This window comes from Euleptes europaea, unplaced genomic scaffold (genome assembly GCF_029931775.1).
Source record: "Euleptes europaea isolate rEulEur1 unplaced genomic scaffold, rEulEur1.hap1 H_4, whole genome shotgun sequence".
NCBI classification, from domain to species: domain Eukaryota; kingdom Metazoa; phylum Chordata; class Lepidosauria; order Squamata; family Sphaerodactylidae; genus Euleptes; species Euleptes europaea.
Window position 1 is genome coordinate 146,020 of NW_026612052.1, and position 71,624 is coordinate 217,643.

The window sequence follows — 71,624 nt, forward strand, 5'->3', positions numbered from 1 at the left end:
AGGAGTGGTAGACACCCATGCAATACAAATGCCCACTTGAATGAGGAAGCTGGAAAGAACAATGAAGTTAGCCACACTTTTCCCTAGGAATTTTCTCAACCTATTGCCTGGCTTTGCGGCCTTGAAAGCCAAGACCACAATAACTGTTTTTGCCAACACGCAAGAAACAGATACAGAGAAAATGACGCCGAAAGCCATTTGTTGTATGATGCAGGTGTCCTTGACTGGTTTGCCAATAAAGAACAGGGAAGAAAGGTAGCAAAGCAGAATGGAGGTGAGAAGAATGCAGGTCAAGGGCCGGTTGTTCGCTTTGACAATGGGTGTATTCCAGTTCTTCCAGAAGATTTGCATCACCAAACAAGTGATCACAGAAAAGGAAAGAGCAAGAGAAAGTAAAACTATCCCCAAAGGCTCTTTGTAGGATAGGAAAGTAATGATCTTTTGTCTACATTGGTCTTGGTTTTTGTTTGGATACTGATCCTCAGGGCACTTGACACAATGAACTGCATCTGGAAAAGACAAAGACAAATTAATCTGTTCATTCCTATAACTGCTCTTTGTTTTGTTAAACAAATGTAACAAACGGTGGCTGAACTGATCCTCTGGACATTGGTAGCTGACACTGGCAATTTGCATTTTTGATGACTTTGCATGTGTAGACATCACTATGAAGAAAAAGAAAAAGACTTGTTTTTTATATGCCAGTTTTCTCTACCTGTTAAGGAGAATCAAACAGGCTTACAATCTCCTTCCCTTCCTCTCCCCACAACAGACACCTTGTGAGGTAGGTGAGTCTGAGAGAGTTCAAAGTGAACTGTGACTAGCCCAAGGTCACCCAGCTGGCTTCATGTGGAAGAGCAGGGAATCAAACCCGGTTCTCCAGATTAGAGTCCACTCTAATGTCTATTTACTTCTTTGGTACTTTTTTATCCTGTAAGGATACACTGCTTTCTTCTTCTCCATTTTATATTCACAAGAACCATATGAGGTAGAATGAACTCATACAGAGTGATTGACATAGGATCACCCAGTAAACTTTGTGGCACACACTGGGGATTTGAAACTGGGTCTCCTATCTTGTATGGGCAAATTTTAGCCACTAAACTTCACTGGCTCTACAAACGATTATTATAAAATATCCCAATGACCACATGTAAAAGTATCCCCTCCCCAAAATCTATGTATTATTACTTACCTATGTTATTTGAAATCATGTTCTCTGGGCATGGAGCACAATCATAGCAACAAGGTGGTTTCCCCTCCTGAATTATCTGGCTGTACCCAAGATGGCAGCTCTCAACACACTTGGAGTGGGGCGGCATCTATTCAGAAAAGTTGGAACAATTTACGGGCAGAAAAGTACCAGCTGGATATTAGGATTGTTTTTAAAAAATATTTTTTACAGTAAGAGTTGTTCAATAGTGGAATCAGCTGCCTAGGGAGGTGGCAAGCTCCCCCTCTCTGGCAGTCTTCAAGCAGCAGCCTGATAAACACTTGTCAGGGATACTCAAGGCTGATCGTGCATTAATCAGGGGGGTTGGAGGAGATGGCCTGTATTGCCCATTCCAATGCTATGATTCTAGGAATTATTGGGCCTGTATTTTTTTGTCACGGTTGCCTTGTGTATCTTTCTTCACACACCCTCGAGCATCATATAATCATGATTTTTTTGTGTTTATTTTGTTTCAGGAGTTTGCCAAGGATACTGAACTAGCATTTTATTTTTGTTGAGACTTGACAGGCTTGAGAGACAAATACTCTGCTTAGCCTCTGCAGATATTCTGGCTGCACCTGCCTCATTCGAGAGTTGATACCTTAATTTTTCATAACTAAGCAAAATTATTACCTATGCCCAGATGAAATAAAATGTTTCGATCTTCTTTTTTAAGAACAGACCTTTCAGCTGAAGACATGCAATAATGTAGTGCCACTCTGACACTGAGAAAGGAGTTGGGCTGTATGGCCTCCAAAGTACCTTCCCGTTCTAACTTTCCATGACTCACCCAGAATTAACTCGGTCCTTTTAGCTGTATCCCCCCCCACACTTCATTATCTCATAACACTATACTAGATATTGTTCCATTCACTATTTTGGAGCCACAGTATTGCGGCAATAGTGGGATTCTAAAAAGAAATTCCCTGGTGTCGGCATACTTAGCAGACACCAAGGAGGAAAAAACATTAAGGGGAGAAGCCCTTTATAGTACTTTCCCTACTGCTTATTGGAAAATCCATATATTGAGTTTAGATCGAAGAGCAGTCTGTATGTGCAGGGGGGAGGCAATCTAAATTCAATCATAAAATTAATTAAAATAGGATTTTTTGATCCTCTCTAGGCTGTAGCCGTCTTTCATAGTGTGATCAAACACTTATAAAAATACAAACATGGAATAATCACAAAACTGTCACAAAACTTCCACGTGTGCAGTAAAGTAGTAAATTGGTGTACATGTCATGTCTCTTTAAAAGTACACAATGCACTGGATCCAGCCAGCTCTGCTGCTGATGACAAAGAGTGAAGGGCGCCCCTTTGGATTACCTAAAAGACTACACTAGGGATCATAGGATCAGCATGAAGAAAAACCATGTGGGGCAGGGGACTGTAATAAATGGGGGAACCGGTCAAGTTCAAGTAAGAGATCTAATTGCATCCAACCCAATATGTTTATCAGCACTATATTCAATCCTCCCCCCCAAAAAAAAAAACATGTTTTAAATATGTTGTTTTTGCCAGGAGGAAAGAGACCTATTGCTTTGTAAAACAATTAACAGTATATAACACAAGGGATACTCTGAAATATGGACCATAGTTATTCACCTACTTGTGCTTTATTCCCACCTGTTGCAATCGGTTATTCCACACAATGTTGCCCTCCCGGATGAAGAACTCATGGCTTGGTGAAATTTTTCCAACCTGGACTTCAAGGAATGATTGGTTGGGAAAGGTTACCCAGTTGACAACATCATACCCAATGGATAATTCCCCGTTCTCAAACAAGACTTCATGCAGAGCTCCATTGTTAAAGTGGATATTTTTCAGGGAAGACTGAAGCTAGATTAGGAGAGAATACCTCTGAATACCTTTCACGGAATCTACGCATACAATGTTCCATTCATTTTGACATCAGACATGAAATTCAAAGGAATAGAAGATAGGAGATTTCCTCCTCATCCAATGTGAATGAGAGCATGTAAGTTCCAATGTGTTGCATTGGTAAAAGCATGGGATTAGGACCTGGGACACCAGGTTTGATTCCCCACTCAGAGCCAGTAACAGTCTCTCAGCCTAACATATTTCAAAGGCTTTTGTGAGGACAAAATGGAAGAATTGTAAACCCCTTTTGTTTCCATTGAGGAGAAAAAAGGGGTAGCAATATATAAATACAAATGTGAAGACAACTTTTAGATAATGTGAGTTTACTATCGTGTAGCAAGACTTCATGTATATGGATTAATGATTTGGAATGTGGAATGAGTTTAAGAGAGAACTCAGCCAAGATTGTAAAAATTGGGTCCTTTTTCTCATTGTACCAAGCAGCTTTCTGCAAACATTTTTTTTCATATAGACCTGAGGAATACATAATATGACCATATAAAGCTGCCATATACTGCGTCAGACCATTGGCTCATCCAGCTCAGCATAGTGTACTGCTGCCTCAACAGCTCTCCAGTGCTTCAGGCATGGAAATGTCTTTCCAAACATTACCTATTTGAGATCCCTCAGCTTCCAGCTGCACAACATTTCTGCATCACTGTTCGTTATTCAATCCAGCTTTCCACTCGAAAAGGGTTTCCTAGTGAACTGTCCTTAGAAGCTAGGAAAGCTTCGTACTTTGGGAAGGGGCTGTGGCTCAATGGTCGAGCATCTGCTTGGCATGCAGAAGGTTCCAGGTTCAATCCCTGGCATCTCCAGTTAAAGGGACTAGGCAAGTAGAAGATGTGAAAGACTTCCACCTGAGATCCTGGAGAGCCGCTACCGGTCTGGGTAGACAATACTGACTTTGATGGATCAAGGGTCTGATTCAGTATAAGGCAGCTTCATATGTTCATGTGTTCATGTGTCACATTGATGAATAATGCTAGGAAAAGTTGAAGGCAGAAGGAAAAGAAGAAGACCCAACATGAAATGGATTGACTCAAGCAAGGAAGCCACGACCCTCAATTTGCAAGACCTGAGCAAGGCTGTTGACAATAGGATGTTTTGGAGGACATTCATAAGGTTGCCATGAGTTGGAAGTGACTTGACTGCACTCAACACACACTGTGATCATTTTAATTTTGTAGTTTCACTTGATTTAACATACTCATGATTATTTTACCTGCCATGGCTGAACATTCAAAGGCTTGAACTTGCCTCTCTTCGGCACGGTTCCTCGTCTGGATAAGCATATGGCATGTAAAGCATGGGCCACAGCATAGACAGCATTGTAGATTGTATAGCTTTGGCCAGTCATGTCCATCTCAAACCTAATTATAGGAAGACTCTCCAGCTTTTCATTCCCTATACATTTTTCAAATTGTTTATTGTTTTCACTGGACAGATGACAGTTGAAGGCATATTGCCAGAACACGCAGAAGAACTGCTTCATCGATTCATCTGGTTTGAAGGTGTGAAGAAAGTCCCAGAATCCTGGCACAGTTTTAGTGCTGATGCTGAAGGACAAAGCACCCTGAAAAAACTGTGCACCAATAATTATCCCAGACTGTGGGGCACTGAAATACCATTGAGGTGGCATAATCCAAACCTTCCCTATATAGATCTTGGTGACGAATTCAAAAACATCTAGCTGGTCTGATAAGAAAATGATTAACTGAGAGTCTCCCTTGAGAATAATCACATTGACTTCAGGTAATAAGACTGCAAGTATTAATTTCGGGAAATTGTCAAGAAACTGATTCTCAGTATGATAATTCTTTACTGTATCCTTATGCAGAAAAGCAACACAAATGCTGTGCTGGGCAAGGACAGGAATGAAGTTCTGCAAAAAGCTTTCGCCTCCATCATCATCTGAAACAATGAGGCCAATCCATCTCCACTGGAAATGCAAAAGCAGCTGGACAATGCCCATGTGATGAGTAGATTCTTTTGGGGAGATCCAATGCAAAGAAGGAGATCCAGTTTTCCCACAGAGTGAAGTCTTATGTGTACCATATGTGAACTAATAGGGAAACCAAAACTTATTAGAGTTGAAGAAATATCCAGAATGTTCGAACTGATCTATCTGGTAACCATTTCTCTGCCCATCCTCCAAGGGGCAGAAGATGCTTTATACTGAGTCAGACCAGTGTGCAAAATGCATAGGGATCTTTGTGTGGGATACAATAGAATATTTTCCCCACTGCACCACCATTTTTCTTCTCTGCTTATGCAGTTGTAAGCCTCCTTAATTTGACTTAATTTAAATTACCTACACAGCACAACTTGCCCTTCCTTTTCTCTTGCTCCAATAAATTCAGCTTTTAATTTCCTAAATTTTAAGATGCACAGCAAATTTTCACCAAGTCACTGAAAGGCACCCTGGACTAACATATTTGGCTTTTCTAAATAATTGCAACCTCTACATGTTTAGGCATGGTCTTTACTGGGGAGAAATGGTCAGAAACAAACTAAAAAATGCTTGTTTCTCTACACTGCTGTAATAGCTATTGTTCATCTGAATTTTCAAAGATTTCGACACAATCCCATAGAAATTCTCCAAACCAGTCTTCATATAGATACCTTTTTGAGAAATGGAACATTCATTATGACTAATGGTATAATATTAAATGAATGGATGTTCTAACTAAAGAGATCAGTAAAGAAGGGACAATGTCTCGGAAAAACAACAACTGAATAGCCTAAGTATTCCATCCATAACCAAATATGCATCTACTTACCTGAGGAATCTTGTAGGTATTGAAAATGCTGGTTATCTCAATCATACTTTCAGTAGGGAACTCCCCAATAACGGAAAGTACATTGTTTCTCCTGTCACACAAGTAGTTGGGTGCATGTTTTTGCTCTGTAAAAAGTAGATCCAGGATGATTTCGTGTGTGGTTCTTGAATGAAAGAAATTGTCATAGATGTGGAATCCAAGGGTGACATTGGGCAAGAGTTTGGGATTCTTATTGATCTCATCGATGGCAAAAATCAGGGCGAGGACATGCTGATACTTTCTCATTTTTGTACTGCAATGAGATGGACAATGAGACTTAGAAACGGTTGTCAAAAACAAAATCTAACACAGTAGCAGCACATGTGTAAAGTTTGCTGAACCTCTGCTAGAATGAGAAGGGACAGTGAAGATGAGAAGATAAGATAGGAGGATATTTTGGTTGCACCTATTTTGGTAGTATTGTTGATGCAGCTAGGACAAATGGAAAAGCAGAGTTCATTTAAAAATGGGAGGAACTATCCTGAAAAAAAGGAAACACTGGACATCCTATCTGTGTTGCAGGGATGAGCATAATGCCCTTGTTTCCTTGTTTTAATTTTCATATATTTTTGCAAAAGATCAGAATTAAAAACTAGTATTGTCAAAGGCTTTCACAGTCAGAGTTCATTGGTTGCATAGGTTATCCGGGCTGTGTAACCATGGTCTTGGTATTTACTTTCCTGACGTTCCGCCAGCAGCTGTGGCAGGCATCTTCAGAGGAGTAACACTGAAGGACAGTGGACAGAGACGCCTCGTGGCGCCTCGTAACTTGACAGTGTATGGATGTGTGTGTATGTGTTTGCTTTTCTCTTTATTAAAAAAGTTTCATTTAAGAAGTTATACTTATTATTTTTGCCAGAAGGAGATGTATTCACCCTGGACTTACTCTTGCTTTATTAACCCAGGGTAATGTATCAAAGTCTTTAACAGTACATCAAAGGTATTGCTAAATACCAATTTGTGACAGCAATAGAAAAACTGTCACATGTCCTTCATTTTATCCATCTTGAAACTTGTGCCCTTTGAGGAAGATGTTTTTAATCTTCCTCAGTATAACTCTCATAAGATTGCCAATGCTCTACATTACAGAAGTTTTTTGGTTTTGTTTTTCTGTTTTTGTCTTTTCATGAAGATCTGACAAGTTGAAATTTAGCTTACCCTGTTGTAATCTCATCTCTTATGCATCTTTTATGAAACATAATGATTGAACACATGAACACATGAAGCTGCCACAATTACTCTATGCCATTCCAATATGGATCAATGCCTTTGCTATCTGTGTTGAAAGGGTACAATCCAAGTTTGTCCGGAAAATCATGGGTTTCCCATGTTGTGTCCCTTATGCAGCCCTATGCTTAGAAACTGGCCTTACCATGGTAGAAACAAGAGCCTGGCTTATGTCAATCAAGTATTGGCTGCAGATACACTTCCAAGCTGATCCCAGGAGTTTTTTACACCATATGCTGTCTGACTTCAACATCTTTAACTGGTACATTAGTATAATGGGTAAAATAAATCTAATGGGTCTCTCCATTGATTCTCTGTTTACACTTCCCTTCCTAAGTGCATATCAAATGGTTAAACGTAGAATTTTGGACATTGAATTACAAACCCTTGATAGCCTTGCCAAAAAAATTTGCTCCCCTTTGAGTTTTGAAATCCCCCTAACTACAGGTCGACTGGCTCCTTATTTGTCTGCCCTACATGCCCCGCAAATGCGTAGAGCATTTGCACTTGCTAGGTACAATGCTCTACCTTCAGCTGTTATGTTTGGACGATATAACCAAACCAGTCATTCGGCAAGGCTATGTCCCTGCAATTCAATTGAGTCGGTTTCCCATATCCTTCTTTATTGTCCTCAGTTTGATGTTATTTGTCACAATCTACTCGATCCTATTTTAACTAATATGTCAGGACACTCGGAGGCCCTGAAAGTTTATTGTCTTCTCAATGACTTGTCAACCGACATAACTGAAAAAGTAGCTGTTGTTTTTTTAAGTTCAGTAATCAAAAACAGACTGGATAAGGTTAATGATTGGTGTCCAATATCCCTCGTTTTCCTATAGCTATTCATCATTTGTATGGATCACTTATTGTATTGTATGCCAATAAAGGTCTTGAATTTGAATTTGAATTTGAAGCTGCCTTATACTGAACCAGACCCTTGGTCCATCAAAGTCAGTATTGTCTACTCAGACCGGCAGCAGCTCTCCAGGATCTCAGGCAGAGGTCTTTCACATCACCTACTTGTCTAGTCCCTTTAACTGGAGATGCCAGGGATTGAACCCGGGATCTTCTGCATGGCAAGCAGATGCTCTACCACTGAGCCAGAGCCCCCCTTATCATCTTTATCTCTAATGCAACTTTTAGAAATCCTAACCATCATCTGACAAACAGTATTAGTAATAAAGAAGAACTTACAGAGAAGAATAAAGGCTTCTATCTGGAGGCTCTGTAAAATTGAGCAAAACCACCAAGCTCTCTGTTAGATAGAGGACCCCACCAATTATGGCTTCTCCTGGCCTGTACAGGTTGTCTTGGATAGTTCTATAAAGGCTACATTTGGCTTCCATATCCTCTGCACACACAAAACATGGGAAAAGCAGCCATAACAACCAACTGACTGAAAATGCATGTCTACCCATGCCACAGCTACACATGTACATTCTTAATCTTGAACAGGTCTACTCAGAATACTACTCAATGGGCCTTACTGCCAGGAAAGTGTCCTTAGGATAGCACTGAAAATCACGTTCCCAACTATGACAGTCAGCATAACAGGAAAGTGCATACAGCAATTTAGTCCCACCCCTCTATGGAGCAGCTGCCCAAATTTAATAGATGCATTTGAATTTTGTCATAGAAGTAGATTCAGAATATAAGTAGCAGCAGTGTAATTTAGATTGTTCCTTGACTGGTAACTCAACAGGAAATAAAATCAGTAATCGTGATTTTGAACACTAGTTAGATAATAATAGCGATTTTTATAATTACAGAGTAGAAAACTAATTCCCATGTGTCACCCATTTTCTGTACAACTGGAAAAAAATATTTTTCTAAGTTACCAAGAAGTTACTGCAGGTATGTCAGAGAGTGAGTTCATGAAAATTTGGTTCTGGATAAAATATATCCAAATTCATATTAAAATAAAGCTCCTTGGTAAATGGCAGAGGTACCGCCATGGCGCCTCGTAAACAGTTCCCGGCCCGCCAAAAGCTTGAAAAAAGCCTTTTTGTGTGGTTTTTAATTTTAAAATGGGGCTTTTCACCCCATTGAGAACAGCGATGCTGCGCCTGCTAAAAAGCAGGTGCAGCAACACCATTCTCGCCGCCGGCGTGCCGGGCTGAAAGGGCACAAAGAGCTGCCTACAGGCAGCTCCACCCCCAGGCATGCCCCGGCAACACCCCCTGGCACACTCCCAGGAATGTCGTCCCCGTACGCCGAAAGCTCAGGAATGAGCCGTAAGTCCACCGAAGTCAATGCAATAACTTCAGAAGATAACAAGACACTTGAGGATATACAAAAAGAGGATAAAAATATCATACCCACCTACTGCCAGCACTGAATGTTTGGGTGGCACTGTGATGGCTGGGAAGGTGCCATGCTCACCGATACCAGGCATTCACCAGCATCCTCTGACTTTCTGACAATATCTGTCTGGATGGCTTCCACCTGGACAGGGCAGACATCCAAGCCCTCTGATGCGAGCTCGGGCCAGCTCTCCAGGGAGGAAACAATAGAGAACGGATGGGGCACCTTCTGTGGGGACCCATAAAATTTGACCCCCTGACCCAATCTTTACAAACTTGGGGGTTCCTCTAAAAAGAGTCACCAGAAGCTATGCTGCAAATTTGGTGCCTCTACTTTAAAAAACAGCCCTCCATGGCCCCAGAAAGTTTCCCCAAAGGCTATAATGGAGTTGAACATTTTCAGATTCCAGAAAAAAAAAATGGGAGGGAAACCCATACCCATATGGGAATTCAGGGATTTTTAAGAATACCAAAAACTTTCAGGTCCAATATACCCGAATCCGAATTGCATACCCCTACCTGTTAGGTGCAGAACTGTGAGATGTCAGCAACAGAGTATGGACTTTGCTTTCCCTATTGGGTGTTGGATCAAAGTGCTGACCCAGTAGTGCTAAGTGCCTTTTCTGTGATTTTCTTGCCGTCAAGGTTCCTCAGCTCTCACTCTAAGCTGTCACGGCAGGGAGTTGTCAGACAGAGTCCCATGACCCGCACCCTTTCTCATGAGTTGTTGAGCATCCTGGCTGTGTTTTTTGTATGGCTGAGGGGCATGATTGGTACTGGGGAGGGGGCTTGGCCACCACAAGGGAGTGAAGTGTTTGGTTGCACCCTTAGTTGGCATCCATAGCTGCTTGGGGCCTCACGGGCATGGCTTTGGCAGTGTGGGGGGCACTTTTTTTTCATTCCATGGGCTCCTATGGGTTGCACCGCCATTTTTCTTGGTGCGACTTTGCGCCTCTCCCAGGGGGCATTCCCGGTTTGAACTCCAGCCACACCCCACAATCCACCCACTTTGACAACCATGCACCTGAGTTGTGCCAGCGTGTAGCAACTATGGAGAAGAAGAGTTGATTTTTTATATGCTGACTTTCTGTACCACTTAAGGAAGAATCAAACTGGTTTACAATCACCTTCCCATCCCTTCCCCACAAGGTACACCCTGTGAGGTAGGTGGGGCTGAGAGAGCTCTAAGAGTCCCAAGTCTCCCAGCTGTCTTCATGTGTAGGAGTGGGGAAACCAACCTGGTTCACCAGTTTAGTTTATGCCACTCATGTGGAAGAGTGGAGAATGAAACCCAGTACTCCAGATTAAAGTCCACCACTCCAAACCCCCGCTCTTAACCAGTACCCCACATTGGATGCACTGGTGCCCAAGAGCTGTGCAGCAGTGCTGGGGCCCTGTGCTGGTGTACCTGGTTCTGACACTGGCGTATCTCAGGGATATGCTGGTTTATGGGTCAGTTGGTTCCCTGATCCTGTTCACACATATCCATGATGCTGGAAGAGTTACACTATTTTAAGTCCACTGAAGTCAGTGCCATAACTTCAGAAGATAACAAGACACTTGAGGATGTACCAAAAGAGGATTAAAATATAGAGATTATTAAAAAAAACTGACTCCATTCTTATTTTGATAAAGACTTACACTGAAGATAAAATATTTATATCTCCATTAAGTTAGTCTGTTGTCACAGAGAATTCTATGGGGGCCAATTATCTGCATTATTTATTTATTTATGAACCTCCAGTGCTAACTTTTCTAACATGGCAACCGAGTTCTGCACAATTAAGCTAGTGAACACCCTTTCTCTACGTTGCTCTAGAGGTTCTGCTATAATATTTATTTGAGGGTTTAAATATATATATATATATATATATATATATATATATATATATATATATATATATATATATATATATGGATAGATTAATCAGCTGTTCTTACTTTACAATTGTAATGAACTTTATATAATGTTTTTCTATGCTTGAAATTGAGATATTATCAATAGTACGGGAAAATCTGTAATATATCAGGATTACTTCCATCGGCAGAATGATTATTTTCTGATTTTAAAAGAGTTTTAAAAGGCAAGTAATGCATGTACTAATTATTTTTTCTCAATTTAATGATAAGCTGTCAAGGAGTATCATCTGATTGTATACATTTTCAGTTATTTCTTATCATGAACCATATACTAAATTTTAATGTTTCTGTCTTAGCTCAAGCAAAAATATAGCCCCCCTATTATAAAAAAAGTTATAGATTTTGAATGTTTTTAAAAAGATCAGCTTAGATTTCATATAAAAATTAAGGCTCTATTGTAGTCTGTCTGCTTGGCTATCAGGGCATTGTTTTAAAGTGTGTGTACAATAATAGTCTGACTTTCCACCCTATTTACATTAGCATAAACTAGTTGCATAAAAGCTTCTCTGTCAGATTGGTGCAAAAAAAGAGGGGGTGATTGTTTTATCTCATAATACATGCAGCATCCCCAAAGGCTTTGATATACTTTTTTGAATATTATGTACTTGCAAAATGTATTGCTTCAATATAGATAAATATATTTCATGGCAAAATTCAGTTTAAAAAAATAATCTGATTCAACAGAATATGGAAAGTTAATGTTTATAACAAATAGGATTATAGGGAGAGAGAAAAAACAAATGGACAAGAGCCCTCCCTTTCTTTAGTCTCCCTCCCAATACCATATTTCTAACATCTGATCCAAGTAAGTAGATACATGCTCAGGAAAATATTCCTTAGGTATCTGTATCATTTACTAGATCAGGAATCAGTTACATAACTGAATTTCAATGTGCTGGAACATTCAGTCTCAATTCCTTCCTTACCACAGCCACAGACCACATTATTTGTGTCCATATAGGTCTCATGATCCTCCACATAGCCTTTTTGGTCGATAAAGGGGACCTGTCTTCCCTTCTTCACCAGAAGAAGAACTGATTGGATCGAACCCAATATATTTACACATGGATTAATATTCTAACGGGTATTCTCAGGCATATGAACAAACATGAAAGACAGGAACTTTGAAAATCAAGGGCGTGATCCTTGACAATTCTGGACCACATTAAGCTTTGTGCTATTGTATAATAGGGTTTATACCAGAGTTTATCTTATGTGTCATCTGTGAAGACACTTGGTATTCAAAGTATATTATCTTCCTGTACCCCTAACAAGTCTTTAAGACTGGCCAGTATTTTTGTTCCGACATTGAAGATGGGGGCCTGAAGCAGAGAGAGTGTTTTGCTTGCCTCAGGCTAGTAAATTTGTACAGTTCAGATTTAGACTGAGAACCTAGTAGATCTCAACTAGAGTTCCTTTTTTCTATCACTAGCAGGTCAATATTCACACGGATTGGAGCCTGCCTGCTTGAGAAGAAGGGAGGAGGACGTTTTCTGAAACCACCAAAAGGTTTGAGCTAGACATCTTGGGGCCTGCATGAACAAAAGCCATGTGCAGGGCTGGATTTAGGTTTGATGAGGCCCTAAGCTATTGAAGGTAATGGGGCCCTTTATATGTCCAGCTGTCCCTTGTCAACAACAATTTGTCACTGTTTTTTTGTTGTTGTTGTTGTTGAATATATGCTATATGGTAATGTATGGACCTAATAGGTATCTAAAACCATTTGCACATAACAAAACATTGTTGCTGAATGTAGGTTTTATTTTATTTGTTTTTTATCTTATATTTTGTAAATGTACAAATGTACATGTTTTTTTTCCTTTAATTTTTTAATCCTGCCTGTGTTTCACCACACCCAAAATAATAGGCATGCTCCTTTGATACTAGAGAGAATAGGTATGCAGCATGACTAGTATCCATTCTAACTAATAGCCATGAATACCCCTCTCCTCCATGAATATGTCCACTCCCCTCTTAAAGCCCTCCAAGCTGGCAGCCAGCACCACATCCTGGGGCAGGGAGTTCCACAATTTAACTATGCATTGTGTGAAAAAATACTTCCTTTTATCTGTTTTGAATCTCTCACCCTCCAGCTTTAGCAGATGACCCCGTGTTCTAGTATTATGGGAGATGGAGAAAAATTTATCCCTGTCCACTCTCTCCAAACCATGCAAAATTTTATAGACCTCTATCATGTCTCCCCTCAGTCGCCTTCTTTCCAAGCTAAACAGCCCTAAGCGTCTTAACCGCTCTCCATAGGACAGTTGCTCTACTCCCCTAATCATTTTGGTTGCTCTTTTCTGCACCTTCTCAAGCTCTGTAATATCCTTTTTTAGGTGTGGTGACCAGAACTGTACACAGTATTTGTCTGTTGTGGGGAGGGGAAGGGAATGTGATTGTAAGCCAGTTTGAGTCTCCCTTAAGTGGTAGAGAAAGTCAGCATATAAAAACCAACTCTTCTTCCTCTTCTTCTATGAAATAACTGTACTCTGAGATATTACTTAAAGCAGGGCTTGACAAAACTCGGGAACTAATGCATAATGGTAGCTAGAAATTTAATTGTGGTGCCTAGTATTTTCAGCAATAATTTTGCTGTAAGGTGTCTCAGTGATCTAAATTACTTCAGAATTTATTTAGTTGTATCACATACAAATGCATGGGCATGATGTTCTTATTGTTGGTATATATGATATACACCATTCAATTGCGGTAGATATATTCGTTTCTTAACCAGTTGCTTTGGATACTGGTTCTACTATTCAATGACAAGGAGCATTTTAAAGAAATAATAAAATGATGAGAAATTGGGGAGAAGTTAGGTTTCGATTAGAAATTGTTTGCTGTCACAAAGACAATAAGAATTATCCCATATTTATGTATAAACTGTAATACTTTTGTCAGAACCCTAATAAAATTACAAGAAACTCAGAAGATTTTAGGATTTGGTTTTGTGGTAGCATTAATTAGAAAATATGGTCATTAAAATACAAACCCTAAGAAGATGAGAAATAAGTCTGGCTGTTGTGTTCTTGGGCTGGCTCCTAAAGCCAAAGAAAATTTGTCAAGGGCAACATTTGCAAATATAAATGCCTTATATTTCTTTCTGTTTATGTCCCCCTTTTCAGATCAGCCTCTATGCAGGAAGTAGGAGCAAATGAGACAGAAGTGACTGAATTTATCCTCATTGGCTGGTCCGGACGACCCAAGCAAAGGATGGCCCTAATGGTCTTCTTGATCATTGCTTATGCAGTAACAGTTGTTGGAAATGGACTCATTGTGTTAGTGTTTGTATCCGATCCACGGCTCCACAACCCCATGTATTTCTTCCTGTGTAATTTGTCCATCCTTGATCTTTGCCTCATAACAAATGCGGTCCCACAATCTATAGCCAACTGTTTAGTGGACCGCCCTATTGTGTCTCTCCCTTTGTGCTTCACCCAACTCTATGTTGGTTTATGCTTTGGGTCAACTGAATGTTTCCTTCTGGCTGTCATGGCTTATGACCGTTACGTTGCTATCTCCAATCCACTGCGCTATACTCTCATCATGAATATGAGAGTTTGTATCATCTTAGCCACTGTGACATGGACTACTGCCTTTATGCTTACTGTTGTGCCCTGTCTTGCTAAGCCAGCTAGATTCTGTGGAAACAATGAAGTTGACAGTATTTCATGTGAATTTAAATCTGTATTTAAGCTCATTTGTACAGATACTTCTCTGAGCCAAGTAAGCATTTACTTCACCAGCAGCTTTACATTAGTTTTCCCCTTAAGCTTTATCCTTTTTTCCTATTTGCGCATTCTTGTGGCCATCTTTCGGATACATTCAGAAGGTGGCAGGATGAAGGCTTTTTCCACATGTGGGTCCCATCTTGCTGTGGTGTCCATGTTCTATGGCACTTGTATCTTTGCCTATCTTCTTCCTCAGACAAAGAGCACAAATGACACTGAAAAAATAGTATCTGTATTTTATGGAGTGGTGACACCCATGATGAACCCTCTAATTTACACCCTCAGAAATCAAGAAGTCATGGGAGCACTGAAGAGACTGCTAAATAAAAAAAATGTCACATAAGATGTGATCTCTGGCTACAGGGAAACGTTTTTCTTAATTATGGGTAGCAGCATTCAGTTGTTGGTTCTTTCGGTTACATAATCTTCTTTCCCCCCTTTTGTCAAGCTGTTATTTATCACACATTCTATTTTATCTCCTGTTCAGGAACAAAAAAAATGGTCTTGTTACCACAACCTGGGCTGGATCCACCCATCCTTTATCATTGGTCTTGCCCAATTCTCTTCTTTCATGTAGCCCCATCCTGCATGGCTTTTGTCTGTGTAGGTCCCATGATCTAAACTAACTATAGCCTTTGGTAAAAGTGGCCCCTTCTCTCTCTTTTACCAGTGGAAATATTGTTAGAATCCAATCCCTTAACTTTACAATATCTTGGATCCAGACTAGATGTTTCCACAGGTGCAAAACATTCTACCTACAAAGCATGATTTCACCTACTCCTCTCACATAATCCCAAAATGTCCACCACTGAGAGAGAAAGAACTCCCAGGAACATTTGGGGCTGCCATAGGAGGAGGGAGGCAGGATAATCAAGTTTTGTGGGTGACCAGCTGAACCAGTCTTCTGAATCCAACCCCTCTCTCTGCCTTGAAAGAGGACCAGAGGCTGATCCTCAGCTCAGTGGAATATTTGCATTTTGCAGAGCTGTTGTATATAATTCCTAAATACAGGAACCATTAAATTACTTCAGTAAGAACTTGATCACTGGAAAGGAGTCAATATGGTAACTAGCTTAGCACAGTAGTGGGATTTTAAAGTAAAAAATATGCTTAAAAGTCCCCCCACCAATTATGACTTCTCCTGGCCCAGCTGCCCCAGCTGGATTTTTTTCTCTTCCCCACCATCTCATAAATCCAAACAGAGTTTTGGGAATGGGTTGGGTCATTTCAGGTATTGCCAACCCAAAATGAAACTAGGAATGTGAAACTAGGAATTAAGTTCAGGGATATCTGAATGCACACAGCCAGTACAGCAGCATTCACCTGATTTTCCCTTTGTATAGTTTTCTTTTTTTGGATTTATCACCCTCATTTCTGATTTGTAAGAATGTCATTGACTGAATTCACAGTCCATCAGAGCTGTGTATTGTACGTAGTTCTTGTACTGTTCTAAAACATAGTCACTGTTGCATATTCCCAACATCTTGATGCTCCTAAAGTTAGAATATAATATTGTCGAAGGCTTAGAATATGATTTTAACGAGATGATTCTCCTAAAGTGAGAATATAGTTATTCTAACAATGGCTCTTGTATGGATTCTAACGGTGTCATATTAAGCCCAGAATTCTGTGCATTGACAGCAATCTAGTAGATGTTCTAGGGAGTCCTGCAAATAGGAAATGATGGACAAAACCATTCTCTCCTTCAGAACTATACTTATTTTGAAAGTGGAGCTTTCAGTTTATAAAGAGAGTAATTGGCTGCTTGCTAATTTAGGACATCACCTTCAGGTATGTGTCTTCTAATTGTACCAGGGATCATTAAAAGATTTAAAAAAAAAACCCTTTCCATGAGTCAGAGTTTGTTTTATTTACTTACTTTTTAAATTGAAAGATCATATATAATTCCCAAAAAATTGTCCATCATTTTATCAACCTGTGTCACATTCTACCCCATGTTTTATTTTTTATTTTTTTAAAAAAATCTGGTGAAATGTCATAACTGAAAAAAAAATCCTTATATTACATGAAACAATGAGAAGCCATTTATTTTAATTGTGGATTCATCATGGGTAATTTAATTGATGTCAGTGGTTTTGTGATATTATGCTAAATGTAGTACTTAAAAATGCACAAGAACAGAAGGCTGGAAAATCTAGGCTGTCCCATCCCATGCATATTACTTAGAAATTAATTTCACCGTGTTCAATGGACTCACTGTGTTCAGTCTTTTATATTATAACCAGAAACATCTTGAATTCCAATTGGAGAGCTGAACTTAAATTTCTCATTGAAACTTACAGTGTTACAAAATGCTTGATTCTCGGCTATGCTGGGTGATCCAACAAATTATGTTCATAGTTTCCAATCAGAATTTTGCCTTGTGTGCAGAAACATATTTCAATGTGCATGCAGCTCCTCCAGATTAGGGTAACCAAGAGCAATGCAATATAGGTTAAAACAATTAATCATATAGGATGTATGTAGGAAGCAGAAATGACAAATCTCCGCAACAGAAGTGTTCAAGGCTATCTATCAGAAATGAAGTTGTAACTATTGAAATAGTTTGAGATGCGGCTGTTCAGACCATTAAGGCCAGCTCAATTTGTCACATATCAAGATCTCTTAAAATGGGATGGTAATTAATGCTCGTTAAAAGACTATGATGACGTCAAGGATATTTTGACCTGGTTTCCATATCATCAGATAAATTCCGTTTTTATTCAGGATCAGAAAACAGGATTATCTAAAAATAAATCAACTTTTCAAAAACTTTTGTTGGATACAAATGACTACTTCATATTCAAGGTGTATAAATTATTGTTAGAACTTTATTGCGAGCAAGAACAAATAAAACCCACTATGATTACCTGGGCACAAATGCTGGGCCATGATATTCTATTATATAAATGGGAAAGACTTTGGTCACGAGATATGAAACTCATACTTTCTCAATCACTAAGGGAAAATGTCTATAAAATGATGTATAGGTGGTACTTAACACCCAAAAAACTAGCAATGGCTTACAAATCTATGTCCCCGAAGTGCTGGAGATGTAACAACAAAATAGGCTCATTTCATCATATGTGGTGGACTTGTGATAAAGCAAAAAATTTCTGGGACATGATTTATAATGAAATAAGGTTGATTATACAGAACAATGTACCTAAGTCACCTAAGATTATGTTACTAAGTATGATTCCAGACTCTATTTTAACTCAGAGATATGCCACCACTACTGCAAGATTGATATATGTAGCTAAATGGAAGACAACGGAAATCCCAGACTGGATACAAAAGATGTTAGAACTGGTGGAGATGGCAAAACTTACTGCATTGATAAATCAAAAAGACAATGTACAATTCATGGGTGAATGAGAGGCATGGAGGGTTTACTGTGAAAATGAACTTCAAATGGGGAAACTCAAAGGTTACTCATTGATCTAATCCATTTTTATTACTATAAATAATGTTTAACAACAAAATTATAATCTTTATATTATGGTTGATTTAAAATAATAAACAGGCGTTTATGGTTTGAAATAATACGTAACTATAAATTAATTGATATTAAATAAAGAAAGTATACTTAAATGTTTAAAATAATATTAGGATTAGAATTTATATACAAAAGAGTAAATAAATTTATAACAAGATGGAGGGAGATGAAGGGGAAGTCATTATTTTTTCTTAAGATAAAAATGTATTTTCAACAACAACATATGTTTTTTTGTTGTTGATAATTTTTATCAATTGTTGAAATGCTTGTTTATAATATTATGGAAACATAATAAAAATGTTTTTTTTTTAAAAAAAAGAGATGCAGCTGTTTAGACACACCACTGCAAGCAACTGGCAGGTTGCTGAAACATCATTTGGGTATATCATCTCTTTGAAATGAATGGGACCTGCACCATTTAAAGACAATATATTGTTTTCATAGCAATCTCTGGCAATCTCGACCAGCTGTGTCTCACAAGTCTTTTGTGGTCTCCTTTGATATGTGTGCTGCAAAGAATAAACTTTAAGAAGCATGTTCATCTGACACTGAGTTATTAATTTCACAACTGAATCATGGATTTAAATAGGGTTGCTAACCTCCAAGTACTAGCTGGAGATCTGCTGCCGATAGAGATCAGTTCCCCTGGAGAAAATGGCCACTTTGGCTATTGGACTTTATGGCATTGACATCCCTCCCCTCCCCAAATCTCACCCTCCTCAGGCTCCACCCCAAAAACCTCCCACAGGTGCAAACCCTAGATTTTAAAAATATTTTGTCAATTCCATTCTCTAATCGTGATGGGAGGAGGGATTACAAACAAAGTTCTGAGGAAGTTTTAAGGGTAGCCAAATGTTACTCAATAAGAGCTGCAACATTTTCAGCTGCATCCCATAAATCTTGTTTTGTGTCTCTCTGTGTTGTTGTTTTGCCAAGTAAAATAAAATAATTATTCCAAAACACCGAATGGACCAGTGGTAATTTTTTTTTTTTTTGGTAAAACATAAGAAGTTGTGAGGGGGGTAACTTTCATGTTCATAGACGCTATAGATCTTGCTTAAGGGCATTCAACAAATTACTCCATGGGGATCTTACCAGGTGGGAATGTAGTGTAAGAAAAAATAAATAACCTAATGCATTCTTGGCTTGTCCGTATGATACTGATTCTGTGAAAATGACTCATGAGTCACCCTCCTGTTAGAGATGCAAACTGATGTTTCCTTTATAAGACCAGCCATTGAAGAACAAGGAGACTTAAGATAAACAAGGGGAACTCAGACAGCAACTGTACTCTTTTTAACTTTTACACACACCTTCTATGTTTTTTTTCCACTTTAGTGAAGTGAAGACTGAGACTAGCAGAATCTGAGAATTTTTTTTAACTCTTATTGGTGCTGATAGACTTCCTGCTTTGAATTTATGACTCGAGATATTTGAACCACCATTATATTTAAATCAACAACTCTATTATCGTCGAAGGCTTTCACGGTCAGAGTTCATTGGTTCTTGTAGGTTATCCGGGCTGTGTAACCGTGGTCTTGGTATTTTCTTTCCTGACGTTTCGCCAGCAGCTGTGACAGGCATCTTCAGAGGAGTAACACTGAAGGACAGTGTCTCGATTATTAACTCTATTATCACTCCAAATTTTGCCTCCCAGTCTTACTTTGACCCCCTCCCTCCCAAGTTAAACATTATTGTAAAGGAAAATAAATTCCTTAATGACTTGATTAAAAGAAATACAAATTGTACTTCAGGATCTTTTTTTAGAACACAATGGATTGTCAGTGATTCAAGAAGTAAATACACACACACACACACACACTCAAGGTAAGCCATTTGTTTCTTTGTTTTCATTGACATGGGGTTTTTCATGAACTTTCAAAAATTATTATTAAATGCAGTGAAAGTAGTGTGGTTCACTATTATGAAGAATATGCAGAAATTCAATATCTGTTATGTGTAAGTAATATGTAAGTGTTCTTCTTGAGGTCTACTTTTGTGTTTGAACAAAGCTTCTCTGTTGGATTCATAGCTTCCCTTAGTTTCTGCTGAAGGTTCCAGCTAAACCTCCAAGCAGGTAATATTTCCCATAGGACTACTGGATGCTATACCATGCTGATGGTGCATTGGCTTGACTTTCTGCCTTTACACTATGCCTAGTCAGTTGCTACAAGGGTTTTGCAATCATCTTTCCTTTTCTATTACTCCTCAGTATCAAGTGGGTAGTCATCTACCACTTGGTTCAGTAATGCATTCCTCCAACACAAGAAATCTTTCTCTGATACAGAAGGCTCTTATTTCAGCAGAAAGAGGGCTCTCTGTGTTAGAGGAATTCACTAATCAGTGATAAATAGATACAAGTGCCCCATAAGGCATTCAAGGCAAGAGACAAACAGAGATGGTTTGCCATTGTCTGCCTTCACATAGCAACTCTGGATTTCATTGGTGGTCTCCCATCCAAGTACCAAATTGGAGCTAACTCTGCTTAGCTTCCAAGATCTGATGAGATTGGGCTAGCCTGAGCCATCCAGGTTAGGGTGAGTATTGCATTAGATTCAGTTGTTCCTGTGGCAGAGGCAGACCAGTTGACTCTCATTGTGATCTATACAATTTTTCTGAAGTTCCTAAGCACATATGTAGCTATTTTCAATTACTCCCTTCCACTATAAAATGGGGAGATTGAGCCAGTCAGCTTTTCTGCTGGTGAAAATGGAAGGAAGGTTCCACTTTGTTCACTCAGCTAGGTTGTGCTAGATTTCACGGGACCTGGGTGAGATTAAGTGAAAAACCTGGCGGGATCCAACCAGAGACTTCCACTTTGCCGATACAGGTAGTGTTTTTCCCCCCTTTAAGATATTAAAATGTTTGAAAGAATTGCTTACAATCAGTAGCTGAAACAGACAGCAAATGTCATCCTCAGATTATCTTTTCCACATAGTTGAGCTATTGCAAGTCTCAATGTGTTTGCTTCCCTGTATATTTAAGTTTTACATACAAAAAGACTACATTTTAAACTCCTCCAAATTTCAAATTCCACCAAAACAGTAGGGTAGTAGAAATTTGGATATTATAAGTATTGTTAACTTAGAGCAGCCTAAGATCATATGACATTCCTTAGTTTGATTTTTTTTGTAAGAGCTTTGCAGTGCACTCTAAACAGAATCTCATCCCTTTAAGCTCATTGATTTCAAAGGACTTCAAAGGGTTTAACTCTGTTTAGGATTGCACTCTTGTTGGATTAGGATGGGTAGATTTGGAGGCAGGTTATTTTTGTAACAACTGTTAAGGAAAAAACAGGCAAAACATAATGATTTTATAATAAAAGTTTTCCTTTATAAGGGGAAAGCTCCACTCTTCACATATGGGTGTAGTATGGTGCAACTCATTATTTTCAGTGCTAGTTGCAATTTATTTTTTAAAACCTTTTATGTGTTGAAGATATTACATCTATCGCATTAATAGCAACAGAACTAGTATTCATTGCTGTTAACCATTTTATACCTGGGGTACAAGAATGTGACATGTTCAAGATAGAAATTGTATTCTTTTCCTTTTTGACCAGAAAAAATCCTCATGTCGGAACTAGGAGAACTGAATGATACTGAAGTAACGGAATTTGTCCTCATTGGTTTCTCTGGAAAACCCAAGACCAGGATGGGTTTAATCGCCTTTATGACAATTGTCTATTTGGTGACCGTAATAGGAAATGGAGTCATTGTCTTGGTGGTCGTAACTGAGACCCAGCTCCACAACCCAATGTACTTTTTCCTTTGTAACCTATCCATACTTGATATCTGTTTTTCGACATCTTCTGTCCCACAAGCTATTGCCAACGCTTTGGTGGACAGGCCTGTCATGTCCTTTTCCATGTGTTACACTCAAATGTATATAGGTGTCTACTTTGGGACGACTGAATGTTTCCTGCTAGCTGTCATGGCTTATGATCGGTATGTTGCTATCTCCAACCCCCTGCGTTATATGATCATCATGAACTGGAATGTTTGTATTATATTGGCTGTTTTCGCATGGACATTTGCCTTTACTTTATCTATTCTTCCTGGCATTGTTAATCCAGCACGGTTCTGTGGTCGCAATGAAGTGGATCATTTAACATGTGAGGTCACTGCTCTCCTGAGATTGGTTTGCTCAGATACCTCTGTGAATCAGCTGGTAATGTATTTTACAAGTAGTTTTAGCCTGGTTTTCCCTTTCTGTTTTATCCTCTTTTCCTACATGCGTATTATTGTGGCCATTCTGAGAGTCCATTCATCCAGTAGTAGGTTGAAAGCTTTCTCAACCTGTGGATCTCACCTGGCTGTAGTCTGCCTCTATTATGGAACTTGCATATTCTCTTACTTAAAACCTCAGCCGAAGATTAGGCAAGAGAGGGACAAAATTATTTCTTTATTTTATGGAATAGTGACACCCATGTTGAATCCTTTAATCTATACACTGCGAAACCAGGATGTGATAGGGGCACTTAAAAGACTCGTAGGAAAGAAAGTCTGATCCTCTGTGTTGTGTTCATTGTAACTTGTGGACACGGATAACTACTTTGAATCTGGGTTGACATTTTTATCATTTTAGTTTTCTTGTATTTTTCATGCTGTTTTCATTATTTGGCCAATAAAATTGCCTTTGTTCAAATGTAGTTTATGATTACTCCCAAAATATGAAGATAATAATCTCTTCAGAAATAGGGGGTGGATAAAAGTTGAAAGCGGTGCTTGTTTTCTGTACTTATGTGGTCCATTGCTCTGTGTGCTCATTAGTTCACATGTGTAGACTAACCTATCACTTTAGATACATAAATAAAAACTCAAAGCTGTTTTATTAGTTGCTTTTGGGGGGGGAATGGTGAAGTCAAGTTTGCAGGGAGTTTTCAGAAAAATAACCTTGGCAAGTAACAAAATAATAATAGGAATGAGGAAATTCAGGATATTTATAAACAATAAATATTTTTGTAATCAAGCTGTATCTGATGTATTTCACAGACAGGTGCTGATACCTCTGATATACACTGAGATAGAGAACCGTTGGCAGTCACTGCTTAGTCAAATATACTTAAGCTTGTCTCAAGATTTCAAATGTTGGCGTAGTCAGGAACAAAACACACAATTTCCCCCCGTTTTCTTCCTGAAAACTAGTTACGGCTCACCCCCTTCACTTGGGGACTATTTCCCTAGGGAATAACACTCAAATCACTTCCCTCACACACCAAATCATCCCTGATCCATAAAACAAAACAGAACACTGTGTTCCTCTCACTCCAGCTGCCTTCCTTACCTGTCAGCTTCAACAGTCAGTTCCCAACTGTCAGTTTCTAACTGTCAACTGCCAACTGTAGAATTCCAAGGGTTTTCTTTTTTTCTTGTAGAGCCTCCTGTCACTCAAGGTTCCATGTCTGGGACAACTCATCATTATGCAGCTGCCTGTGACACTAGGCAACCACAGTATTCCAGACTGGGTTATCTCAGTAAATGGCAAGAGGAGGGGGCAGGGCCCTTTCCAGGCCTATTTAGGCCTTTAGAGGGAGGACTTATTGGAGCCAGGCATGGCTAGAGTTGCCAGCTCCAGGTTGGGAAATTCCAGAAGATTTTGTGGTGGAGACTGAGGAGGGCAGGGTTTGGGGAGGGGAGAGGCCTCAGCTGATTATAATGCCATGTAGCCCATAGGGTTGCCAACCCCCAGGTGGCACCTGGAGATCTCCTACTGTTGCCAGAACTGGAGGGGGGAACTAGCATGTTATAGGGTGAACTGATCTCCAGACGACCAAGTTCAGTTCTCCTGGAGAAAACTGTGGCTTTGGACGCTTGACTCCATGGCATGATACCCTTGCTGAGGCCCCTCTCCTCCCTAAACCCCACCCTCCCCACGTTCCACCCCCAAAATCTCCAGGTATTTCCCAACCCAAAGCTGACAACCCAAAGAGTCCATTCTCCAAAACAGCCCTTATCTCCAGGGGGACAGATTTCTGTTGTCTGGAGTTCAGTTGTAATTCTGGGATATCTCCAGGTCCCACCAAGAGGTTGTCAACACTAGGGCTGGAAGTGACCTCTGGGTGACTTGATGCCACCTGACTTGGATGTCCCAACTAGGTCTGATGCTTGCTACTGTTCAATAGTATCCATCCTATGAAATTCAGTGTGGTATAGCAGTTAGAGCTTCAGAGCAGGGTCTGGGAGACCCAAATTTGAATCCCCATCTTACTATGGAAGCTTATTGGGTGATTTTGGACCAGTCACATACTTTCAGCCTAACCTACCTCACAGGGTTGTTATGCTGACAAAAAGAAGGAGAGTAGAATAATGTAAGCTGTTTTGGTCCCCACTATGGAGAAAGGTGGGGTATATAAAGTTAAGAAATAATAAATATTGCTGAAGATGGGAGGCAGATAAAAGATAGGCTGGTGAATGACTGAGAAAGCAAAAATAAAGCAGGGAAGGGAAGATGGTATGGGGGTCGCTAGGAGGAGGGAAAGAGGAAATAGTGTGGTGATGTACCCTACAAGTCTTTGAGGGTTCCCTACCATTCAAGTAGGCTTGACCCAGTGGCCAGCACCACACAGCTACAATTTTCCTGGTAGAGGCTGCCGGGTGGTGAGGGAAACTTTAAGATAGAGGGACAGTTAAATGTGGGTTGGCTATTAGATAGGAAGGAGATAGGGTTGCCAACTCCAGGTTAGGAAATACCCAACAGCTTGAAGAATAAAAGATCCATATCAGGTTTACAAATGGATGTTCCTTTGGAAAGGGCATCATGAATTTATGGAGTTTAGGAGTAAGGCCATTGACTATAACCCTGACTATTCCTGGAAAGTGGTATGAGAGTCTGCATTTTGCATTTCTTCAGAACATTTTTTTTCTGGATGCAGCTCCTGGGATTATACACAAATGGGAATGTGTAAAGAGTAGTAGTTGTTATTAAAAAAAAGTAAGACATCTAATTAAGAAACTCCTATTAGACTTTTCATTTCCCTTGAAGGATTCTATAAGACAGAAGGATAATATTTGCCTTTGACATGGCATCTATTTTTATATACTTTAACTTTCATTGGAAAACACAGACTTTGTTAATGAACATTTATTGTGTGGGAACCTACTATACATATCAAAAGATGAGAACATCTTACTGCATTCAGGCAAATGAGAGTGACACAGAGTGCATCCTACTTTCTGGTACGTGGTTACAGTTTTTACAATTATTTTTAATGTAACCATGACTGATCTAGCTTTCTAGATCCTGCAAAAATGATTTTTGGTGTTTTCCCTTAGTGTCCTGAATATGGAGGACTGAACACGATTCCCTTCAATCCATTTTTTTTAAAGAATGTTGCTTCCAGTTTAAAAACCAAGACAGACAAAAGAATTCCAGGATCTTCTCAAAGGGCAAAGGCAATTAAAGGTACTTGCATTTTATACTTGTGTTTGGTTATTCATTTCATGGGGTTATCTCCTGCTACTTCACTCAGCCAATTGCAGTGGGTTGAATCTCACCAGCTTTTCTACTGTTGAAAGAATGGTCCAATCTTACTACAAAATACTTTACTGATGATCCTGGGACCAACACTAACCCATGTGGGACAGGAGCTTTAGTAAGGTGAAGAATTGGACAAGATGGTGTGAAAAAGCTGGCTGGATCCCCAGTATGCACCTCTGGTTCAAGAATATTTCTGCAGGCAGAAGAGCTTCTTCTTCTAGAAAAAGTGTCCTTGAATCAGAGAAACAAGCCAACAGCAGTTGAGAAGAGTAATAATAATAAGAAAAAAACATTCTCCCCCCCCCCCGAGAAACTTTACTTGAGAAATGTATGCAGTTAGGTAAATATTTGGGAAAGTTTGAGCAGTAACTGTGAGTGATCAGACAGAATCAAGCCTGGCCAAATTACTTGCTTTTATATTACTTGTAAATAAATTACAGAATGGGATGGTGTCTGAAAAGGCAAATAGAGGTGGCCCGTTTCAGATTCCAAAGAGGGAAACAAAAGATTTGGAATTGTGGGAGATTTTGAAATCTCGACTGGTAGCCGTGTTAAACTGTCTGTAGCAGTAGAAAAGCGCAAGAATCCAGTAGCACCTTCAAGGCTAACAAAATGTCTGGAAGGGTAATGGGCTTCTGTGAGTCGCAGCTCATACCCTGGCAGACATTTTGTTAGTTTTTAAGGTGCTACAGGACTCTTGCTCTGTTCTAATGTTTAAGAGATACAAAAGGAAAGAAACCACTAAAAGGATCCTGCTATATAAAGTAAAATCAATACAGGAATTCTAATGGTACTCTGTGAAAATAATTATATACCAGATCCATTAAATTAAAGTCTATGTTAATAGACTGGTCAGGACAGAAGAGTGCATCTCACTAAACAAGAAAGGAACAGTTCACTTTAAACAAGGCTGTGGTTTAACCCGGGAGACCATTGCTGCAGTCTTTGAAAGGATTCATCTTTATCTTATATTAAGAGAATCCTAGTCTATACAATTTATCAGGCACCTCATTTTCAGATTCATATGAATACCATTGATTCCACAACAATTTCTTATTAGTGAGATGTTAATATCTTTCCCCATGATGTTGGCACAATGTGCGTGCCATGACAATGTATTTTATGGTTAACCTTATATGTTAACATAGAGTTTCTTAAATGAAGATATGGAACAGCCTAACTAGGTTTGGTGTGGATCTGCTTTAGCCTCACAACCCAAGCATATAATTTGAATATGTGTAATTCGACTTACAGAAATGAGTTTGCACTAACTGGAGAGACAGGTGAAATAAGTAAATGTGAATGGAATGAATGAACTGTACATTTAAAAAGGGGAAGATCAAGGTTCTTTTTGTTTTGTATGTTGTTGTTGCTTTTTGTCAAAACTGATGGATTTTTACAAAATGGGCAAAAACACATGGTTGCTTTAGCCTCCTTTATTCCCAGTTTCAGCCAGGATTTAGCCAGGATCGAACACACGTTCGGCAAAAACGCATGCATTCGATCCTGGCTGAATCCTGGCTGAAACAGGAAATAAAGGAGGCTAAAGCGACCATGCGTTTTCGCCCAGTATCTCCCAGTTCAAACTGAGCATTTTTCAAAAGTAAGTAGCAAACAAGAGTACTTTCCAATAGTTGCTATTTCTCTATAATGAACCGTGGTAAATCCTTTGGAGAATTCTGATCATTTGTCTTTTATCATATTTATATTGGCATATTTCCCCACCTTCTATGGAAGAAGAATAAAGAGTTGGATCCAAACGGATATGTTTGTTTACACAGGAATCTTCGATTGAGGGATGGAATCTTCCTTCCTTCCTTCCTTCCTTCCTTCCTTCCTTCCTTCCTTCCTTCCTTCCTTCCTTCCTTCCTTCCTTCCTTCCTTCCTTCCTTCCTTCCTCCCTCCCTCCCTCCCTCCCTTCCTCCCTTTCTTTCTTCTAATGGGAAAGGTCTACCCATCAATATTGATGGAATGCACCACTGCAACCAGCCCATTATATGCAAAATGTAACAGAAGGGAGAACATTTCCTATCAAAATGCTAACTACTGAATAAGAGGTGTTTGGACTTCAGGTCTTTAGTTAGACTAACTCCATTTGATATTTTATTGTAGATAGTGTTCAATTCAGGACATGCAAGAGGAAAATGAAACTACAATGACTGAGTTTATCCTCATTGGTTATTCTGGTCAACCGAAGACAAGAACAGGACTGATTATCTTTTTGACTGTTGTATATACTGTAACAGTTGTGGGAAACAGTCTTATTATCTTGGTGATCGCAGCAGATCCTCGGCTCCACAACCCCATGTACTTTTTTCTCAGTAATCTGTCTTTTCTTGACATTGGATATTCAACTTCTTCAATACCCCAGTCACTTATAAACCTTTTGGTGGACAAGCCCACCATGTCCTTTGCATTGTGCTACTTCCAAATGAGCAGTTCTGTTTACTTAGGAGTAACCAAATGTATCCTGCTGGCCATCATGGCTTACGACAGGTACATTGCAATCTCCAGTCCACTACATTACACGGTAATCATGAGCAAGAGGTTTTGTATCCAGTTAGCAATAGGGACATGGACAAGTGGTTTCTTCTTAGTAGTAATCCCCATTTATACAACACCAACTCACTTTTGTGGGGGAAATGTAATCGACCATTTGACATGTGAACTCAAAGCAGTTATGAAGCTTCTCTGCAAACAAAACACCTTGAATTAACTTGTGAATTTCTTTACTGGGGTTCTCCTACTACTTTGCCCCTTTTCTTTCATCCTTTTCTCATATTTGCGCATTATTGTGGCAATTCTGAAAATCCATTCAGCAGGAGGCAGGCTTAAGGCTTTCTCCACATGTGGTTCTCACTTGGTTGTGGTCATAATTTTCTATGGCACTGCTATATTTTCTTACCTCCAGCCCCAAAGTAAAACCACCCACAAGGTGGATAAGATTCTTTCTGCCTTCTATGGAATAGTGACCCCCATGTTGAACCCACTGATTTATACACTCAGAAATAAAGATGTAAAAGATTCACTGAGGAGACTCATGGGAAAGAAAGGGAAAGTATAACAAAGGGCTGGATCCAACCAATTTTTCTGCAGGTGAAAAAGTAAGAAGGGATCCTCGTCAACTACCCAAAAAGTCTACACTGGGGATCAAGATATAAATAGACAGAAATTATGTGAGATGGAGTCCTTAATATGAATAGAGACAATGGAAATGCTTGTTGTTGGTGTTGTTGCTTGGTGTTGGTGTCTTTCTTGGTGTTGGTGTTGTTACTATTTCTGCTTGTATATTCAACACAAATAAATCTGAACTGGGGAAAATGCTTGACCTAAAATCAAATGTGTTAAAATTAGAAATAAAGGATGTTGAACGTATGACTTGCTAGAGGTAAGCATGTATCCATATGGAAGGGGTTCTGATCAAGCAAATGAAGTTCATTAAAAGTAAGTCTGTGTAGGATGACGTTGTAGATTAATATGTGGTGCAACACAGGGAAGTATGGAACAAGCTGAAAACAAAATAAATTTGCTGCATCAAGACACAAATGTTTGACATGTTGAAGATTACATGTTGTAACAACATGATGCTGGAAACCAACTGAGAACAGATATTGCGCGTATATATGAAACAGTTGAGTTCTAGGAAAAGGTGTGTGGAAAAGTGGAACTGGGACGGGAAATGGAGGTGCCTTTAAGGCTGGAAGTTTTCTTGTTAAATTATGTTGCAAGGTTCCTGAAGAGATATCTGTGGTCATTTTTTTGCAAGGTATTGCAAACAGAATAATGCTCCAAGTATCCAGGATTAATTGAGAAAATCAAGGAACTGTATGTTAATTTAAAGCTTGAGCATGTACAGTGCTGTCAAGTCTTAGACTTCAGAGGTGGTTTGCCATTGCATGTCTCTTTGCAACAATCCTGGAACTTCATTGGTGGTCTCTCATCCTGGACTGACCCTGCTTAGCTTCTGAGATCTAACAAGATCAGGTTAGCCTGGTCTATCCAGTTCAGGACCAAATGTAAAGCTTACTTATGGGTACCTTTAATTAATCAGATAACTTCATGTGTGTGTGTGTTAAGTGCCATCAAGTCGCTTCCGACTCATGGCAACCCTATGAATGAAAGTCCTCCATAATGTCCTATCTTTGACAGCCTTGCTCAGATCTTGCAAATTGAAGGCTGTGGCTTCCTTTATTGAGTCAATCCATCTCTTGTTGTGTCTTCCTTTTTTCCTGCTGCCCTCAACTTTTCCTAGCATGACTGTCTTTTCCAGTGACTCTTGTCGTCTCATGACGTGACCAAAATACAATAGCCAGATAACTTCATAATGTATATAAAAGGTTATATGGTGTACAATATTTCCTGTTATTTATGGTTTGTTATTTAAAAAAAAAAAAAAAACATATGGAGAGGGGCTGCTTCTATGAGTTCTCATATTTAGCCGGATCCTGAAATGCCCCTCTGCAATGTAAAACACATTTCTCTGTGAAGCAAGGCTCCTTCCTGCAGAAAGAGCCTCCTCACTCAGTGGAAGGAAGATCCTACAATTTTTTTATTCAAAGTTAGAATAAGAATCTAACTTAGAGAGTAATTTTTAATTGCCTACAAGAAGACATTTTCCCAGGTGACTTGTCAATGTTAATTAACTTTTAACTTTGTATCTATGAGGACACAAGTAATACCCTGAATTGCTTGAGAAGATCTTCATAATGGAATCATTGCTTCAGTGGGGACAAAAAGAATATCAGTCATTGCTAAATATTTTCTTCGGGAAACTGAGGTCTACAATAAGATATTTATTTTATTTTTTGCCCTAGGGGAATTGAACTCCTGCTATTTCCAGTTCTCCAGATCAGAGTCCACCTCTCCAAACCACCACTCTTAACCACTACACCATGTTGGCTCCCAGTAGTAGTACTGGTCAAGGGTTGGATGTAATTCACTTTTCTTTTTAAAAGTGAGAAAGGGGGAGGGCATCCTCTTTGATCACCAAAAATGGTTACGCTGGGGCTGCTTGGATGATAGCCATTTTGGCCAGGGCTGTGGGAAGAGGGAGAATTGGATGGAATTAAGCAAAAATGCTGTCTGGATTGAATCCTAACCTGAACTGGCAGGAAGGGAGGGTTTGTCAATGGTTAAAGATAAACATTTACATTCACCTGTACAGATTTTTCAAACACTGGACCAAAAGGAGATATTTAACTTATATTTGGAACAATCATATCTACACAATGGATGCATAAAAGATAAACTTTCCATAAGAATGCAAGAAGACCAGAATATTAGTAACAAGGAAGACCATTTTAAAGGTTCATGCCTCCATGATGAAGACATAAACATAAAGCATTACAACTGAGCACATTCAAAATCAGCCATTGTAAAAGATTCAGATTGTGAAGTCAATGTTCTCAAAGCTTCCTTTTGCTCCTTCTCTTCTGGATTTTAAGTCTGTGAAGCTTCCTAAAGCTTCTACTCACCGCTTCCTTCACCTCTTTATTCCTCAAGCTGTATATGAGTGGATTCAGCAGGGGGGTGAGAAGGGTGTAAAACACAGAGAACAATTTCTTCACCTCACTCAGTGAGCTGATGTCTGGTAAGACATAGACAATCATCAAAGAGCCATAGAAGCACGAAACCACAGTGAGGTGTGAGGAACAAGTGGAGAAGGCTTTTTGTTTCCCTGTAGTGGATGGGATTCTTAAAATGTTATTGATGATGCAGACATAAGAGGTGAGGGTGATCAGAAGTGGGGGCAGTGTGCATATAAAGGAGACTATGAATGCTATGATCTCAACCACATTAGTCTCATTGCAAGAGAGCATTACTAATGGTGTGAAATCACAGAAGAAATGGTCGATTTTGTTGGGTCCACAAAAAGTCAACTGAGACACCAAGAAGATTAGGATGCTGATACCCAAAGATCCACATATCCAGGACACAGCAATCAACAGGATGCAAATCCTGCCATTCATGAGCATAGCATAATGCAGTGGTTTGCAAATTGCTAAATAACGATCGTAAGACATTACTGCTAGAAAGTAACATTCTGTGCCTGCAAGAACCCCAAATAAATACAACTGTGCAAGGCACGCAGCAACAGATATGCTTCTGTCCCCACTCAGAAAACTAACCAGCATTCTTGGCAAGATAGCTGAGCTGTAGCAGGTCTCCAAACAGGACAGGTTCCCCAGGAAGAAGTACATGGGGGTGTGAAGATGTGGATCAAAGGCTACTAGAAACACAATGAGGATGTTCCCTGCCATCGTTACAAGGTAAACGGCTAGAAAGAGTATAAACAGTAAAATCTGTAGATCTTCAGTATTGAAGTCCAGGAGAATAAATGCCACCGGAGCTGACTGGTTTCCTCCTTCTAAGTTTACCAGGTGCATCTAAGAACCAGCAGAGAAATCAGGACATATTTAGACTAGAGTGTTCTATACAATCAAACATTCAACATTCACCCACAGTCTGGCCTAGTGTCACAGCAGACACATTAAATGAATGCTCTGATTATTTTTATTCTTAGGAAATTAGCCTGTCTGAACAGGGGGCCTAGATGTTTTCCCCAGAACATCTCCTGAAATTCAGAACTCTTTGCATCAATAAAGATGGAACCTTTCATTAAGTATAAGGTGAGATGATCAAGAAAATCTGGATGTGTGTAAGAAAGAGAGTGGAGAAGATAAACCTCAACCCCTGGCCTACAAGTTGCTTTCTTATTTTATCAATGTGGCCTGGACAATGATATTTTCCCTCTCCTCAGGTGGCAGACCCTGGAGAAACAGAAGCCACCCTTCTTGTATACCTCTGAAGTAATACCTGGGATCCATATTTGGCCTAGAATATTCAATCTTATTCAACCCCCTCCCCCATGCAAGTGGAAGGGTTGTGCTATTAAGTACTGTCAATTCCTTTATACAGCATAGGAATTGCATTGAAATAAAATCCGTGTCAGCCTTTTAATGCCTTAGTGTTTTGGTTTCTCAAAACTGTGGATCAGGCGAGCACTTCAGTTATAAAGGAGTCCTTACCTTCAAGTCCAGAACACTCCGTATGTTTGAGGATTGCAGTTGTCAAAATGATTGCACAAACAATATGATTTCCTTGGGTGTCCAACACATAAATGAAACCAAACGTAATTTACAAAGAAACCATTGTGTCACTGGCAGTTTAGGACACACATCAAAATTTCCAGTAAGCTTCTTGAGCCATTAGTTGTGGTCTTGTGGCAACATGAAAATGTGGTGATATCGATTGATCTAGTGCCTTCCATTGCTGATTGCAGCGAAGCAATAGATTTTATAGACAGGCAAACATATTAATCCCCATGAAAATCTCAAAGGGAGGTGGCTATGAAAAACAACAGTTAAATCATATGGGAAATTAATGGCTTTAGTGGGATCTTCTAACAAAAATTATGGAACATTAGCAAAAATCATTGCAGACACAATGGGAATACTGACAAGCATGCCCAAGAAAACTAGAATAGAAAACACTGGGTTGGATCTTGTCAGACATTTTCCTGAAACTGGCCTATTCCTGGTGGCTTTCATGCATGAAGTTCCAATGAACCATTGAATAGCCCTTTTGGGGTCCAAAGGGGCCTCTCCACCATAGTTAACCATCAGAAATGCTTATTGAATCCCATCAATTGCCAGTATTCTTAGGGGGGGATTCATGAAGCCGAAGGCTGGAAGTACATGACAACTAATCAAAGGATTGCAATGATTTAATGGATTACAAGCCAATTGGTAGAATCTACTGTCATTTTTTTTATCATCTCTATTTCAGAGTCTAACAATCAGCGATAAGAACATAAGAACATAAGAAAGGCCCTGCTGGATCAGACCAAGGCCCATCAAGTCCAGCAGTCTGTTCACACAGTGGCCAACCAAGTGCCTCTAGGAAGCCACTAACAAGACAACCGCAGCAGCACCATCCTGCCTGTGTTCCACCGCACCCAAAATAGGCGTGCTCCTCTGATACTAGAGAGAATAGGTATGCAGCATGACTAGTATCCATTCCAACTAACAGCCATGAATACCCCTCTCCTCCATGAATATGTCCACTCCCCTCTTAAAGCCCTCCAAGCTGGCAGCCATCACCACATCCTGGGGAAGGGAGTTCCACAATTTATGCGTTGTGTGAAAAAATACTTCCTTTTATCTGTTTTGAATCTCTCACCCTCCAGCTTTTGCAGATGATCCCGTGTTCTAGTATTATGGGAGAGGGAGAAAAATGTCTCCCTGTCCACTCTCTCTAAACCATGCATAATTTTATATACCTCTATCATGTCTCCCCTTAGCCGCCTTCTTTCCAAGCTAAACAGCCCTAAGCGTCTTAACCGCTCTCCATAGGACAGTTGCTCTAGTCCCCTAATCATTTTGGTTGCTCTTTTCTGCACCTTCTCAAGCTCTGTAATATCTTTTTTTAGGTGTGGTGACCAGAACTGTACACAGCATTTCAAGTGTGGTCTCACCATAGATTTGTACAAGGGCAGTATGATATCAGAAGTTTTATTCTCTATTCCTCATCTAATTATGGCCAGCATGGAATTTGCCTTTTTTACAGCAGCCGCACACTGGGTTGACATCTTCATTGAGCTATCCACTACCACCCCAAGATCCCTTTCTTGGTCTGTTGCTGCCAGCACAGATCCCATCAGTGTATATGAGAAGTTGGGATTTTTGTCCCCGATGCGAAAGGCCTCTGCATAAGACCCTGGAGAGTTGCTGCCAGTCTGAGTGAACAATACCGACCTAGGTAGACCAAGGGTCTGGTTCTGTATAAGGCAGCTTCATGTGTTCATGTGTTCATCTTTGCATACCTATATGAATGGTCTGAATAGGACCAAGTCTACACTAGGTGGTCATTAGCAAATGTTATTGAAGTTCTGTTGGCTCATGTTCTTCTGTCATTTATCAAACTATCTTCATATAGTAAAAATAATGTGGTAGCTATAGCAAAATCTTTATTCTGTTATGTTATCCCATAAGAGAAACACTATGTATTCCCCCCCCCCATTTTTTCTCCTCACATTTATGTGAGGAAATCCCTGCCCCCTCCTTTGTAAATGCGGTAAGGAAATTGCTTACACTTTCCTATGAACGTATTATGTGGTACAGCTGAACTTCGTTTTTTGTAGGGAAAGATATTCTTTGTGGCAGTACAAGGAAATAGTTTTGATGTTTACAAATATTCCATTCAGAGGAAGTGTAATGGTTTAGTGGTTATGACAGTCCAAGTGCTAAGCTGCTGAGTCCTATCACTTCCTTCTTAAATGTATAACACAGAGATCATTATTCTATTTAATCCATTTATAAGCAGTTCTTCTAGGTAGGCAGAGGTCTTTTCAGCTCTCAAGATGTTGGGGATTTATGTTGGGATGGTTGGCAGGAAAATCAGGTGTAGCATTGATTTGTGGTCCCTCCTGATTTACGGTCCGTTGTTGTGAGCAGTACCAAAAATTCAGCTAGCAAATTTTTAAAACACTTTTAATTAATTTTTAACACAAAAAAACACCACCCAAACAAACAATAATGAGAACAGCTGGCATAAAGTGAATGACTGGATAACATCTAAGCTTAGATTTTGTTGTGCCACAATCATTAATTTCAATTGATCCACATTCATCTGTATAGATTCTTATGAACAAAGAGCCAAAAGAGATATTCTTCCTTTCGTGAGACAAACCATATCTGCACATTGAATGCTCAAAAGATAGATACAGTGGATGATCAAAGGAAAGAATACAAGCAGTAACCACGACCAGAATATTGTTAGACAGGCAGACCATTTTCAAGATTCCTGCTCCCATGAGACATAAAACAACACATTTCAAGTGAGCCCATTCATAATCAACTATTGTAAAACTTTCAGAATGTGAAGTCAATGTTCTCAAAGCTTCCTTTTGCTCTTTCTTTTCTGGATTTTAAGCCTATGAAGCTTCCGAAAGCTTCTGCTCACTGCTTCCTTTACCTCTTTATTTCTCAAACTGTATATGAGTGGATTCATCAGAGGGGTGAGAAGGGTGTACAACACAGAGAACAATTTCTTCACCTCACTCAGTGAGCTGATGTCTGGTAAGATATAGACAATCATCAAAGAGCCATAGAAGCACGAAACCACAGTGAGGTGTGAGGAACAAGTGGAGAAGGCTTTTTGTTTCCCTGTAGTGGATGGGATTTTTAAAATGCTGTTGATGATGCAGACATAAGAAGTGAGAGTTATCATAAGTGGGGGTGGAGTGCCTATACAGGAGATTATGAAGGCTGCCATTTCAACCAAATGAGTATCATTGCAAGAGAGCATGACCACTGGGGTGAAGTCACAGAAGAAGTGGTTGATTTTGTTGGGTCCACAAAAAGTCAGCTGAGACACCAAGAAGATTAGGACACTGATACCCAGAGATCCACATATCCAGGACACAGCAATCAACAGGATGCAAATTCTGCCATTCATGAGCATAGCATAATGCAGTGGTTTGCATATTGCTAAATAACGATCGTAAGACATTACTGCTAGAAAGTAACATTCAGTGGAAGCAAAAAACCCAAATAAATACAACTGTGCAAGGCACACAGGAACAGATATAGTTCTGTCCCCACTCAGAAAACCAAATAGCATTCTCGGCAGGGTAGCTGAGCTGTAGCAGGTCTCCAAACAGGAAAGATTCCCCAAGAAGAAGTACATGGGGGTGTGAAGATGTGGATCAAATGCTACTAGAATCACAATGAGGATGTTCCCTGCCATCGTTACAAAGTAAACAGCTAGAAAGAGTATAAAGAGTAAAATCTGTAGATCTTCAGTATTGAAGTCCAGGAGAATAAATGCCACCGGAGCTGACTGGTTTCCTCCTTCTAGGTTTATCAGGTGCATCTAAGAACCAGCAGATAAACCAGAACGTAATTAGACTAGAGTCTTCTATACATTTCCGTATTCACAAGGAGGTACATTTTTTTTCAATGAGGACCATTCAAATATGTAATATTCACCCGCAGTCTGGTCTAGTCCACAGGAGATGCCTTAAGTTAATGATCTGATTATTTTTATTCTTAGGAAATGAGCTTGTCTGAACATGAGTCCTATACCATGGGTGTCAAACATAAGGCTTGGGTGCCAGATCTGGCCCCTTGAGGGCTCCCATCCAGCCCACAATCCAGCCAAGGCAACCACCCCCTTCCCCATGCTTCCGATCAGGGCTGGCAAGTCCACCGCAGGCTCACCAGCAACCTCCCCCACTCAGTCCCACTGAGTTAGCAAGTCCACTATGGTCTCACCAGCCAAGGCCTCCCCCAGTCCCGAGGTGCCAATTATCAAAAATACATAAATAAAATAAAATACTTTAAGACGGTTATTGTTTTAAGCATGTTTGTATTTTAAGTAAAACAATAATATCATTAATTGGCTTTGCCTGTGTCTATTATTAAGTTTGTATCTCTGCTACCTGGAATTAAATTTTATGGTACACATGGCCTGGCCCAACTAAGGGACATTTATGTCATAACCGGACCCCATAACAAATCAGTTTGACAGCCCACCCTACACTGTTTTTCCCAGACCATTTGCTGAACTTCAGAACTCTTTGCATCAATACAGATGGAATCTTTCATGAAGTTTATAATGAGATGAACAAAGAAACATGGATGTGTGTAAGAAAGATATTGGAGAACATAAACATTAACACCTGGTCACCTATTTATTTTCTTATTTTATCAATGAAACCAGGACAATAACTTTCTCCCTCTCCTCAGGCGGTGTGCTGGCAAATCCTGGTGAAACAGAAGCCACCTCTCTCGTATATCTCTGAATTAATACCTGGGATCCATGTTTGGCCTAGAATCTTCAGGTTTTTCAGTCCTCCATGCAAGTGAGAGGACTGTGCTATTAAGTATTGTCAATTGCTTTATATGGAATTGGAACTGCATTGAAATAAAATCTGTATCAGCATTATAATTCCTAAGTGTTTTGGTTTCTCCAAATGGTGGATCACACCAACACTTTTGTAATAAAGGAGTCCTTACCTTCAATCCAGAACACTCTGTATGCTTAATGATTGCAGTTGTCAAAATGATTTCACAAACAAAATGATTTATTTGAGTGTTCAACACACAAATGTTCTCAAATTTAATTTAAAAAGAGGCCATTGTGTCACTAGCACTCCAGGACTCCTGATCACAATTTCCTTCTGGAAGTTTCTTGAGGCATTGGTGGTGGTCTTGTGGCACAGTGAACATCTGGTGACATCAACTGATCTTGTGTCTTCCATTGCTGATAGCAGTGAAACAATAGGTTTATCAACGGCCAAACCTACTAATCCCTTTGAAAATCTCAATGGGACGAGGCTATGGAGAAGACGACAGTTAAATCTTAAGGGAAATTAGTGACTTTAGTGGGATCTTCTAACAAAGATTGTTGAACAAAAGAGAAAATAATTACAGACACAATGGGAATAGGGACAAGCAGGCCCAAGAAAACAAGAATAGAAAACACTGGGTTGGATCCTGCCAGATATTTACCTGAAACTGTCCCTACATTACTCCTCACTATAGCCCCTATTCCATGTAGCCTTGCTACAATGAAGTTCCAATGAACTCTAGAATAACTTTTTTTGTGGTCAAAAGGGACGCCTCCATCTTTGTTCACCACCAGAAAAGCTGGCTGGATACCACCAATTGCCAATAATCGTTGTGGGACATGCATGAAGCCCAAAGCATGAAAGTACATGACAACTAAACCAGGTATTACAAAGATTAAATGGATTTGAAGCAAATTGGTAGATTCTTTTGTCATTTTTAACACCTTTATTTCCATCCAAATTGATGGGAGCTGAATAGCATTGTCCTTCATTGTATGAATTATTTTGAAGAGGAATCTTGATTTACATTTGTGGTCATGGAAGGGACCATAGCTCAGTGGTAGAGCATCTTCTTGGCAGGCAGACGTTCCCAGTCTCAGTCCCTGCTATCTCCAGTTAAAGAGTCTGGCAACAGGTGATGTGAAAGGCCTCTGCATAAGACCCTGGAGAGTTGCTGCCAGTCTGAGTGGACAATACTGATTTTGGTGGACCAAGGGTCTGATTCTGTATAAGGCAGATTCATGTGTTCATATGTTCATCTTTGCATACCTATATAAATGGTATGAATAGGTCCAAGTTTACACTTGGATCATGTTCTTCTGTCATTTATCACCCTTTCTTCATATAGTAAATATAATGTGGTAGAGATAACAAAAGTTTCCTTCTTCTGTTATATTATCCTGTAAGTGGAACGTTACACATCAATTTTCGTTTCTTTTTTTCAACTTGCATTGATGTGAGGACCACCCTGGCCACCTTTGTAAATGTGGTAAGGAAAATGCTTATACTCTCCCTTGAACATATTGTGTAGTACTGCTGAAATAACTTTTCTGTAGGGAAAGATATTCTTTGCCGCAGTACAAGGGAATAGTTGTGATGTTTACAAATATCCCATTCAGAGGAAGTGTAATGGTTTAGTGGATATGACTGTCCAAGCGCTAGGCTGTTGAGTCCTGTCACTCTCTCTTTTGAAACTGTATAAGACAGATCATTATTCTGTTTAACCCATTTATAAGCAGTTCTTCCATGTAGGCAGAGGTCTTGTATGATGGGGTGCTTGGCAGGAAAATGAGGTGTATCATGAAGCCCCTCCTGATTTATTGCCTCTTGTTAATAATAATAATAATAATAATAATAATAATAATAATAATAATAATAATAATAACAACAACAACATCAGCAGCAGCAGCAGCAGTAGTAGTAGTAATACATTTTATTTGTATCCTTCCCTACCCCAGCAAATCAGGCTCAGGGCAGCTAACATCATCTATAAACATCATAATTACAATTCCATAAAATAAATACCATGCAGTGGAACCAAGTTAAAATTCAATACATACAATCCAATTCCCCCCTGATGGCACCAAAAATCTCCACATTTAGGGGGGATGCTATCCAGGGTGTTTGTGCCCCTTTGCTGAGGTTTTTTGAGCACTATTGAAAATTCAGCTATCACAAATTTAATGGCTGAAAAACATCTAAACTTACTTTTCGTTGTGTTACAATAATAAATTAATGGTCAATTTTCATTCATTCCTATTCATCTTTATAGATTCTTACATACAGTGGATCAAAAGGAGATATTTGTCTTTTCATGAGACAAACCATATCTGCACTTTGAATGATCAAAAGACAGATAAAATAGACAATCAAGGGACAGAATACAAGCAGCAACAAAACCAGAATATTAGTAGGAAGGCAGACTATTTTCAAGATTCAGCTCCCATGAGATATATAACAGCACATTCATAATCAACCATTGTAAATTGTGAAGTCAATGTTCTCAAAGTTTCTTTTACTCCTCTTCTGGATTTTAAGTCTGTGCAGCTCCTTAAGCTTTTCCTCACTGCTTCCTTTACTTCTTTATTCCTCAAGCTGTATATGAGTGGATTCAGCAGAGGAGTGAGAAGTGTGTAAAACAGAGAGAACAATTTCTTCACCTCACTCAGTGAACTGATGTCTGGTAAGACATAGACAACCATCAAAGAGCCATAGAAGCAAGAAACCACTGTGAGGTGTGAGGAACAAGTGGAGAAGGCTTTTTGTTTCCCTGTAGTGGATGGGATTTTTAAAATGCTGTTGATGATGCAGACATAAGAGGTGAGGGTTATCAGAAGTGGGGGCAGAGTACCTATAGAGGAGATTGTGAAGGCTGCCATTTCAACCAAATGAGTATCATTGCAAGAGAGTATGACCACTGGGGTGAAATCACAGAAGAAGTGATTGATTTTGTTAGGTCCACAAAAAGTCAACTGAGACACCAAGAAGATTAGGACACTGATACCCAGAGATCCACATATCCAGGACACAACAATCAACTGGATGCAAATTCTACCATTCATGAGCATAGCATAATGCAATGGTTTGCATATTGCTAAATAACGATCATAAGACATTACTGCTAGAAAGTAACATTCAGTGGCTGCAAAAAAACCAAATAAGTACAATTGTGCAAGGCATGCACTCACAGAAATGGTTCTGTCCCCACTAAGAAAAACAAATAACATTCTCGGCAGGATAGTTGAACTGTAGCAGGTCTCCAAACATGAAAGATTCCCTAGGAAGAAGTACATGGGGTTGTGAAGATGTGGATCAAATGCTACTAGAATCACAATGAGGATGTTCCCTGCCATCGTTACAAGATAAACAGCTAGAAAAATATAAACAGTAAAATCTGTAGATCTTCAGTATTGAAGTCCAGGAGAATAAATGCCACAAGAACGGACTGGTTTCCTCCTTCTAAATTTGCCAGGTACATCTAAGAACCAGCACAGAAAATCAGGACATATTTAGACTGTTGTATTATAGATAGATAGATAGATAGATAGATAGATAGATAGATAGATAGATAGATAGATAGATAGACAGACAGACAGACAGACAGACAGACAGACAGAAAGACAGACAGACGGACAGAGACAGACAGACACACACACAGAGAGAGATGGATAAATAGAAGATAGTCGATAGATGATAGATGAGAGAGAGAGAGAGAGAGAGAGAGAGAGAGAGAGAGAGAGAGAGAGAGAGAGAGAGAGAGAGAGAGAGAGAGAGAGAGAGAGAGAGAGAGAGAGAGAGAGAGAGAGAGAGAGAGAGATGGACAGATGGATGGATGGATGGATGGATGGATGCATTCATGCATGCATTCATGCATGGACGGACGGATGGACAGACGGATGGATGGATGGATGTATTCCCAAGGAGGCATGTTTTTTTCAATGAGGACCACTCAAAAATGCAACATTCACCTGCAGTCTGCTATAGTGTCACAGCAGATGCCTTCAATGAATGCTCTAATTATTTTTATTCTTAAGAAATCAGCCTTTCTGAACAGGAGTCGTAGTCTGTTTTCCCCAGACCATTTGTTTAAATTCAGAACTCTTTGCAGATGGAATCTTTCATGACAATTAAGGTGATATGAACAAAGAAATCTGGATATGTGTAAGAAAGAGCGTGAGGAAGATAAACATCCATCCTTGATCAGCAACTTGTTTTCTTATTTTATCAATGAAGCCTGGACAATAACTTTCTCCCTCTCCTCAGGTGGTGTGCTGGCAATTCCTGGTGAAAAGAAGCCACCTCTCTTGTATACCTTTGAAGTCATATCTGGGATTCATATTTGGCCTAGAATTTTCAACTTTTCAATCTCCCATGCAAGTGGGAAGGTTGTACTATTAAGCATTGTCTAGTCCTTTATACAGAATTGGAACTGCATTGAAATAAAATCTGTATCATCATTATAGTGCCTAAGCATTTTGCTTTCTCTGAATTGTGGATCAAGCAGGCACTTTGGTTACAAAGGAGTCCTTACCTTCAAGTCCAGGACACAATACTTCACAATTTCCATCTGGACATTTTCTGAGGCATTGGTGGTGGTCTTGTGCCACAGTGAACATCTGGCTGTATCTATTCATTTTGTATCTTCCATTGCTGATTGCAGTGAAGCAATAGGTTTTATCAACAGGCAAATCTACTAATCCCCATAAAAATCTCAATGGGACGTGGCTATGGAGAAGACAACAGTTAAATCATAAGGGAAATTAGTGGCTTTGGTGGGATCTTCTAACAAAGTTTATTGAAAAAAAGAGAAAATAATTACAGATACAATGGGAATAGGGACAAGCATGCCCAAGAAAACAAGAATAGAAAGCACTGGATTGGATCTTGCCAGATATTTTCCTGAAACTGGCCCGACATTACTCCTCACTATAGCCCCTATCCATATGGCCTTCCTATATGATGTTCCAATAACATCTAGAATAGCCTTTTTGTAATCAAAAAAGGATCCCTCCATCTTTGTTGACCACCAGAAAAGCTGGTTGGATACCACCAAATTGCCAATAATCTTAGGGGGAGATGCACAAAGCCCAAAGCATGAAAGTACATGACAACTAAACCAGGGATTATAATGATTAAATTGATTTGAAGCAACTTGGTAGATTCTTTTGTCATTTTACCACTTTATTTCCCTCCAAAAGGAGCCATGGAAGGGACTGTGGCTCAGTGGAAGAACATCTGCTTGGCATGCAGAAATTCCCAGATTCAGTCCCTGCCATCTCCAATTAAAGAGTCTGGCAACAGGTTATGTGAAAGATCTCTGCATAATGCTGCCAGTCTGAGTGGACAATACTGATCTTGGTGCACCATGGGTCTGATTCAGTATAAGGCAGCTTCTTTGGTCATGTATTCATTTTCCTACACGAACTTCCAATGAATTCTAGAAAAGCTGGCTCTTTCACACCAATTGCCAATAATCTTAGGGCGAAATTCCTGAAGCCCAAAGCTGAAAGTACATGACAACTAAACCAGAGATTGCAGTGATTAAATGGATTAGAAGCCAATTGGTAGATTCTTTTGTCATTTTTTTAGCACCTTTATTTCCATCAAAGGTTTTGGAAGCTCAGTAGCATTGTCTTTCATTGTAGTATAAACTACTTTAGACATGAATCTTCATTGACATTTGTGGTTGTGACAAAACCTCAACTTTTCCTGCTGAGTGTACTTGCACAGCCTTATAAGACTTTCTGGGATCTAGGGTTGTTTTTGATTATGAACCTTCCCATCAGTTACCAGGTGTTCTAATGGTAGCAAATGTATAGGTTTTGGGTTCGCTTCTGTGAGATAAATATATGTAGTGTGCAAGTTATTTAAGGAGATCACTGAGGCAGGTTTTGAACAGAAACAACAAAGAAGATGTATTTATTTACAAGATAGTTTCAAGGAACAGAAAAGCAGCAGAGGTCTCCAGGCTGACAAAGGAGAAACCTGGTTGAGGCATTTAGATCAGTTATAGCTTTGTTGAGTAATCTAGATTTTCATTAACACTTTCAGACACAAACAGGGTATCAGTGATTAACCTCTAGGTGGGATCCCCTCATACACACTCAGGATTCCACCCACAGCAACCTGCTCTTTCAGAAGAGTCAGACTAAAAATGCAAAGTCTGCTCATCACCAGAGACAGACTTAATAAACTGGGTACTCTATTCTGTCCTAGAAATAGAGCCGAACCTCTCCCCACACAAACAGGCAGAGCTACCTCTCACACTGTCAGTTCTTTTCCTGAAGAAGATCTGAGCTGTGGCTTTCTCTACCTGAGGCAGGGCTCACCTAACTCCTTCTGGCCTTCCCTTCAACCTTCAATTCCCCTTCTGAAAGGTGACTGGATGTTGGAACAGCACTTCTAAGGGCTCCTCTGAGTGGATATTTTCCCTTCAGGGTCAGGACAGACTCCGGTCTATCACAGTGGTCATGGAAGATTCCATGTTCCACTGGTGGTCCATCTGCTTGACATGCAGAAGCTCTCAGTTTCAGTCCCTGGCATCTCCAGTTAAAGTGTGATGTGAAAGACCTCTGCATAAGACCCAGGTGAATTGCTGTCAGTCTGAGTGGACAATACTGAGCTTGTTGGACCAAGGGTTTGATTCAGTGTAAGGTAGCTTCATGTGTTTTTGCATACCTATACGAATTGTATAAATAGGACCAAGTCTCCACTAGGTGGTTATTACTGAATGTTACTGAAGTTGTCTTGCCTCCTGTTATTCTGTCATTTATCACCCTTTCTTCATATAGCAATTATAATGTGATAGATATAACCACATCTTCCTTATTCTGTTCCATTATCCCATAAGTGAAACAGTATGCATAAATTTTTCAGTTTTTGTCCTTGCATTTATGTGAAGGAACTCCCTGGCCACCTTTGTAAATGTGGTAAGGAAATTGGTTATGTTCTCCCATTAACATATTATATAGTACAGCTGAACTTTTTTTTGTAGGGAACCATATTCTTTGTGGCAGTACAAGTAAACAGTTGTGATGCTTACAAATATTCCCATCAGAGGACATGTAATGGTCTAGTGGATATGACTGTCCAAGCACTAAACTTCTGAGTCCTGTCATGCTCTCTTTATAAACTGTATAACACAGAGATCATTATTCTGTTTAACCCATTTATAAGCAGTTCTTCCAGGCAGGCAGAGGTTTTCTCAGCTCTCAAGATGTTGGAGATTTAAGATGGGATGGTTGGCAGGAAAATCAGGCATAGCATTGAGTGGTGGCCCCTCCTGATTTATTGTCCGTTTTTGTGAATACTATTGAAAATTCAGCTAAAATAAAAATTTTAACATACCTTTAATTATTTTTTCAAACAGAAAACCACCACCCAAACAAACAATAATAACAACAGGTAGCATAAAATTGAATGACTGGATTATATCTAAACTTAGGTTTTTTTTTGCCACAATCATTAATTGTCAATTTTAATTGATCCACATTCATCTGTATAGAGTCTAACATACAGAGGACCAAAGACGATACTCTTTTTTTCATGAGACAAGCCATATCTGCACACTGAATGCTCCAAAGACAGATGCAATGGATGATCAAGGGATAGAATACAAGCAGTAACGAAGACCAGAATATTAGTAGCAAAACAGATTATTTTCAAGATTCCTGCTCCCATGAGACATAAAACAACTCATTTCAAGTGAGCACATTCATAATCAACCATGATAAATTGTGAAGTCAATGTTCTCAAAGCTTCCTTTTACTCCTCCTCTTCTGGAGTTTTAGTCTGTGAAGCTTCCTGAAGCTTTTCCTCACCGCTTCCTTTACCTCTTTATTCCTCAAACTGTATATGAGTGGATTCAGCAGAGGGGTGAGAAGTGTGTAGAGCACAGAAAATAGTTTCTTCACCTCACTTAGTGAGCCTATGTCTGGTAAGATATAGACGGTCATCAAAGAGCCATAGAAGCAAGATACCACAGTGAGGTGTGAGGAACAAGTGGAGAAGGCTTTTTGTTTCCCTGTAGTGGATGGGATTTTTGAAATGCTATTGATGATGCAGATGTAAGAGGTGAGGGTGATCAGAAGTGGGGGCAGAATGCCTATAGAGCAGAGTATGAAGGATGTCATTTCAACCGAGTAAGTGTCATTGCAAGAGAGCATGACCACTGGGGTGAAATCACAGAAGAAATGGTTGATTTTGTTTGGTCCACAAAAAGTCAGCTGAGACACCAAGAATATTAGGATGTTGATACCTAGAGAACCACATATCCAGGACACAGCAATCAACTGGATGCAAATTCTGCCATTCATGAGCATAGCATAATGCAACGGTTTGCATATTGCTAAATAACGATCGTATGACATTATTGCTAAAAGGTTACATTCAGTGGTTGCGAAAAACCCAAAAAAATACAGTTGTGCAAGGCATGCGCTGAAAGAAATGGTCTTGTTCCCGCTCAGGAAACTAACCAGCATTCTCGGCAGGATAGCTGAGCTATAGCAGGTCTCCAAACAGGACAGGTTCCCCAGGAAGAAGTACATGGGGGTGTGAAGATGTGGATCAAAGGCTACTAGAATCACAATGAGGATGTTCCCTGCCATCGTTACAAGGTAAACGGCTAGAAAGAGTATAAACAGTAAAATCTGTAGATCTTCGGTATTGAAGTCCAGGAGAATAAATGCCACCGGAGCCGACTGGTTTCCTCCTCCTAAGTTTACCAGGTGCATCTATGAACCAGCAGATAAATCAGGACATATTTAGGCTAGAGTATTCTATACATATCTGTATTCACAATGAGGTATTTTTTTCCAATGAGGAGGACCTTTCAAACATGCGTCATTCACCCGCAGTCTGGTCTAGTGCCGCAGGAGATGCCTTAAATGAAATCTCTCACTATGTTAATTCTTAACAAATGAGCCTGTCTGAATAAGAGTCCTAGACTTTCCCCCCAGAACATTTGCTGAAATTCAGAAATCTGGATGTGTGTAAGAAAGAGAGTGGGGAATATAAACATCAACCCTTGGCCAAAAAAAATGTTTTCTTATTTTGTCAAAGAAGCCAGGACAGTGATTTTCTTCCTCTCCTCATCTGGTGTGCTGGCATATCCTGGTGAAACAGAAGCTACCTCTCTTTTATACCTCTGAAGTCATACCTGAGATCCATATCTGGCCTAGAATCTTCACGTTTTTCAATCTCCCATGCAAGTGGGAGGGTTGTGCTACTGTCAGTTCCTTTATACAGAATCCAATGGAACTGCATTGGAATAAAATCTGTATCAGCATTTTAATGCCTAAGTATTTTGCTTTCTCCGAATTGTGGATCAACCCAACATTTTGGTTATAATGGAGTCCTTACCTTAAAGTCCAGAACACTCTGCTTGACAGTCACAGTTGTCACAATGATTGCACAAACAAAATGATTTCCTTGTGTGTTCAACACACAAATGAACTCAAATGCAATTTACAAAGAACCCATTGGGTCATTGGCATTCCAGGACATAATACATCAGAATTTACAACTGGATATTTCTTGAGGCATTGGTGGTGATCTTGTGGAAGAGGGAACATCTGGCGATATCTATGGATCTTGTGTCTTCCATTGCTGATAGCAGTGAAACAATCGGTTTTATAAATAGGCAAATCACTAATCCTCAGGAAATCGCAATGGGACATGACTATGGAGAAGACAATAGTGAAATCATGAGGGAAATTAGTGGCTTTAGTGGGATCTTCTAACAAAGATTGCAGAAAAAAAGAAAAATAATTAGTGACAAAATGAGAATAGGGACAAGCGTGCCCAAGAAAATTTGAATAGAAAACACTGGGTTGCATTTTGCCAGATATGTTCCTGAAACTGGTCCAACATTACTTCTCACTACAGCCACTATCCCATGTTCCATTCATACATGAAGTTCCAAAACTCTAGAATGGCCTTTTTTCTGATCAAAAGTGGCCTGTCTATCATTCACTGGTTGTGTTCCACCAATCGTCAAATAATCTTAGGAGGAAATTCATGAAACCCAAAGCCTGAAAGTACATGATAACTAAACCAGGAATTGCAATGATTAAATGGATTAGAAGCCGATTGGTAGATTCCTTTGTCATTTTTGACACCTTTATTTCCACCTAAGGTTTTGGTAGCTGAATAGCATTGTTTTTCATTGCAAAATGAACTACTTTAGAGATAAATCTTGATTGTCATTTGTAGTCATGGAATGGACCATGGCTTAGTGGTAGAGCTTGGTGTGTGGAAGTCCCCAGTTTCAATCCCTGCCATTTCCAGTTAAAGAGTCTGGCTACAGGTGATGCGAAAGATCTTTACATAATGCCCTGGAGAGTTGCTGCCACTCTGAGTGGACAATACTGATCTTCATGCACCAAGGGTCTGATTCAGTGTAAGTGAGCTTCATTTGTTCATGTCTTTCTCTTTGCATACCTTTATGAATAGGATCTAGTCTACACTGGGTGGTCATTACCAAATGTTACAGAAGTTGTCTTGGCTCATGTTCTTCTGTCGCTTATCACCCTTTCTTCATTTAATAAATATAATGTGGTAGATATAAGAAAAGCTCCCTTCTTCTCTTATGTTATCCCAAAAGTGAAACTGTATGCATTAATTTTGATTTTTTTTTCTCCTGGCATTCATGTGAGGACCTCCTTGGCCATCTTTGTAAATGCAGTAAGGAAAATGCTTATACTCTCCCAAGAAAATATTATGTAGTACAGCTGAACTTCATTTTTGTAGGGAAATATATTCTTTGTGGCAGTACAAGGAAATAGTTTTGATGTTTACATATATTCCCTTCAGAGGATGTATAATTGTCTAGTGGATATCACTGTCCAAGTGCTAAGCTGCTGATCCCTGTCATCATCATTCATTTATTGCAGTCAATAGACCAAAACCAATTTAAAATTCAAGGCTCTACAGCAATTGCACATCTCAACATCAAATATACAAATATACAAATGATTAAAAATTCAATTACATACAATAATAAACAAGTGCAAGTAATATCCTTGGTACGCTAACTGATAGGCTCGTGAGTCCCCGTCAAGAACTGGAGTAATAATATGACTCGATTTGGCCTTCCTTGCATTACACACCAGCCTACAAAACCTGGCCTGATCCCTGCCAGTCTCTTCTTAAAATGTATAACGTAGAGATCACTATTCTTTTTGACCCATTTATGAGCAGTTCTTTCAGGTACTCAGGGGTCCTTTCAGCTGTCAAGATGTTTGGGATTTAAGATGGGATGGTTGGCAGGAAAATCAAGTGTACCATTGATTTGTGGCCCCTTCTGATTTATTACCTCTTGTTGTTCTTGTTCTTGTTGTTAATAATAACAATAACAATAACATTAATATATTTGTATCCCACCGTCCCCCAGCAAACCGGGCTCAGGGCTAACATCATGTAAAAACAATATAATTTAGGGCTGTCGATTCGGTTCGTCCAAACTGAAAAAACAGCCAAATTTTCCCCGATATGGCGGTTTTCAGTTCGGGACGAACCGAATTCAAAAAAGGCGGGAAAATAACTAGCCGAATTTGGTGAGTTCGGGCGATCGCCGAATAAGTTCAGCAGGTTTGGCGTTCCCCGAACCTGCCTTTTCCAGAGAGTCTTTTCCCGAGAGTCCTGGGAAACCGGGCGGTGTGTCTTTAAACTGCTCCGCACTGCCTGGGCTAGCAGCGTGGAGCAGTTTCAAGACCCCCCCTGCCCCCCTTCCAGGGACTCCTGGGAAAGCGGGCAGTGGGTCTTGTCCCGAGGTTTACCCTGTTGCTCCTGGGCCCCTTTCGATCCCTCCCCGTCTCCTGCGTTCTGTTTGTGGTGGTGGGGGCTTCTCCCAGCTGACAAGCAGGTGGGCACATCAAGGATGGGGGTGTGACGGCACCCCAGCCTGTTACCCTGGCAATAGTCCCGCCTCCCAGCTGGCAGGGACTCCCAGGAAGGGGGGCGGGGGTCTTTAAACTGCTCCACACTGCCTGGGCTGGCAGCATGGAGCAGTTTAAAGACCCCCGCCCCCTTCCAAGGAGTCCCTGCCAGCTGGGCGGCAGGACTATTGCCGGGGCAACGGGCTGGGGCGCCCCCATCCTTGATGCGCCCACCCGCTTGTCAGCTGGGAGGCAGGCGGTTGCCTTTGAGGCTGATTGCGACACCACGGTCGCTCGACTCCCTGCCGCTTGGCTGCGTTCCAGCCTCGGCTTCTCCTGGGCTCTCTTCCTGCTGTTGCGCCACCCTCGGATGGCGTCGCGTTGGCCGGTCGCGTTGGAGTCACGTTGGCTGGTCCCTTCCTCTGGGTTCTGCCCGTCTGACCAGGCTTCTTTGAGGGCTGCCTCCTTCCCTGCCGCTGAGCCTGCCGAGAAGGAAAACCCTGCCAGTAAGGGGAGGATTACTTCGTTGTTCCTGGGCCCCTTTGGATCCCTCCCTGCCTCCTGCATTCTGTTTGTGGTGGTGGGGCTGCTCAGGCCCAGATGGACCGGGTCCCGGGACTCCTGGGGAAACTGGCGGTGGGTCTTTAAAGCTTAAAGTTTAAAGACCCATCGCCCGGTTTCCCGGGAGTACCGGGAAGAAGGGCGGGGGGGCCTTTGAACTGCTCCGTGCTGCCAGCTATGGCAGCATGGAGCAGTTCAAAGTGCCACCCACCCACTTTCCTGGGAGCCCTGGGAAGGGGGGGCGGCTTCGGCCGAATTTTGTTCCCCAACTCAAAACTCGCACCGAATTCCACGGAACCGAAACGGGGGAGTTCAGACTTTGACATTTCCTGGATCAAAACAGGCCAGATTTTGCCGAATCCAAATTTTTCCAAAAAAGTTTTTTCAACAGCCCTAATATAATTACAATTCTATAAAACAAATACTATCCAGTGGAACCAGTTTAGAATTCAATACATACAATAGAATAAATACAATCTCACCCTGATAACAACAAAACACTTCATATTTACGAAGGATGATATCCAGGATGTTCATGCCTCCATGCCTCTTTGTCGATGTCATTGTGAGCACTATTAAAAATTCAGTTGGCATAAATTAAATGACTGCATGACATCTAAGCTTACTTTCTGTTGTGCGTCAATGATTCAATTTTCATTGATTCACATACATCTGTACAGATTCTTATGTACTGTGGACTGAAATAGATATTTATCTTTTCATTAGACAAACCATGAACACATGAAGCTGCCTTATACTAAATCAGACCCTTGGTCCATCAAAGTCAGTATTGTCTACTCAGACCGGCAGCAGCTCTCCAGGGTCTCAGGCAGGGGTCTTTCACATCACCTACCTGCCTAGTCCCTTTAATTGGAGATGTCGGGGATTGAACCTGGGACCTTCTGCATGCCAAGCAGATGCTCTACCACTGAGCCACAGCCACTCTCCAAACCATATCTGCACATTGAATGATCCAAAGACAGATGCAATGGGTGATTAAGGGATAGAATACAAGCAGTAATCAAGACCAGTGAACTAATAGCAAGGTAGACCATTTTCAAGTTAGCTCATTAATAATCAACCATTGTAAAACATTCAGATTGAGAAGTCAATGTTGTCAAAGCTTCCTTTTGCTCCTTCTCTTCTGGATTTTAAGCCTGTGAAGCTTCCTGAAGCATTTCCTCCCTGCTTCCTTTACCTCTTTATTCCTCAAGCTGTATATGAGTGGATTCAGCAGAGGAGTGAGAAGTGTGTAAAACAGAGAGAACAATTTCTTCACCTCACTCACCAAGCTGATGTCTGGTAAGACATAGACTATCATCAAAGACCCATAGAAGCATGAAACTACGGTGAGGTGTGAAGAACAAGTGGAGAAGGCTTTTTGTTTCCCTGTAGTTAATGGGATTCTTAAAATGTTATTGATGATGCAGACATAAGAGGTGAGGGTGATCAGAAGTGGGGGCAGAGTGCCTATACAGGAGATTATGAAGGCTGCTATTTCAACCAAATGAGTATCATTGCAAGAAAGCATGACCACTGGGGTCAAATCACAGAAGAAATGGTTGATTTTTCTAGACATTACTGCTAGAAAGTAACATTCAGTGGCTGCAAAAAAACTAAATAAGTACAATTGTGCAAGGCACACAGGAACAGATATAGTTCTGTCCCCACTCAGAAAACCAAATAGCATTCTCGGCAGGATAGTTGAACTGTAGCAGGTCTCCAAACATGAAAGATTCCCCAGGAAGAAGTACATGGGGTTGTGAAGATGTGGATCAAATGCTACTAGAATCACAATGAGGATGTTCCCTGCCATTGTTACAAGGTAAACAGCTAGAAAGAGTATAAACAGTAAAATCTGTAGATCTTCAGTATTGAAGTCCAGGAGAATAAATTCCACTGGAGCTGACTGGTTTCCTCCTTCTAGGTTTACCAGGTGCATCTAAGAAACAGCAGGAAAAAAATCAGACATATTTAGACTAGAGTATTCTATACATGTCTGTATTCACAAGGAGATATATTGTTTTCAATGAGGACCATTCAAACATTCAACACTGACTCACAGTCTGGTCTAGTGTCACAGCAGATGCCTTAAATGAATGATCTGATTCTTTTTCTTTTTAGGGAATGAACCTGACTGAACAGGAGTCCTAAACCATGGGTGTCAAATATAAGGCCCGAGGCCTGCATCTGGCCCCTTGAGGGCTCTCATCCGGCCCACAAGCCAGCTGAGGTAGCCACCCCCTCCCCTGCTCCCGATCTGGACTGGCAAGTCCACTGCAGGCTTTCCAGCCTCATCCCCCCCAGTCCCAATCTGGGTTAGTGAGTCTGCTGCAGGCTCACCAGCCGAAGCAGCCACCTCCCCCAGTTCTAATGTGTCAATGATCAAAGACTGGTAAATGAAACAAAATTCTTTAAAAGTGTTATTGTTTTAAGCATGCTTGTATTTTAACAAATATATATATATCCTTATTTGGCATTGCCTGTGTCTTCTATAAATTTTGTATCCCTGGTACCTGGCATTAAATTTTATGGTACACATTGCCCGGCCTAACCAAGTGACATTTATGTCATATCTGGCCCATGTAACAAATCAGTTTGCCCTACACTGTTTTTCCCAGACCATTTGCTGAAATTCAGAACTCAATACAGATGGAATCTTTCATGAAGTATAAGGTGGGATGAACAAAGAAATCTGGATGTGTGTAAGAAAGAGATTAGGGGTCATAAACATTAACCCTTGGTCAGCAATTCATGTTCTTATTTTATTAATGAAGCCAGGACAATAACATCCTCCCTCTCTTCAGCTGGTGTGCTGGCAAATCCTGGTGAACAGAAGCCACCTCTCTTGTATACCTCTGAAGTAATACCTGGGATCCATGACTGGCCTATAATCCTCAAGTTTTTCAATCTCCCATGCAAGTGGGAGGGTTGTGCTACTGTCAGCTCCTTTAAACAGAATTGGAACTGCATTGAAATAAAATCTGCATGAGCATTATAATGCCTATGTATTTTGGTTTCTTCAAATTGTGGATCAAGCAGGCACTTTGGTTATAAAGGAGTCCTTACCTTCAAGTCCAGAACACTCTGTATGTTTAATGACTGCAGTTGTCAAAAATGATTGCACAAACCAAATGATGTCTTTGGGTGTTCAACACACAAATGAACTCAAATGTAATTTACAAAGAAGTCATTGTGTCACTGGCAGTCCAGGACGTAATACATCACAATTTCCGCCTAGACAATTCTTGAGGCATTGATGGTGGTCTTGTGCACAGTGAACATCTGGCAATATCTATTGATCTTGTTCTTCCATTGCTGATTGCAGTGAAGCAATAGATTTTATCAACAGGCAAACCTACTAATTCCCATTAAAATCTCAATGGAATGTGGCTATGGAGAAGACGACTGTTAAATCATAAGGGAAATTAGTGGCTTTAGTTGGATCTTCTAACAAAGATTATTGCACAAAAGAAAAATAATCACAGACACAATGGGAATAGGGACAAGCATGCCCAAGAAAACAAAAATAGAAAACACTGGGTTGGATCTTGTCAGATATTTTCCTGAAACTGGCCCATTACTCCTCACTATAGCCCCTATTCCATGTGGCCTTCCTGTAGAAAAAGACAACCCATTTCCTGCAGAAAAGACAACCCACTTCTAACTCACGATGATTCTTTCAATCAACTGGTCAGCAACAAGCGGATGCAATTAATTGAGATCATCAACCAAAGATCTGATTGGTCAGTAGCTCTGGCCAAGCTCAGGCCAACTCAGCATCTTTTGGGCCTAAAATAATTGCATTTCCAATTCAGTTTTGTTCTTGGATCTTATGCCATGGTTCCATGATCCATTTTTGGACTTTTGTGATTTTTGCTATGGGCCAGGACATGCTGTCAGCCCCTGACTCTGGATAGAGTGGACATTTGGATGGGTAACATCTTGAATCCTGAACTTTGAATTTGGTATCTTGCTTCTTGAATTAGTGTTTGAATGTTTAGCTAGTACTACGTGCTCTAGGTTTCGCTGTTTTAAATGCCTCACTTGCTTTTGTTCTCTTATAAATATTCTTGCACAATTTTAATAAATTCTTATTTATATTTGAGTGAAGTTTTTTATGTCTTCAGGTGGCTTCCATCTAATTTTAGTACCTTGGCCAAAGGGCTATACCTACCAGATAATTATTTGGTGAAACTCACACTGCAGTTGGCCAACCTCATTGGTTGACTTTCTTTTATCAAAAACAGGAAAGTTAGAAGTCTGTTCCTTGGCTTCTGGCTGGTTGGGTTAGAGAAAAGGGGCTGTTGGCAGCTACTCTCCTGAGGTGTAAGGACTTGCACCCCAGATTTTGTGAAAATTTTGAATACTGCCTGACACATAACAAGATCCTCCTGGATTGGAGGATCTTGACAGCACTAAGGAAAATGCTTACAGTCAACCATGACCATATTATGTAGTACAGCTGAACTTAGTTTTTGTAGGGAAAGATATTCTTTGGCAATTGGGCTGTATGGCTTTGAAGTCCCTCCCATCTCCAAACCCTGCCCTCCTCAGGCTCCACTCCCAAATCACCAGGTATTTCCCAACCTGGAGCTGGCAACCCTACCCATTTGCAATGTTGTGTTGAGCAATTTTCTTCTTCTGAAATGCCTTTTCCCTGGCACCCTCCTCAAATTATGACACAAGACAACCAATCATGGGTTCAACTAGTTAGTTAGTTAATTATTTCAATAATTCATTCATTCAATGGCTGCTCTACATCAATGATTATCCAAATAAGCTGATGCTTTTGAGGGCTGCCTGTGCTGGGCCGCCACTGCAGATGCCTTTTGGGCAGGTCCACCCTGGCTCCAAACTTGGCCAGCATTTCCACTGGCCTTGCTTATCACAACCTGCACCATCGCTGGGTGGTGAGAGCTGCCAAGCTTCATCCCTCTCCCCTAACATGCTCCTGCCAGGTACAGAAGATGCCACTCAGCTAGTTCTGGGTTTGGAAATACCTGGAGTTGTGAAGGATGGAGCCTGATGAGGGTGGGGTTTGGAAAGGGGAGGGACTTCAATACCATAGAGACCAGTTGCATAAGCAGACCTTTTCTCCAGGGGAACTGATCTCTGTCATCTGGAGAGCAGTTGTACTAGCGTAAGGTCTCCAGCCATCAACTGGAGGTTAGTAATCAAACACTGGCTACAAGTACAAAATAGGAGAGTAGGGAATCAAAAGTCTGCACTTGTATAAAGCTCAATAAAGCACATACAAAGCACTTTGCAAGCAGTTATATTGTGAGGTGTAGCCTCACCAAAACAATATCCCAAGGATATAAATACAGAGCAAGAACTTGTTATAATGCGATAAATTTACATCAGGTAAGTGTATATACACAACAAAATCAGGTGCACAAAAATTGACAATCCAGAATGGTAATGTCCAAATGAAGCACGGAACAGATTTCAAACGCAATGGGCTTCCGGTAAAATCCCCATTTCAGAGCTTTCATCAAGCTTCAAGGAGTACCACGTGCAAATATCACCTGTAATAAAATGCATACCTACATAATATCTCAAAAAATCACAGGTTTGTACTATAATAAATAGATCATGGTTCTTAAAATATTTCATATATACAAAAATATTTTAGCTTACAAAAATATATATCTTATTAATCTGTTATATCTTACATACCAAAGTTTGGAGAGACATCTATTCTGCCATTCTGTTTAAGAGGCTAGCTGAGAGTCTGAAGTTAAACTCAATGCAATCTTTCTTAAGGTGTTCTTGATCCCACAGGTGCAAGCAATCTACTCAATAGTACAAACTCATGTTACCTGGAGGTTGGCAACCCTACACTCAGCACCAAGGGAACTTCCTCATAGCACATCCAGCTGTAAGGCTAGGGTTGCCAACCTCCAGGTGGTGGTTGGAGATCTCCTGGGATTTCAACTGATCTCCAGCCAATAGAGATCAGTTCCCCTGGAGGAAATGGCCACTTAGGAAGATGAACTCGATGGCATTATACCCCATTGGAGTCCCTCCCTTCAATAAACCCCACCCTCCTCAGTCGCCACCCCCAAAATTTCCAGGTATTTCCCAACTCTGATCTGGCAACCCTATGCAAGGCATATGATGGAAGAGTTGGTTTTTATATGCTGACTTTCTCTACCACTTAAGGGAGTCTCAAACCGGCTTACAATCACCTTCCCTTCCCCTCCCCACAACAGACACCCTGTGAGGTCGGTGGGGCTGAGAGAGCTCTAACAAAGCTGTAACTTGCCCAAGGTCACCCAGTTGGCTTCATGTGGAGGACCGGGGGGAAAAATCCAGTTCACTAGATTAGCCTCTGGCGCTCATGTGGAGGAGAGGGGAATCAAACCAGGTTCTCCAGATCAGAGTCCACTGCTCCAAACCACCACTCTTTTTAAAAAAAAAAAATATTTTATTAAATTTTTCAAAATAGTACAGAATAAGAAGAGGAAGAGGGAATGAGAACAATTGTGTTGTACATGGATGGCATTCGGAACAGGTCTTGCATTGATTTCCTCTATTGTTATATTATTTTTTAATTGTCTTTCAGTCTGTTATCTAGCTTACTAAAACTTCTCTATAGTCAGTTTTATAAATCACTATTATGTAGTAATTAAACTTTTACCCCGGCATTTCTTATTTTGTTTGTCTAACTCAATTGTAATATTAACATTATTTATGTATGTATTTATCTCTAGTTTACAGTGTATCTGTCATAGAACGCTTGCCATCTTTGTTTGTGCTCTTCTGGTGGTTTTTCTTTCATCCAGTTGGATAATCTTACCATGTCTGCATATTCATACATTTTTGTAATCCATTGTTCTAGTGTTGGTGTCCTTTTTTCTTTCCAATATTTGGCATATGATGTTCTTGCTGCTGTCATGCCATACAAGAATAATTATTTATCTGTGGGTATCAGTTGTGATGGAGTCATTCCTAACAAGAAGTGCTTTGGTTGAAAATCAAAATTTAAGTGTAGCATCTCTTGTAATTCTCTATGTATATCTTTCCAAAAAAAAATTGTGCCTTTCTGCAGCTGTAACTTGCCCAAGGTCACCCAGCTGGCTTCATGTGGAGGCCTGGGGGCGGGGGGGTGGGTGGAATCCAGTTCACTAGATTAGCCTCTGGCGCTCATGTGGAGGAGTGGGGAATCAAACCCGGTTCTTCAGATCAGAGTCCACTGCTCTAAACCACCGCTCTTAACCACTATACCATGCTGCCTCTCAAACAGCTTGGAGGGGTTGGCAGGAGCACTTCTTTCATTTGCAGCCACATTTGAAGCCTGTTAGGACTTTTTTTTTTAAGCAATTGCCAGAGTGCTATGTGGCTGTGAGGCACCCAAGTTGGGTCCAGGGAACCCAGGCCCAACTCTTTAAAAATGCTAACACATGAACAGGCAGGAACACATGAAGCTGACCTATACTGAATCAGACCATTGGTCCATCAAAGTCGATTCAGGCTTGTAGCAGCTCTCCAGGATCACAGGCCAAGGTCTTTCACATCCCCTATAACCTGCTTATTCCGGGAGATGCCAGGGATTGAACCTGGGACATTCTGCATGTCGAGCACTCTATCCATAAAGCCATACCAGTCCTCTCCCCTTTTTCACCAATGGGAAAGCTAATTGAATCCAATCAAAGTGTGTCTGTTTTTTTCTTAGAACACACCCTTGTCTTTGAACAAACATAATAAATAAGGAGCTATGTGATTAATCTTAGATAATCAATATACTAATGGTAGCATGTCTTCCTTAACTCAGCTGCGATCCAATTTCTGGAAACCTAGCCATTTGTTGATCACTCTTCTCAGAGTTTTTTTAACCTCTTCATTTCTCAGACTGTAGATAAGAGGATTGACCATGGGAGTCAGGACAGTATAAAAGAGAGAGAATATTTTGTGCAAGTCACCCCATGTTTCACTTTTTGGTAAGATGTATACCACCATTAAGGTGCCATAAAAAATGGTGACCACAGTGAGGTGTGAGGAACACGTGGAAAATGCCTTCTTTCTTCCTGTGGTTGATGGGATTCTCAGGATAGTATCAATAATATGAAAATAGGATGTCAGGGTTAAAACAAAAGGGGGAAGAGTATCTATGGCTGACAGTATGAAAGCTAAAAGCTGAACCAGCTGTGTATCTTCGGAGGCAAGCTTTATGAAAGCAGGGAAATCACAAAAGAAATGATCAATGGCAATTGGGCCACAAAAATGTAAAAACGACATCAGAATTATTATTATACTAATTGGCAGCAGGGCACATAGCCAAGAACCAGCTGCAAGCTTGAGACAGAGCTTGTCATTCATTAAGGTTCCATAATGCAGTGGTTGGCAAATTGCTAGATATCGATCGTAAGACATCACAGCTAACAAGTAACATTCTGTGCTCACCAGAAATCCAAAGAAATATAACTGAATCACACAACACTTAACTGAAACGGTTCTGTCCCCAGTTAGTAAACTAGCCAGCATCCTGGGCAGGATGGTTGAGCTGTAGAAGGTCTCCATACAGGACAAGTTTCCCAAGAAGAAGTACATGGGAGTGTGAAGATGTGGACTGGACGTAACTATGAAAATGATGGTGAGGTTTCCAGAGATAGTCATTATATAGATCACCAGAAACACCAGGAAGAGAAGGAACTGTAGATCATGAAGCCTCCCAAAGCCCAGCAAGATGAATTCTGAGATATCTGTGCAGTTTACAGATGTTGTGTTTACTGTTGGCTTCATCTGTAGAAGAGACAAAATCAAAATTAACATGAATTAAAACAAAACCCAGGGCTGACACGAAAAGAGTGGACCCTATTTGCTGAAGCTTTCTTAAGCCCTGAAAAAGAATCTGTTCTGAGCATATGTATCTGCGGAGGCTCAGAACTGGAAGACCTGACCCATTACATGTTGACCAGCCTATTATATATAGTTCCAAGGCAAAGATTTTAGGGACAATTCTGGCCAATTTAGATTAACGTACTGTGATGGCGAAACTTCTATTTCTCCTTGCAGACATGGAGCCAGCTGTCTCTTATAGAGTTGCCCTCTTCGCTCTAGCAGCAAAGAAAATTCAGGCCAGGCAGGGCCAATGTAGTCTCTTGTCTTCAAACCCTGCTGGGTCACTTTAAGTCATCTGCAACTTGATGGCACTTTACACACGAAGAGAAACATTTATGTGCTGAGTGTCATACATGTACAACTACAGAAGCTGCACACTTCTTTTCACCTGGAAAAATGATCAGGATAAGGTTAAAAGTCAATAGAGATAAGCTGCATTACCTTCATTAATGGTATGACCCGGATGATGCCTATAATGTGTTGTCATTGCTGAGCGTTATTGAAGTCTACTGGGCTTGTGTAGTTCTATCATCGGTCGTCACCCTTCCTTTATATAATAAAATTCAATGTGGTAGATGCAGCAAAATCTGCTTTGTTCCTGTTGTGTTGCTTCAAAAGCGAAACAGTATGTCTTAGTTCTTATTACCCCTCATTCATACATCTAAGGATCTCCCTGGGCACCTCGGTCAATGGGGAAAAGAAAAGACCTATCCTCTCCTAGGAACAGATTGTGTAGTAGAGATTAAATTAGTTTCTGGAGGGAAATATATTCCTTTGAGATAGTAGAATAGAAAGAAACAGTTCTGATGTTGTCTGCTATCCCATGCAGAAGTCATGTAGCGGATATGACTGTGCAAGTGCTAAGCTATTGATTCCAATAAATTAAATAAACAGTGTTACAGAGGGATCATTATTCCATCTAGCCTATCTTACAAGCAGCTCTTTCAGGTGATTTTTTTCAGATATTGGGAATTTAATATGGGATATTATTTATTTATTTATTTATTTATTTACTTACTTACTTACTTACTTACTTACTTACTTACTTACTTACTTACTAGGGTTGCCAGGTCCCTCTTCTCTTCTGGTGGGAGGCTTTTGTCAACATATGTCAAAGTTATGCCTAGTCTGCAGTTTGCTAAACAGATCATACTGATCAGAGTGACAGCTAAGTCATGTGATGAGGCTGGTCTGATCCAGTTTGTACAAGCCAGGAATGGGGATTTCCAGAATGACTCATCTCAGGTGATTGGTCATGAATGTGTATATAAGTCTGTATAGTGAATGTAAGTTACCTATTGCCTGAAATATATATGCTGGCGGAGCATGCTGTTGCTCAGAGCTGTGAATGTTAACAGCCAAAGGACTCTGTGTAGATATTGTAAATAAACTGTACATAGCAGAACTGCGTGGTGTGAAGTTGCTACCAGGTAAACTCCTGAAGTCCAGACAAGCTGTGCGCGACAGGGTTATGGGCCCAGATAGACTGCGCTGAGAGCTGGAGGTTCTATTGGAGTTGGTGAGCTACTGCCGTGAGTTGCTGCTGTGAGCGGTTTGGATGTCTACAGAGGCCAGCGACGCTGAGGACCTTGATGTACAGTCTGCAGACGGGTCAGTTGTTTCTGACAAAGAGTCGGAGGAGGAACCAGGGGAAGATAATCAGCTACTGCCGGTGAGAGAAGATATAATGGCACAAGCTGTTTCTGCCCTGCTGGTTGATAAACTGACCGCAGATAACTATGCCGTGTGGTCTCTGCGAATGGAGCATTATCTTAAGCGTGAGTCATTGTGGACGTATGTGGATTCTCCCCCACAAGCTCCCACGCCTGAGGAAAGTTTAAAAGACCAGAAGGCATTGGCCACGTTGATATTAAGTGTTGCTGATGACCAGTTGGTGCATGTGGCGGGACAGGGGTCAGCTAAAGATGCCTGGAATAGCCTCAAGGCTGTATATGTGCAAGACACAGCTGGATCTCTTATTTCCCTCATGAGAAGGATGTATAGAAAGACTATGGAGCCAAATGAGAGTGTCAGAGCTCATTTGAACACCTTAGCCACGTATTTTCAACTGCTGGCTCAGAGGGGAAAGCAGATTTCTGACCAGGACCAGGTGTTTATAGTTTTAAGTTCCCTGACGGAGCGTTTCGACCCACTTATCTCAGCCCTTGAATCTGTGGATGCAGCAACATTATCTCTGCAATACCTCACAGGGAGGTTATTATCAGAGGAGACGAGATATATGCAATGGGAGTTGGCAGCCGGCCAGACCGGGAGCTGTGCCAAGCAAGAGATAAGGAAGGATACAAGCCTCAGCTGTGAAGCAAGTAAGCCTATACCTATGGTGTTACGTGAAAAGAGATGTTTCAGATGTGGGAAAGAGGGACACATTCAAAGATTTTGCCCTGCTGCAAGGAAATACAAAGAAGGAAAAAGGACTCAATTTGTGACCAAACAGCAAGCTACGCTGGTGAGAGCAAGTCCAGACTCCCTGAATGACTCTTGGATAATTGACTCAGGAGCTTCACAAATATTTGTGAGGGAGGAAAGACTACTAATGAACTCACATCAATCGGCGTTAGGTCATGTAAGTTTGGCAGATGGACGTTCTGCAACTGTTTCCTGTGAAGGAAGTGTAATGTTTGGAAGTTTAAACCATACATTCAATGATGTGCTATGTATACCCTCTCTTGAGAGAAACTTATTAAGTATAAGTGAACTAGATTCTGCTGGATTCAGTGTGATTTTCAGAAATAAGTGCTGCAATATTCTCAAAGGTGATAAAATTATGGCAGTGGGGAAATTGAAAGATAATGTGTATGTGCTAGAGAACATGGCAGGTAAAGCACAAACAGTGTTAAATAAAAACCCACACCATAAGTGTATACATTTGCTACATAGAAAACTTGGCCATGTGGGTTGGGGTACCTTGAATAAAACTCTTGCCATGCTGGGCAAAGAGAAGGTTGAAGGGTGCAAAACATATCTGGATTGTGATGTGTGCAAGCAAAGTAAATCTAAAGCACACCCAGTTGCACCAAGGAGTGACAGAGTAACAAAAATCCCTCTATATCTTATTCATAGTGATCTGGTAGGCCCTTTCCCAGACAGTATATCCAAAAGAAAATTTCTTCTTCTTTTGATAGATGATGCCACAAGGTTCACATGGGTGTATCCCATAGCAAAGAAGTCAGAGGTGTGTGATACTATAAAGATGTGGGCTAACAATGTGCAAAGGCAATTGGGGCATAAAATTTGTAAATTCCAAAGTGATTTTGGGGGCGAGTACATGTCTGGTGAAATGGCTCATTGGTTTAAGACTCAAGGTATTGAACACAGAATTGCTAATGTATCTATGAGTCAGGAAAATGGTGTTGCAGAAAGAAAGGCAGGAGTACTGCAAACAATGATAAAATCAATGCTACTTGATGCTGGATTGCCAAAAATGTTCTGGGCTGAAGCGGCAAAAAATGCTTGTTATATATCAAATAGAATTTGGACAAGTGCCACAAATAACATTCCATACAAGGCTTTGTATGGGAAAGATCCCAGTTTGGATCATATCAGGATATTTGGCAGTAAAGCATGGGTTAATATACCACTGAAACAACGTAGGAAAGGTGGTGAAAGAGCAAAAAAGTTGACATTCCTGGGGTATCAGACAGGAATGAAATCTTACCGTTTTGTAAATAACCAAAATGCAATAAGTTTCAGTCGTTCAGCTACATTCTGTGAGGATGCTAATTGGCCTAAAATACATGCAAACCAATTACCATCCACAGTACTGTTACCTATGAATAATGATTCTGATAACATGCCAGAGGTGAAACAGGAGGTGCAGTCACCAATACATGCAGACTCTGAGAGTGTGCAAAGTGCAGATCAGAGAGCAGTGCCAAGAGTGTCCTCTAGATCTACAAAAGGTATTCCACCTCAAAGGTATGGTGTAACTGCTAACCATGTGTTTGTTAAAGTTCCAACTGATTACAATGATGTGTTAAGTCTAGCCTCAGAAGAGAGAAATGCCTGGCTGCAAGCCATGGAGGCGGAATATCACTCATTGGTGTCAAATGAAGTATTTTCCTTATCTGAATTGCCAGCAGATAAGAAAACTCTGAGTTGCCGTTGGTTGTACAGACTCAAAACCTTGCCAAATGGGAATGTTAAATATAAGGCAAGATTAGTTGCAAGGGGATTTACGCAGGTGGTTGGACAGGAAACATCTAGGCCCAATTAAGAATTACCTAGTGGTGCAAGTCTCCAGAAATGACAACAAGTTACAATAGGGAACCGGATGATAAAGTGTTTGAACAGAAAGGATTGTATCAATCACTAGTGGGATCTCTACTAGGATGTTGAACCAGGCCTGATATATGTGTTGCTGTTCACTGGTTATGCAGAAAACATGCCTGTCCATACCAGAAGGATTGGGTGGCGGCAAAGAGAGTTCTAAGATATTTAAAGGGAACTATAGCCAACAAATTAGTGCTGAAAGCAGATCAAAAACCAGCATTAATGGCTTACAGTGATGCCAGTTGGGGTGAACATAATGATGGCAAGTCTACAACAGGATTTACATTATATGTTTTAGGATCCCTAGTACAGTGGAAAACAATAAAACAAACCCATGTTTCCACAAGTACATGTGAGGCAGAATACTCAGCTTTAAGTGATTGCCTAGTACAATCAGAATGGTGCATTCAATTACTGTCTGACTTGAAGATAGAATGTATGATACCAATAACTATAATGTGTGACAATACTGCAGCGCAACAATTAGCAAATGACCAGGGAGTGCGCACTAGGAGTAAGCACATTAATATACGGTATCAAAATGTACGGGAAGCTGTGAATAGAAGAATAATAAGTCTGAAATATTGTACCTCTGAAAATAATGTAGCAGACATATTTACTAAGTGTTTGAATACTGAAAGGTTTCAATACTTAAAGAAATGGCTGTGTTTAACAAACGTTTGACTAGGGAGGCGTGTCAACATATGTCAAAGTTATGCCTAGTCTGCAGTTTGCTAAACAGATCATACTGATCAGAGTGACAGCTAAGTCATGTGATGAGGCTGGTCTGATCCAGTTTGTACAAGCCAGGAATGGGGATTTCCAGAATGACTCATCTCAGGTGATTGGTCATGAATGTGTATATAAGTCTGTATAGTGAATGTAAGTTACCTATTGCCTGAAATATATATGCTGGCGGAGCATGCTGTTGCTCAGAGCTGTGAATGTTAACAGCCAAAGGACTCTGTGTAGATATTGTAAATAAACTGTACATAGCAGAACTGCGTGGTGTGAAGTTGCTACCAGGTAAACTCCTGAAGTCCAGACAAGCTGTGCGCGACAGCTTTTGGGGTGGAGCCTGAGGAGGACGATGTTTGGGGAGGGGAGGGATTTCAGTGCCATAGAGTCCAATAGCCAAAGAGGCCATTTTCTCCAGGTGAACTGATCTCTGTTGGCTGGAGATCAGTTGAAATAGCAGGAGATACAGCTAGTACCTGGAAGTTGGCAACCCTATTATTTACTTACTTCATTTGTACCCCACTTTGATCTCCCATGGGGTCCCAAAGTTGCTTACACCATTCTCCTTTCCTCCCTTTTTATCCTCACAATAATCCTGTAAATTAGGTTAGCCTGAGAGGGTATGACTGGCCCAAGGTCAGTCTGAAGATCAGTTCTAATAGTGGGAGATCTCCAGCTACCACCTGGAGGTTGGCAAACATAAGTGTAGCTGAGTCAGGTGGGGGCAGAGCTTGGATGGGCCTGGGACAGACTGGTGGGCAAGCACCCCGCCAAACCCAAGGGAGAGTAGCCGGTGGAGGGGCAAGGAAAGATGGGGAGCTGGGAATGGTCTAGATGAGAAGGCAAGCTCCACCCACAAAAGGTGGGGAGGGAAGAGCCAGGGTCAGATAGATAGCTACATGGGGCAAGGCAGGCTAACTGCCTTTAAAAGGGAGTGTCCAGAAACAGGCAGGGGAAGAAGGTGTTGGCCAGCTTAGATGGACACTAATGGCTGAGCACAACAAGTAGGAGGAGGAACCAGATGACACAACCCACTCCCCTCTCATTATGAGGCTTGGGAAGCCTTCCTTGGAGCAGGGACAGAATAGTGGTGTCCCATCAAGTGCCGTCAGAGCAGGAGGAGTCTCTCATATATATTTTGAAAACAGCTAAATCCATCTCTGCAGCTGCATGCTTTGGAAGCCATTGGAACAGGGCTTAGTAGAATTATCTCCCCTTCTTTCCCCTTTTTGGCCCTTTGGCCAGATCAGTAGGTATGGGATGGCCCACCCAACGGTTCTTTCATGGACTTTTGTGTTTAAACCTGCAGACTGGTGACATCTATTTAACTGGAGGAGTCAATGATTAAATCTAGGAATCATAGAATCATAGAGTTGGAAGGGACCACCAGGGCCATCAAGTCCAACCCCCTGCATAATGCAGGAAATTCACAACTATCTCCCCCCTCCACACCCCTAGTGACCAGAAGATGGCCAAGATGCCCTCCCTCTCATCATCTGCCTAAAGTCACAGAATCAGCATTGCTGACAGATGGCCATCTAACATCTTCTTAAAAACCTCCAGGGAAGGAGAGCTTACCACCTCCCAAGGAAGCCTGTTCCACTGAGGAACTGCCCTAACTGTTAAAAAATTCTTCCTAATGTCTAGACGGAAACTCTTTTGATTTAATTTCAACCCGTTGGTTCTGGTCCGACCTTCTTAAGCAACAGAAAACAACTTGGCACCATCCTCTATATGACAGCCCTTCAAGTACTTGAACATGGTTATGATATCCCCTCTCAGTCTTCTCCTCTTCAGGCTAAACATACCCAGCTCCTTCAACCTTTCCTCATAGGACTTGGTCTCCAGACCCCTCACCATCTTTGTTGCCCTTCTCTGGACACGTTCCAGCTTGTCTACATCTTTTTTAATTGTGGTGCCCAAAACTGAACACAGTACTCTAGTTGAGGTCTAACCAGAGCAGAGTAAATCTTCAATTGGGAGATAGTTGTAAATCAAAAGAGCAGGAATTGTGCATACAAAGTATAGGACTGAATTCTACATTTCCCCCCATGCATATTTAGGAGTGAAAGAATAATAATACTCAGAAACTTTTAAAAACATTTTTTTCAAACAAATATTACAAAACATACAGACATACAAACATATAAACATACACATTAGATTCATTACATTATAATGGAACACTCTATAACTTCCATTCTGTTATATCTTCTTTGAATATTATAATTGCATGTTCAATGGCATATTTCTTAAGTAAATTTTTAAGTTCTATTATTTTCACCAGTTAATAACGATATACACAAGAAAAACTTTCCATTTTTCATGATAATCTGAGGTTGATATGTTATTCACTAAAGACGTTAATTTAGCCAATTGTTGCATATACTTCTACTTTATTTGTTCATTCAGTTACATCTGAGCAGTCTTCTGCTTCCCACTTTTTTGCATACTCAGAAATTTGATGAAACCAGAACACATTGATTTTTATAAGCAGCAAGAAAGAACATTGAAATAAATCATGATAGCAATCACACAGGCATAAGTTTCTACGTATCCCAGAAACCCCCCAGAATGAAGACAATGTTTTTCCTAAGACTGCTCCTTACTTCTTTGTTCCTCAAGCTGTATATGAAAGGATTGGCCATCGGAGTAAGGACTGTATACAAGAAAGAGAAAAACTTACTGAGATCTTTGAATTTCTCAGTTGTTGGCAAGACATAGACAAATATTAAGGATCCATAAAAAATGGAAACTACAGTGAGGTGGGAGGAACAGGTGGAAAACGCCTTTTGTCTTCTGGTGATGGAGGGGATTTTCAGGATTGTTATAATAATAAAAGCATAGGATGTCACAGTTATGAGAAATGTAGGCAGAATCCCTATCGAAGATGTTATAAAAGCTGCCATTTCAACCACTTGAGTGTCACTGCAGGAAAGTCGAACTATAGGGGTGAAATCACAGAAGAAGTGGTCAATTGTACATTGGTTACAAAAGTCAAGTCGTGACAACAAACATGTTAAGATGGTTATAAGCAGCGATCCAAATAGCCACGATACTAAAACAAGCAAGATACAAATTTTCCCATTCATAAGTGTGGCATAATGCAAAGGTTTACATATGGCTAGACAGCGATCGTATGACATGGCCGCCAAGAGGTAGCATTCGGTAGCTCCCAGAATAGAAAAGAAATGCATCTGGAGAACGCAGCCCCAAAGGGAAATGGTTTTGTCCCTTGTGATGAAACTGGCCAGCAATCTTGGTAATATTGTTGAAGTGTAGCAAGATTCCAAAAAGGAAAGATTTGCCAGAAAGAAGTACATTGGTGTATGGAGGTGATGTTCAACCATCACTAGGGCAACAATGAGAAGATTGCCTGACAGAGTCACAAGGTAGATCGCTAGAAATAATAAGAAAAGGAGAACATTCAAGTCCTCAACATTGCCAAACCCTAGGAGGACGAAATTGGTGACGGTTGTTCTGTTTTGCCATTCAGCGTTTTCTACACACTTCATCTGTAAATAACAAATCATGGAAAAGATTAAGAACTAAACCCCTCCCTTTCTTACTTTTTTCCATACACACTACTTATTCAATAAAGACATTTTTGGAACATGTAAAAAATTCTCGCATAACTGCATGCAAACAAATTGTCCAAATACTGCCTACATATCTGACTTTCCCTACGCTTTAAAGAGAATAAAACCGGCTTACAATTTCCTTCCCTTCCTCTCACCACAACAGACACCTGGTGAGGTAGGTGGGACTGAGAGAGTTCAGAGAGAACTCTGACTAGCCCAAGGTCATCCAGTTGGCTTCATATAGAGGAGTCTACCACTCATGTGGAAGTGTGAGAAATCGAACCCAATTCTCCAGATTAGAGTCCACTTGTTCTCCATATGAGTCCACTGCTCCTAACCACCACACAAGAACAAAACATTATCACTGACTAATATTCGTAATTCTTCCTGTTCATCTTCCTTCTTACTTGTATCTGTTTCTCCTTTTCTTTTCTTTTTTTTAAGATGCATGCTGGAATTTAAATTAGAAGTTCTTTGTGATGAGCTCCCCATCCTTGAGCTGGATCACATCAGGTTTTCAGCAGGGGAAACAAGGGGTACCTTTTCCAGGGAGGTGTGTGACACGTATTATGAGGTATGGATGGACAAATAGCCAGGTGGGAGAGGGCTACAACAAGAAAGGCAAATGGATGAGATCAGTGTGCCACTGAAAAAGACAGTAAGATCTACCCATATGTGTGTATGTGCTGTACTCACTGAATGTGCTACATAAATAATTAGGAGAGTCTGGTGGACAAGCTGGTTGTCAGGAGAACTTCTTTAACACTAATGCTTTTTCATTGTTGAATTTTGACAAAGGTCAGGAGAACACCAAAGGTTCTCTCAACCCAGGTATGCAAACCACTGGTTTAAACAATTGGACAACAAATTTAAACAACAAATTCTGCTGGCTTCTGACAGATTGCATCTATTTCTAGAAGATTTGTATCTTTTCATGCACCTTCTCAAAGGCCAAATAAAATCTCTGGTTTACCTGTTGATGGCTTTCTTCTGGTAGTATGAAAGTATGTTGAGTGCTGTGTCCTTCCATTCTTATTTATGCGTACACACATAAAGACAAACATAGCTCAATTACATCAGCCTTTTATTCTCAATAGGGGAAAAACATGTTCAGAAAAAAAAAATGACAACAGTAATTGTTCTCCCAATTGCATTTATCTGTTAAAAAAATTCTGTCCCAAGGGATCATGGGTAATATGGAACAGAGGTAAACTACAGACATTCTGAATTAACACTCTCTCTCTCTCTCTCTCTCTCTCTCTCTCTCTCTCTCTCTCTCCACTTCTTATTCAAACTAAATTAGACCTTTATAAAACTTATATTTATTAAATGGAGCCCCAAATCTCAGAAATACTGGCAGTCATAAATTGGTTTTTAGACCATTCCTTTTCAGTATGCAGATGGGGATTGCCATGACTGAATCTATATCCTTACTATATCTATATCAATGTCTATGACTATGGATTTCCAGGGATGCCCACACTACTGCAGGTTCAGACTGCCTCACCAGCTGTGAATATGCCACCAAATTATTGATTGATTGGATCACTACTCACTGAGCTATTCATCAGAGCTCACTAACTGGCCTCAAACAGCATGCACACACACCCAGCTTTCACACATTTGTGGTCTGTTACACAGGCCAATGGTGCTGCTGCACAATTATTTTCTCTGCAACCAAATTGAAACCTAGGACAAATGACTTCCAAAATTAATTATTTTTAGAGTCGAGCCTACCTTTTTAATTTTTCAGTTAAAGATTTAGATGATGAAGAAGAAGAGTTGGTTTTATACCCCGCTTTTCTCTACCTTTAAGGAGTCTCAACGTGGCTTACAGTCGCCTTCCCTTCCCCTCCTCACAACAGGCACCATGTGAGGTACATGGGGCTGAGAGAGTTCTGAGAGAATTGTGACAAGCCCATAGTAACCAAGCAGGCTTCATGTGGAGGAGTGGGGAAACAAGCCCTGTTCATCAGATTAGAGGTCATAACTCATGTGGAGGAGTGGGGAATCAAACCTGATTCTTCAGATTAGAGTCCATCACTCTTAACCACTATACCATGCAGTCAGCATGGTTCTTCTGCATGACTTTCCAAAGGAGCTCAGTGTGTTCTTTTTTCGCTTTTTTAGTGTTAGGGGGATGGTGTTCTAAGATGGTGTTCTAAGTGCTATATCACCAGCATTTGGATGCATTGGATTGCTATGGTGTTATAACGCTATTGCACTAATCTTAGAACATTTTTTAAAAGCCAAAAAAGAACACGCCACATAAAAAAGTGGGGGGAAAGGTAGTTCTCTTGGAAGCGCTCCAGACATTTTAAACAGTACACGGCAGCGATTAAGAAGCATAATTGAAAACAGTGCCACAATGAGCCCAGCAATGCAATCAAGGCCCCTTAATTCAGCAATTGATGATACCGTAGAAGGGAGTAGGGAGACCAGATCTGATAAAATCATTGCTGCCCTCAACTGTATGCCTCAACTATACCCTCCCCCCTCGCTACATGGTCTATTGTGTTTAAACCTGCAGGCTGTTGACATCTTTTTAACTGGAGGAGTCAATGATTTAATCTAGGTCTTCAGGCATACAAAGGGCATAACTGAATTCTACATTTCCCCCCCCCCCATGCATAATTAAGTGTAAAAGAATAATAATACTCAGAAATGTTTTTAAACATTTTAAAAAAATTCAAACAAATATTACAAAACACAGACATGCAAACATAAAAACACATCAGACTCTTACATTATAATTAACCTACTCAATAACTTCCATTATGATTTATCTTTTTAAATATTATAATTGCATATTTAATGGCATATTTCTGTATATGTGCTGCCAAAGCGAGCACTCAATGGCATATTTCTTATTTAAACTTTTATGTTCTATTATTTTATTAGTTAACAACTATATACTCAAGAAGTACTTTCTATTATTTTATTAGTTAACAACTATATACTCAAGAAGTACTTTCAATTTTTCATAAAAATCAGAGGTTGACGTAAATTCACCAAAGACGTTAACTTAGCCATAGTTGCAGATACTTATACTTTATTTGTCCATTCAGTTACATCTTGATAGTTTTCAGCTTTCCACTTTCTTGAAAACTCAGAAATTTGATGAAACCAGAACAGATCGATTTTTATAAGCAGCAAGAACAATTTAAAAATAATCATTATATTAATCATACAGGTGTAAGTTTCTTCGTATCTCAGAAAATCCCCAGAACTGATACAATATATTTCCTAAGACTGCTCCTTACTTCCTTGTTCCTCAGGCTATATATGAAAGGATTGGCCATCGGAGTGAGGACTGTATACAAAAAAGAGAAGACCTTACTGAGATCTTTGAATTTCTCAGTTGTTGGCAAGACATAGACAAACATTAAGGATCCATAAAAAATGGAAACTACAGTGAGATGGGAGGAGCAGGTGGAAAATGTCTTTTGTCTTCCGGTGATGGAGGGGATTTTCAGGATTGTTAAGATAATAAATGCATAGGATGTCACAGTTATGAGAAATGTAGGCAGAATCCCTATCGAAGATGTTATAAAAGCTGCCATTTCAACCACCCGAGTGTCACTGCAGGAAAGTCGAACTATAGGGGTGAAATCACAGAAGAAATGGTCAATTGTACATTGGTTGCAAAAGTTAAGTTGTGACAACAAACATGTTGAGATAGTTATAAGCAGCAACCCAATTATCCACGATACTGAAACAAGCAAGATACAAATTTTCTCATTCATAAGTGTGGCATAATGCAAAGGTTTACATATGGCGAGATAGCGATCATATGACATGG

General features: G+C 40.3%; 9 protein-coding genes and 1 pseudogene across 9 annotated transcripts in view; 3 read left to right on the top strand and 7 right to left on the bottom strand.

Annotated features, from left to right (window-relative positions):
* The first annotated feature begins 14,501 nt into the window (after positions 1-14,501).
* LOC130492986 (olfactory receptor 13H1-like) lies at positions 14,502-15,440 on the top strand. Its single transcript, XM_056866762.1, has one exon. It carries the CDS (start codon positions 14,502-14,504, stop codon positions 15,438-15,440), a length of 939 nt encoding a protein of 312 aa, XP_056722740.1.
* A 6,729-nt stretch (positions 15,441-22,169) lies between these two features.
* LOC130492987 (olfactory receptor 13H1-like) lies at positions 22,170-23,105 on the top strand. The gene has a single exon (XM_056866763.1). The coding sequence runs from the start codon at positions 22,170-22,172 to the stop codon at positions 23,103-23,105; it is 936 nt and encodes a 311-aa protein (XP_056722741.1).
* Positions 23,106-28,206: 5,101 nt separating this feature from the next.
* LOC130492988 (olfactory receptor 13H1-like) lies at positions 28,207-29,139 on the top strand (annotated as a pseudogene).
* Positions 29,140-31,480: 2,341 nt separating this feature from the next.
* LOC130492989 (olfactory receptor 11L1-like) lies at positions 31,481-32,431 on the bottom strand. Its single transcript, XM_056866765.1, has one exon. It carries the CDS (start codon positions 32,333-32,335, stop codon positions 31,481-31,483), a length of 855 nt encoding a protein of 284 aa, XP_056722743.1. The 5' UTR covers positions 32,336-32,431.
* Positions 32,432-35,969: 3,538 nt separating this feature from the next.
* On the bottom strand, positions 35,970-36,950 carry LOC130492990 (olfactory receptor 6F1-like). Its single transcript, XM_056866766.1, has one exon. The coding sequence runs from the start codon at positions 36,948-36,950 to the stop codon at positions 35,970-35,972; it is 981 nt and encodes a 326-aa protein (XP_056722744.1).
* A 3,408-nt stretch (positions 36,951-40,358) lies between these two features.
* Positions 40,359-41,282, bottom strand: LOC130492991 (olfactory receptor 11L1-like). The gene has a single exon (XM_056866767.1). It carries the CDS (start codon positions 41,280-41,282, stop codon positions 40,359-40,361), a length of 924 nt encoding a protein of 307 aa, XP_056722745.1.
* A 4,398-nt stretch (positions 41,283-45,680) lies between these two features.
* Positions 45,681-46,631, bottom strand: LOC130492992 (olfactory receptor 11L1-like). The gene has a single exon (XM_056866768.1). It carries the CDS (start codon positions 46,533-46,535, stop codon positions 45,681-45,683), a length of 855 nt encoding a protein of 284 aa, XP_056722746.1. The 5' UTR covers positions 46,536-46,631.
* Positions 46,632-58,142: 11,511 nt separating this feature from the next.
* LOC130492993 (olfactory receptor 6F1-like) lies at positions 58,143-59,114 on the bottom strand. The gene has a single exon (XM_056866769.1). It carries the CDS (start codon positions 59,112-59,114, stop codon positions 58,143-58,145), a length of 972 nt encoding a protein of 323 aa, XP_056722747.1.
* Positions 59,115-66,790: 7,676 nt separating this feature from the next.
* Positions 66,791-67,756, bottom strand: LOC130492994 (olfactory receptor 6F1-like). The gene has a single exon (XM_056866770.1). It carries the CDS (start codon positions 67,754-67,756, stop codon positions 66,791-66,793), a length of 966 nt encoding a protein of 321 aa, XP_056722748.1.
* Positions 67,757-71,034: 3,278 nt separating this feature from the next.
* Positions 71,035-71,624, bottom strand: part of LOC130492996 (olfactory receptor 6F1-like) — a 957-nt gene continuing 367 nt past the window's right edge. The window contains exon 1 of the mRNA XM_056866771.1: positions 71,035-71,624. This exon is cut by the window's right edge and continues 367 nt beyond it. Within this exon, the coding sequence (XP_056722749.1) occupies positions 71,035-71,624 (590 nt within the window).

Bases quoted from the DNA above. Each gene is read 5' to 3' on its own strand.
- LOC130492986 (XM_056866762.1), top strand. From the start codon at position 14,502: ATGCAGGAAGTAGGAGCAAATGAGACAGAAGTGACTGAATTTATCCTC.
- LOC130492989 (XM_056866765.1), bottom strand. From the start codon at position 32,335: ATGGCAGGGAACATCCTCATTGTGTTTCTAGTAGCCTTTGATCCACAT.
- LOC130492994 (XM_056866770.1), bottom strand. From the start codon at position 67,756: ATGAAGTGTGTAGAAAACGCTGAATGGCAAAACAGAACAACCGTCACC.
- LOC130492993 (XM_056866769.1), bottom strand. From the start codon at position 59,114: ATGAAGCCAACAGTAAACACAACATCTGTAAACTGCACAGATATCTCA.
- LOC130492992 (XM_056866768.1), bottom strand. From the start codon at position 46,535: ATGGCAGGGAACATCCTCATTGTGATTCTAGTAGCCTTTGATCCACAT.
- LOC130492990 (XM_056866766.1), bottom strand. From the start codon at position 36,950: ATGCACCTGATAAACCTAGAAGGAGGAAACCAGTCAGCTCCGGTGGCA.
- LOC130492991 (XM_056866767.1), bottom strand. From the start codon at position 41,282: ATGGCAGGGAACATCCTCATTGTGATTCTAGTAGCATTTGATCCACAT.
- LOC130492987 (XM_056866763.1), top strand. From the start codon at position 22,170: ATGTCGGAACTAGGAGAACTGAATGATACTGAAGTAACGGAATTTGTC.